Consider the following 72089-nt stretch of genomic DNA (forward strand, 5'->3'; position numbering starts at 1 on the left):
AGCTTTTTTTCCTTTTTTTTTTGTTGTGTGTATATTTTTTTAAGTCTTTCTATGTTCATTTGGATGTTTGAAAAAAGGAAACAGCTTCTTGCTTCTTCTTTTTTGTCCTACAAAAACTGTTTTGTCCTCTCTTCCCTATACACAGACACACACACACTCTATCTCTATATGTATGGATTTATGTGTGTATATATATGTTTTTTGTGTGCGCGCGCGGTGTGTGTGTGTGTGTGTTCAATTTGAGTGCTGAAAGCACATGTTAATTTGTCTGCAGCTACTTAGTGTCAAAAGCTTAGGAGATGTTAAATTTGAGTGACATGGAACTTACAATGGTAGTTGGAATGAACTAATTTTAGAACTACAAAAATAAGAGTAAACTTATATTGAGATGGAATCTCAATCTTGTTGAACTATATGGGAGTTCACTCAATTGACTAAAAGCTTTAAATATTTAATGAGTAAGGTGCAATATTGCAGAGTTGTACTTCTTTTTCAAGGATAAGATTAAAATAAAATGTTAAGAATTTGGTGAATTATGTCGAGGCAGAGAGACAAGAACAATAAAAGGTATTATCTTTGTGTTTCTATTGGTACTCTTTTCTTTCATGTAAAATGCATTGTTGTAGTTTGGTTTAGATGCTGATACTTAATATACCTCAAGAATATATACCCCTTTTGTCTTTGTGATTGATATTATTTACTTAAGTGTGTGCGGGAGAAACGATATGACAATGAAATAAAAGATGTCGAGAAGGAGAAGAAAGCAAAAAAAAGGATTGCAGATTCATTGTTTGAAGGTCGAGAAAAGAGGAAGAAGCTTGATTGGATAAGAGAAGATGTGTGGATAATTTTTTTAGCAATATGGGATAGTGATGCATTTAAGAAGAAGAGTGAACGAGCAAAGGCAGCCCGAGCCTCTCAAAAGGGTGGCTCGTTGCACTCCGGGGGATCTATGAGTTTTGTTGCGCATCGACGGAGATTGGTAATTTTCACCTTTATTTTCTTTGGTTTTGTTTGAACACTATTGAACTTTTTCTAAATTATATATCCTATTAATTTTGCAGGAAAAGTTAAAAGGGGGACCAGTATCTCATGGTGAGACACATAAGAAAATGAAGAAAGATAGTTTAAGAGAAGGATGGGTTGAGTCACGTGTATCAGAACAATATATAAGATCATAACTTTAAAACTATTTTCATTTTACTTTGATATTAATTTATTTATATAATCCTTATTACTTTTATTTCAGGATAGATATCATAGAAGTTTGGATGAATGGTGTCAGACGCAGCCTGCTTCTGATGATGGTACCCCAATCCAACCATCACCCGATGATATGACTTCAATATGGGCATATGTGGCAGGTGGTGTATCCAAAGGAATAATTTACGTGCTTGGAGTACAACGACCTTCCTCTTTTCGTCCATCGCCATTATTTTCGGATGCTCCTACTGCGCAAAATCAGGAAGAAATGGAAGCAATGCGAAAGCAAATTGAGTTGCTATCGAAACGGTGTGAAACAACCGAAACTCACATTGCTAGAGTGGATAAATACATGAAAAGGCACATGCCCCACTCTTATGATGATGAAGAGACTGAATCTGACGTGTAGTAGTGGTTTATGGTTGATTACTATTCTTGAATGTTTAGATTTTATATTTAAATTTTATGGTAGATTTGGATGATGTGGTATATATGTTTAGACTTTATTATGTTAGTGTTGATGTGTATTAGCTACTTAGACTTGATATTGAATATTTAGACTTTAACTAATGTTTTGGTTTGATATTATGGGATTTGAATATTTGTATGTTAAAGTTGGAATTGGTTGCTTGGATTATTAGATTGTTTAGTTGGAACTGGTTGATTGAGTTGGTTGTTTAGTTGGAATTGATTGGTTGAATTGGTTGTTTATGTATTGGTCATTTGACAGGTGGTGTGCTAATAAAATGCGTATTCTGCCAAAAATTAATTTTTCGACTACTGTAGTCGAAAATGTGCCCAGAATAATGAATTTTCGATTACAGTAGTCAGAAAATGTGCCAAGAATAATGCATTTTACGAATACGGTAGTCAGAAAATTACAGAAACTTTTCAGAAAATTCAACATTCCGATTACTATGGTCGAAAAATAAAATAAAAATAACTAATAAATAATTATTATTTATATAATATTCCGGCTACAGTAGTCGAAAATATTTTTAAAATAAATAATAATTTTCTCCCTTTTCGAATTTTTGGCGGAAAAACTTTTCCGACTAGTCTAAATCAGTCTGAAAATAGTCGAAATAGGTACCTTTCCGACTACTTTTCGATTATTTTGATAGTCAAAAAATAGCGAATTTCTAGTAGTGATACTCGATTAGTCTCACAATAGCTAGGAACAATTGGAGAAAGAAAAGATGGAGTTACTGAATCATAAAGGCGTCAATGTGGTACCACCTATAGGGGTGTCATAACATGATCTGACCAACCCACCCTAATTTTGGTGGATTAATGACCAATCTATTTATTAACTCATCTCAGTTTGACCCGCTCAGATTCTCTCCAACCCGTCCATTCTAACCACCATGACGCGAGAAAATATTATTAGCAAGAAATATCAAAGAGCTACCACATCCACGGGTGGAGCCAGGGTGGCGGAAGGGAGTTCATACGAAACCCCTTCACATAAAATTACATTGTGTATATTAGGTTAAAGGTTTATTTATATATTTAAATTAGTTGTTGAATCACTTTGATCTTTTTATATATTTGCTTCTTTTTTTTTTGAATCCGCTTGATGAAAATTCTATTTTCGCCTCTCACCACATCTACGACATCATACTATCTTTGGTCCATATTATCTATCTTTTAAGTTCTTGCATTTGCCCTTGTCTCTCTTATAAACATCTCATTTAATTAATACTCTACTAACTGAAATAATTTGGATGGAAAAAAGGCAATAAATGACATCTTTTTTGCTTAAAAAGAAAATTAAGCTAACTCAGTTTGCCTAAACGACTAAATTGCGGGGCTCATATTAAAGAAAAACAAAGAAGAAAATGGGAGGTGCCTAACTTTGTTGACAACTTTGTTGAAGAAAATGGGAGGTGCCTAACTTTATTGAAGAAAATGGGAGGTGCCTAACTTTGTTGAAAAATTAAAGGACTAAATCAATAACAAGACATCTTTTTTGTAGTAGTTGAATGACATCTCTTACTATAAATAGAGGCCTCCATTCTTCATTTCAATCACACCAAAATAAGAGAGAAGCAATAGAAGTTAGAGAGAGTAATCCACAGATTGTAGTCTATGAGATAAATAGTGAGAGTGAGTAATATTGTAGTGAAGTGTTTTAAATAAAAAGTGTTATTTCTTTCAAGATTGTAGTAGTCTCTTGACACTACTAAGTTGTAATATTATAGTAGTTATATTGCTCCGCTCGGGTATTGTATTTTACCCATTAAAAGAATTGGTGTCGTTGTTACTCTCTTATGTTATTATTATTTATCGTGGATATTATTCCTGGGCGGAATTATTATTTTTCCCAACAACGTGGTATCAGAGCCATGGCAAATAATGGTACGCTATCTTTTCAGTACCCCCGTCTCACAAAAGATAATTATGAGAAATGGTGTCTACGTATGAAAGTCATTCTTAGCTCTCAGGATGTGTGGGAACTCGTAGATAGAGGGTATGCAAAACTCGATAATGAGGAAGCTCTGCCTCAAAATGAAAAAGATGTCTTGGCAAAGACTAGGAAGAATGATCAACAAGCCCTCACACTCATCCATCAATGTCTGGATGATGCTATGTTCGAGAAGGTGACAGATACTACCACCTCAAAGGAAGCTTGAGAGATTTTACAAAATTCCCTTCAAGGAGTTGACAAGGAGAGAAAGGTAAAACTTCAAACTCTAAGGGCTGATTTTGAAGTTTTAAAAATGAAAGAATCCGAATGCATTTCAGATTATTGTTTAAAAGTGAAGGCTGTTGTAAATCAATTAAGAAGATATGTAGAGGACATAAAAGATGTCTGTGAGGTAGAAAAGATCCTTCGCACTTTAACACATAAATTTGATTTTGTGGTGTATGTTATTGAGGAGTCTAAAGATTTAGACTCTATGATGGTAGAGCAATTGGAGGGTTCTTTACAGGACCATGAAGAAAAGATCAAGAGGAGACAAGAAGTGCCATTGGAGCAACTTCTTCAAACTCAGGCATCATTCAAAGATTATGGAGGTGAAAAGAGCTATCGAGAGAATGGACTGGGACGAGGTCATGGCAGTCATGGAAGAGGAAGAAGCAACGCTAACAACTTCAACAATGAAGTTAAAATCTACCAGACATTCAGAGATCGTGGTCGTGGACATAGAGGAGGAAGAAGATGTGGCTACCACCAAGAAAATAATGGACAAAGGTATGACAAATCAAAAATTGAGTGTTATAATTATCATAAATTTGGCCATTACTCTTGGAAATGTCGTAGTAATATTGAGGAAAAAGCTAACCTTGTTGACGACAAGAAAGAAGAAGTTGAGTCAACGTTATTGATAACACTCAAGGAAGAAGACAAGAATGATTGTAGCTCATGGTATTTGGACAATGGAGCAAGAAATCATATGTGTGGATGCAAAGATAAGTTTGTGGAGATCAATAAAACGGTGAGAGGTAATGTGTCCTTTGGAGATACCTCAAAGATTCAAATTGAAGGGATAGGTACGATTCTGATCTCTTGTAAAGATGATAATCACAAGTTAATTCAAGATGTTTATTATGTCCCAAAATTAAAAAGTAATATTTTGAGTTTGGGCCAACTTCTTAAAAAGGAATATGACATCCACATGAAAAATATGCATCTTTGGCTTAGAGATTCAAGTGGAATTCTAATTGCTAAAGTGCATATGGCTAAGAATAGATTATTCTCTCTGAATCTTAAGACAATTGATGCAAAGTATTTGAAGGCTAATGTGCAAGATGAATCATGGTGTTGGCACATGCGATTTGGGCACTTAAATTTTGAAGCGCTCAAATCAATTGGAGAAAAGAACATGGTGCATGGGATACCATCAATAAGCTATCCCAATCAATTGTGTGAAGCTTGTCTTATTGGAAAATATGCAAGGAGGAGTTTTCCAAAGGAGGTCATGTCAAGATCAACCAAGCCGCTTCAGCTTGTTCACACTGATGTGTGTGGACCAATCAATCCACCTTACTTTGATAAAAGTAAATACTTTCTACTTTTCATTGATGACTTTAATAGAAAGACTTGGGTTTATTTCTTGAACAAAAAATCTGAAGCTTTTGCTACTTTTAAAAATTTCAAAGTACTTGTAGAAAAAGAAAGTGGCTATAAAATAAAAGCTTTAAGGTCAGATAGAGGAGGCGAATTCACTTCAAAAGAATTTAATGACTTTTGTAAATCTCATGAAATTCGTCGCCCTCTAACGGTACCTTATTCACGCCAACAAAATGGAGTTGTAAAGAGAAAGAATCAAACGATTCTTAATATGGCTAGATGTATGTTAAAAGCTAAAAATATGCCCAATGAATTTTGGGCAGAAGCTGTATCTTATGCAGTTTATTTGAACAACAGGTCTCCAACAAAGAATGTTAGAGATCAAACCCCTCAAGAAGCACGGAGTGGAAGAAAGCCAAGTGTCAAGCACTTGAGAATCTTTGGGAGCATAGCCTATGCTCATGTGCCATATCAAGGGAGAGTGAAGCTTGACGATCGAAGTGTCAAGCATGTGTTTGTTGGCTATGATACGAGTTCAAAAGGATACAAGCTATACAACCCAAGTAGCGGCAAGATGGTGGTAAGTCGCGATGTTGAATTTGATGAAAAATTGACATGGAACTGGGAAGCTCAGGAAGAAACTTCATATGATTTTCTTCCATACTTTGGTGATGAAGAAGAACCAGAGACCGTGAAACCTGTGCAGGATACAACTCCACCTCCTTCTCCAATAAATGTTGCATCTCCCTCTTCTCAAGAAAGTTCAAATGAACAACCGCAAAGGACAAAGAGTATTCAAGAACTCTATGAGGAGACAGATGAAGTTACTAAGTTTAATTTTTTATATTGTCTCTTTGCTGATAGTGAACCAATGAACTTTGATGAAGATGTTGAAGACAAAAGGTGGAGACAAGCCATGCAGGAGAAGATCGAGTCAATAGAGAAGAACAACACTTAGGAGTTAACAACACTTCCAAAGGGTCATCGAGCAATTGGAGTTAAATAGGTATACAAGGCAAAGAAGAATACTGATGGAGATGTGGAGAGATACAAGGCACGACTTGTGGCGAAAGGCTACAAGCAAAGGCAAGGCATTGATTATGAAGAAGTCTATGCATTTGTTGCCTGCATGGAGACAATTCGTTTGCTTATCTCTTTGGCGGCGCAAATGAAGTGGAAGATCCATCAACTAGATGTCAAGTCAGCTTTTTTGAATGGCTATCTTGAAGAAGAAGTCTATGTTGAACAACCATTGGGCTTTGTGGTAAAAAAAACTATGAAGATAAAGTGTTGCGGTTGAAGAAAGCTTTATATGGATTAAAGCATGCCCCACGAGCATGGAATAGTTGCATCGACAAGTATTTTCAAAACAATGGGTTTACTCATTGTCTCCATGAATATGCTCTTTACCTTAAAGTTCATACTAATGGAGATATCTTACTTGTTTGTCTTTATGTTGATGATCTTATTTTCACGGGTTAATAACCCAAGTTTGTTTAAAGTTTTTAAGAAAGATATGTCTCGTGAGTTCGAGATGACAGATGTAGGGCTCATGTCATACTACTTGGGCCTAGAAGTGAAGCAGATGGAGGATGAAATTTTCATCTCTCAATAAAGCTATACAAAGGAGATCTTGAAGAAGTTTAACATGCTCGATTGTAACCCCGTGAACACGCCGATGGAGAGTGAGACAAAATTGTCTAAGTTTGATGAAGTTTCAAAAGTCTTGTGGGAAGTTTGAGGTACTTGACTTGTACCAGGCCATATATACTCGTTGCAGTTGCAGTAGTAAGCCGCTTCATGAAAGCTCCTACCTCCACCCATTTGAAAGTCACTAGAAGAATTCTTCGTTACCTAAAAGGTACGATCGACTTTGGGTTATTTTATTCTTCTTCTAATGATTTCAACCTTATGAGATTTTGTGATAGTGATTATGCGGGAGATATTGATGATAGAAAAAGCACAACTGGCTTTGTATTTTTCTTGGGTGATTCTGTTATTTCTTGGAGTTCAAAGAAACAGTCTATAGTTACTCTCTCGACTCGTGAAGCCGAATATATAGCAGCAACATCATGTACCTGTCATACTATTTGGCTAAGAAGATTATTGAAGGAGCTCAATTTGCCACAAATTGAAGCTACAAAGATTTGTATTGATAACAAATCTGCACAGGCACTCGCCAAGAATCCGGTGTATCATGATCGAAGCAAGCATATAGATACATAATATCACTTCATCAGAGAGTGCATTGCCAAGAAGGAAGTCAAGCTCAAATATATGAAGTCTCATGATCAGGCTGCAGATATCTTTACAAAACCTCTTAAGTTTGAGGATTTTCAGAGATTGAGATCAAGTCTTGGAATGAAAAAGAAAAATCAAAATTAAGGGAGAGATTTGTGGGGCTCATATTAAAGAAAAACAAAGAAAAAAATGGGAGGTGCTTAATTTTGTTGACAACTTTGTTGAAGAAAATAAGAGGTGCCTAACTTTGTTGAAAAATTATAGGATTAAATCAACAACAAGACATCTTTTTTGTAGTAGTTGAATGACATCTCTTACTATAAATAGAGGCATTCATTCTTCATTTTAATCACACCAAAATAAGAGAGAAGCAATAGAAGTTAGAGAGAGTAATCCACAGATTGTAGTCTATGAGATAAATAGTGAGAGTGAGTAATATTGTAGTGAAGTGTTTTAAATAAAGAGTGTTATTTCTTTCGAGATTGTAGTAGTCTCTTGACACTACTAAGTTGTAATATTATAGTGGTTATATTGCTCCGCTCGGGTATTGTATTTTACCCATTAAAAGAATTGGTGTCGTTGTTACTCTCTTGTGTTATTATTATTTGTCGTGAATATTATTCTTGGACGAGATTATTATTTTTCCCAACATAAATATATAGGACCATCAGGAGTACTTATCAGCATGCTGGGCTCATTTCCAACGACATCAAGTAACAACAAACAATCCTTATGCTCCTATATATGGTTCAGTCTTCAGTGTTCACCAACTGGCTGAAAATTGTGACTTCTGGATTTGCAAAACATGGGCAGATGCAGCTTTGCAGTACTTTCTGTGCGAAATATTAATTTATATGTTAAAATCTACTAATATTGTAATATATAGTAAATATAAATTTATAACTGTAAAAATATAGCAGGTTCAATGTTAAGAATCTTATTTTATTTTTTTGAGAAACTGGATTACTCATATTAGTACTACTAAGAACCAGTCATATTACATGCCATAAAGATGCTACTTAGGACATTTTGATTACCAAATTCAGCTAACTTAGTACATATACTATCCGAAATAAACCTAACAAACTGTTTTTCACCTTTGTCTGCTAGGGAATGCTAAGAACCTTAAAGATTGAATTTATACTGAATCCGCCGTTGTTTGCAAATGCATGTTTTCCTTCAATGCTGCGAAAATTATGGGCAAAATCACCTTTCGATTCTGAATCATTAGATTTCTTAAATGACCATTATCCCACAGGGAAAGGGCTCGTTCCGCTACCTTCAGGTCAAAGGGAAAATGGAAATGCTTAAGAGTTGATATATGCAAATGAAGATTCTACAAATATTCAAAATTGACAATCTGTTTCCAATAGACAATATGTCATTTTTTGAGGTTTCTATACTTCAAAATTGACTTTGATTCACTTTAAATTATGAAGGGGAGCCTTGGAGCAACAGTAAAGTATCTCCGTGTGACCTAAAGGTCACAGGTTCGAGCCGTGAGCCATTGATACTTGCATCAGGGTAGACTCGCTACATCACACACCCTTGGGATGCAGTCCTTCCCCGGACCTGCTTAAACTCGGGATGCTTCCTCTACAAAAAAAAAAGAATGGAATTAGTTACGGACTTCGTCGTTAAATCCAGTAGCGGACCCAAGATTTTGTGCAAGCGGGTTCAATCTTAGAAGTATATAAATTTAATCGTAAAATAGTAGTTGTCAAGTGGGTTCAAATAAAATATTTATGCAAAATTTACATAACTTTAATCCTAATTTATACATATACACAGTATTATTTTTTTGTGAAGCGGGTTCAACTACCACTTGGGTCCGCCACTGGCTAAATCACTCGTAGCTAACAGAATATCTTGATAATCTGTCACTACTCAGTCGTTAAATTGGATTAGCGACGAATTTTTCTATTTAGCTACAAAATTTGTCCTTATATTAGTAGTACCGAGGTGCCCTTATATTAAACAAATCAGAGTGAAAGCCAACAAATTAGTTGGAACACAACCTATATGAACAAGAGAAATGTAATTGAGCAGATGCTAATACTCTTTGTAACAAATTAAATAAAGAGAAATCCGAAATGAAGTTGAATTATTTTCTTTTCTTTTAAATGTTTATTTTCTGATGTGGAATTTACAGAGTGACAACTCGCTGACGTGACGAGTGATGTGTTATAATCACACGGTAGAAACTTCACACTTTTGGTAGGAACCGTACCATAGTCAAGATGATTTATTATTGATCGCGCCTAAAGCAAGCTATGATGTTTATGAATATTTATTTTCCTAAGATTTGAGATTAATGTGAGGCCATGAATTATGGAAATTATTATGGGAGGAATAAAATAAATTAGTTACAGGGAAGTGTATTAGCTTGTAGCCTTATTGATATTTTGGATCAGTTTCTATCTAAACCCATATACACTTAAAAGGGTCAATTCCTATAAGATCAAACAGAATCTTCAACATTCTCAAACCAATTAATCGTGAATTACAACCAAAAGTTTATACAGATGAGCCTATTACGGCAAAACGAAACAAAATAACACATAAACGTGAACACAAAACGTAACATTAAAACATATGAACACAAACACAAAACGTGAACATAAACGAAACAAAATACAGAGATACAGAATGGGAACACAAACACAAGCGAAACAAAATAATATTGAGACAGAAGACCAAACGTGAACACAACGGTACCAAAACATTAGCATGGCCAACATGGTTTCGATTACTTACAGAATGAGAATTTTCAATTGCAGACCCACAATCATATGGGTTCACCATATTACAATGAACAATTATTCATTTATAGTGGCTAAACATATAAACATGAGAAAATTTCCAATTACATGGATACGGATTTCACTTGGGAAAACGTTAATCAAACATGACTGATGAAAGCACACATTATCATTGTAAATTAAACCCGATCTTTTAATGGCTCTTTTAAAGTTTGATTCACAGTAATTAGCAAAATAAAGAGGAATTAATAGAAATGAACCTGTTAAGTGCTTCTCCTTTAATATGTAAAGAAATGTTTTTGCCACAGATTCGACGAGATGAAGTCCCGAAGAAAATACAGCAACAATATGAATCAGGAACCGAGAACCGATCTCGAACGGACACTCCAAATCGAAAACCCACTTCAGCTTGACCCCATTTTTGAACCTAAATTTCTTAAAAGGGACAAGGAAAAGAGATTTGGACCAAATAAAGACCAGGAAAATGAAGGATGGATTTCAGCAACAGTTGAAGTGCAGTGACAACTAATTTCAGCTCGAAACAGCTCTTAGAACGCCCAAAAATTGACGATTAACACTTCATTTCCAAGTGAGATTTAAACACAGATTTCCTTTCCTTTCTTCAATGGAAATTACTCTTGGTCTTTGCTATTTTAATTTTCTCCCCTTTTTTTAGTAGATTTCAGCGGATGATTTTTTTTATTTCAGCCGTTTTTGTGTGTTCTTAAGTGTATCTGCGTGTGAGTAAGGAAGGAAAAGAGAAGGAGAAGGGATGACGGCTAGGTTTTTTTCTCAAAAGGAGGAATTCGTTTCTGTCTGTTCTGAACGGAAGGGGCGGGGTCTGATTCCCTGGTCGAAACAGGGGTTCTTCAGTTGAGAACATGAAGAAGAATGAAATCCGAAAATGGGAGTGGGGAGGCGCTGCTCTCTTCTGAGGGGGGCTGGGGTTGTTAGGGCGTAGGAAATTAGGTTTTATTTTTATTATAAAAGGGTTGTGAGTTAGGGAATGGGTAAATGGGTTGTTAGAAATTGGGCTCAAGTTTGGGCCAAATTTGCCTTTAAAGATGGCCCTTTAACTCTACAAAGCTAAAATATTAATTTTTTTTCCTAAAATATCATACCATAAAAATATAAAATCAATCCTAATTAATTAAAATATCTATATTATGTCATGAAACTATTTTTTGGTATTTTAAGGATTATACTAAAATAAAAATGGGTTAAAGTGATATCTTTCTAAAAATACCTAATACATGTGTTAAATTAAAAAAATAAAACTATTTTTGTATTTTCAAACATATATTTTAAAATTAAAACTAAAAGTTGACTGAAATTCTATTAAAAATAAAAATAAACAAATATTTTTAAAATATTCCTTTTAAAAGTTACGCGGGTCAAAAATTACGTGCTTACCCTTATTTCCAAGTGCATATTGGAGCAGAGCCATGTAGGGGTAAAATGGTCATTATAGCAAACTAATCGGATATGTTTCAATCCTAAATTAAATAAAGATCGGCTATATCAATCCTTGTAATGGAGGGATAAATAGGTAATTTAGTACCATTACAGAATGTATGGAATAGACGAGATCCCTTTAATCTTAAGTTTCAGGTTCGAATCTGAAGAATAGAGAACCTTTGGTAGAGAATGTTTTCTCCTTCAATGGATGATATTAAAAAGCGACTTAGTAAAAGTTGGAAAAGAGAGCCCCAGGTAAAGTTCATACACACAATTTCAAGAATCAGAGAAATTTAATGCAACTATCAAATAGAAATCCAATATCCAATTTGATACGATGCGGAAGTTTAAAATGGAGATTCTGTTTCGCTAATTTGGTGCCGGGGAAATATATAAAAACAAGTGTAACAACAAATTTTCGTCGCAGAGAAAAATAAATAATCAAGACTAGAAATTGTTTCAATAAACAATGAGTGTTACAATCTCTATGATATTCCTCTTATTCATCAAGAATGTAAAGTATCTTAATGAACTTGACTTTAATTTGATTCAAGGGCTTGTAAAGCTTGGCCTTGAATCTCCTTCTTGAACTTGGATTTAGATTTGATCACGAACAAGTAATTTGATCTCGAACGCCTTGGTATTTGATTTGCCTCCGTTCTTAATATTGAACTTGAACTTGTAGCTTGAGTGCTTGAACTTGTAGCTTGTAGAGAAATCTGCGGTGTTTGATCTACGAGCTCTCTACTTGCTTCTTGTTATCACTTCTGGTGTGATCTAACTTTATGAAGACTTCTATTTATAGTTGTAGGGACTGTTGTGGCTCTTGCGATTTGATTGATGCGTTTGAACTGACCAATACCATCTAGACACTTGGCACAACTCTATTGATTATTGATTTGACGTGGTATGCCACCCTTTCTTGGCACATGGCATGATTTAATTGGCTCATTTATTTGGCTTGGATTGCCACGTCACTTTGCACGTGGCATGATTTTATTGGCTCATTCTTTTGACTTGAATTGCCACATCACTTGACACACGGCATAAGGGCTTTAAGATGGACTAATAGCTATTTGGACCTTGGGTTAATGAATTGGGTTTATCATTTAATTTGTAGTCCAATTAAATAGACTAGCACAATACATTTGGACGTCTTAATCCAATTGTATTAACCACAATATTTATTTGGACTATCGTCTAAAGATTAATATAGTTTAAATATTTTATGAATTTAAATATCATAAAATTTAAATTCTTACAAATGCCCCCTACTTCAAGATTTGTCGGGTATAAAATTGTTAATCCTCGTACACGAAGCTTGAATAAGACAAAAAAAAATCGATTGTCTTGTTGTAATTGCATCGTTGATGAAGTCCAGTTTGATGGAGCAGAAAGTTTTATATAAATGATCAGAGGTTTAATGGCCTTGTCAAGATTAAAGCATCAATTAAGATCCATACATATCACATATATATATTGGGTAAAAATAGTATGGACTAGACAGTTTTCGAACTGGTAATTAAAAAATAGTCAATGTTTACAAAGTTATTAAAAAATAGTCATTATTTTGCGGCAACACGGAAAGTTCCAGCATAATATATTAAAGATTGGTGCATCTATGTATGAACTTCCAGCATATTATGCTGGAACTCCAGCACACGAAAAGTTCCAACATAATATACTGGAGATTGGAGCATCTGTGTATGAAATTCCAGCATATTATGCTAGACCGGTATATTATGCTGGAAGTTCACATGTAAAAAATTCGAACTCCAGTATATTATGCTGGAATATTTTTTGAATTTTGAATAGTATTTTCGTTTAGATTTATCTTTAAATGAGAAGTGACTAAATTTCGATTACTTTTGAAATTATGACTATTTTCCAATTACCACTTGTAATTTTAATTTCATCCATGTAATGGCCCACGTGAAAGTACTTCTAATCTTGATATCAATTACTTGATGAGCTTAACTTCTAGAAAGGCTAAGGAACAGAAGCAAGGATGTGCATAATTTGGTAAATAACGAATTATCATATCGAAATCGAAAATTTTGGTATTTGATATTCGGTATGGTATTTGGTTTATATTTTAAAAAAATATGGTATTTAGTATTGTAAAATAAAATATTGAAATACCGATATTGTACCGAAATATATATCATATTACACAAAACATATATTATTAATTATAACATAAATATAAAAAATTTAAAATTTTACTTTTCTTTATTCTCTAAGTTCATCAATTAACTCTAACCAAGTAAGAAGACATTTCTAATGATCAAATTTATTCCTTTATTTGCAGTTTTCTCTCTCTAAGATGATATTTGCTAGTTTTGGATAAAACTTTTGTCAACAAACCTTTTTAGTTTTATCCTTTTGAGTACTTTAATTAAGAATATTATAGTCTATTACTCTATGCATTTATTAGTATTCAAACCGAATAAACCGGTGTTACCGAACCGAATAAACCGAAAGGAGAAAAATCAAACCATACCGAATTTAATTAGGTACGGTATTGGTATAATATTTTAAAAAACCGAATACCTATCGAATCGAAATATCTAAATATCGTACCGTACCGACCGACGAACACCCCTAGAGTTAAACTTATCACATTAACTAACCAAGCTCCACGTAACTGTCGCTAAAGTCTCATTCCACGAAATTTGAATTTGAATGGAGACGAGCAGATATAATTCCAAAGTACTTTTTTTTCTTTTTTCTTTTTGTTTGTTTGTTGTTGAGGTTCCTATTCCATGCAGCTGCTCCCTTTCTTTTCCTATTTTATGTACATAAATGATCTATATATTTTTTTCATTCATGTATGTGATTTGCTATAAAATTCCTAAGGATATAAGTTGAGCATCATTTATCTCCTTTGTTCTGTACAAACAAGAATATTGCTAGTAATTTTTTCACAAAGCCCCTTTAATAATCTGAATCAATTTCTTTGTGTGGAATATTACTTTTGTCCGAGGCAAAATTCATTATACCTTCTAAGCTGAAAACTTTTGCTTTTGTTCGAGAAAAGACCATTACATCGTCTAAGTCAAAAAATTTATTTTATTTAAAGATTTGACTTTGCTTTATCTGAGGCGAAAACCATTACACCGTCTGAGCCAAAGATTTTACTTTGTCTGAGGTAAAGATCATTACACCGTTTGCGCCAAAAATATTACTTTGTCTAAGGTGAAGATCATTAATTACACCGTCTAAGTTAAAGACTTTACTTGTCTGGGGTGAAGATCATTACACCGTCGAAGCTGAAGACTTTATTTTATCTGAAGATTTGACTTTACTTTATTTGAAGCAAAGATTATTACACCGTCTATGACAAAAAATTTACTTTATCTGAGGCAAAAACTATTACACCATCTGAGCCAAAAATTTTACTTTGTCTGAGGTAAAGATCATTAAACCGTATGAGTCAAAGATTTTACTTTGTCTAAGGTGAAGATCATTACACCGTCTAAGCTAAAGACTTTACTTTGTCTGAGGAAAAGATCATTACACTGTCTAAGTTGAAGACTTTATTTTATCTAAAGATTTGACTTTACTTCATCTCAGGCATAGACTATTACATCGTCTAAGCCAAAGATTTTACTTTATTTGAGGCAAAGACCATTACACCATCTGTGCCGAAGATTTTATTTTGTCTTAAGCGAAGATTATTACGCTATCTAAGCTGAAAACTTTATTTTGTTTGAAGATTTGACTTCACTTTATCTTAGGCATAGACTATTACACCGTCTAAGACAAAAATTTTACTTTATCTGAGGCGAAGATAATTATACCATCTAAGTTAAAGACTTTACTTCGTCTGAGGTAAAGATCATTACACCGTCTAAGCCAAAGACTTACTTTAACGCCAAAACAATTGACAGTACTGCTTAAAGGAATGGAAACTCGTCCTCATTTCAAGGTACATAAATTAGAGATTGCATGAAAATCATGATTTGCTTTAAGAAGCTGGCCACCAAGAGCATCTCTTCAATTTCAGTCTTCATAAGTAATTTTACGATCTCCTTTATATAGATATGTTTTTCCCTTCTCTTTTGCAGGTAGAAGAAGAAATCAACTTAAAATACTTCACTTAGCAAAGAAAACCTCACATTTGAAGAATCGTCTTTCTCCAACATAAATCAAGTCATGCAATCAAACATATTAAAGACTTCATTCCTTCAAAGAATTCAAGATATAATTATTTGAAGATGGTGCAGACGATATCAAAGCTTTCTACCATATATTTGGAGATATGTTGAAACTTTCAACTAAAGAATTAAAGGCTATATCGATTTGAAAACTTCAAGACTATATTGGTGGCTTTTGGTTGGCTTTCACTTAATGATTTGGTGGCTTAGAAGAGTTTAACTTGCAGACTTCAACCTTTTAGACTTGGCAGATTTAAAGACTTTTTCTTGAAGATTTGACGCGCTTGAAGACTTCTCTTGAAGATTTGGTGGATTTGAAGACTTTAACTTGATAATTCAACTTTAAGACGGTCACGACCCTAAATTTCCTCCGTAGGATGTTGTGATGGCACCTAGTCTCTAAGACTAGGTAAGCCTATCAATGCAGAATAATAATAAATATCTGAAATAAATAAACAACAATTCAAACAATTTCAACTCCCAAAATCCGGTAGAAAAAAGTCACAAGCTTCTAAGAATTTATTCTCAATGTCCCTATGTGTCAAGGTCTAAATAAAATATAAGGAAGCAACATAAAATGATAGAAGGGGACTCCAGAGTCTGCGAACGCTGGCAGATATACCTCGAAGTCTCCGTGCGCAAGTAACTCACTGACGTCTAGGCTGGTAAAATATAACTGGATCTGCACAAAAAGATGTGCAGAAGCGTAGTATGAGTACACCACAGCGGTACCCAGTAAGTGCCAAGCCTAACCTCGGTAGAGTAGTGACGAGGTCAGGTGAGGCCCTACTGAAATATAATAATGGCATGGTAAAATGTTTATCAATGTAGTAAAATAAAATGACATTGGAAATGAATCAAATAGTATGTCACATTTAATGACATCAAATAATTACAAATAATATCTCGTGGAATCAAAACAGAATTTCCTTCAACTTTATGAAAATCACAACAATTAATCGAAAGCAACTATGGCCATAAATCAATATCAACAAGGGCACTCCCGAGGTACCGCCTCGTAGTCCCAAATCATAAATAAATTCACAATATCTCATTTTCTTATATCACCGCGGGAGCCTTCACAATTTATTTAAAGAAAATATTTTTCCCGAAATAGCATCCCGCGTTTTAGCCACCCTTATCACACCGCATGACTTCTAGTAGTTCCCCTACTAGCCACGCATATCAAGCCACCCTTATCTCACCGCATGCGTTTCAACACCCAGACCTTATACCACCGCATGCGTATCAATATCACAATATATCACAATTTGCACCTCAAGTGCTCAAATACTTTAACTTGCCAAAATAATTCAACAACAATATTTTTCCACAATAAAGAGCTCACGGCTCATGCCAAAATAAATCATCAATAATAGTTTTCTACAATAAAGAGCGCACGGCTCCCTCACAATGAGTATAAAAATATTCAGGAGTAAATAATTTAGGAAAATAATATTTCAAAATCTTTACTACGTTGCTTCAATATCAAGTTTAAAAATTTCAAATACTTCATATTAATAATATTTAATTTAAAGAAAATCAACCTTCAAATAATGCACAGAATAAAAGAAACCAAGTTTCAACTAAACAGGTAAAACAATTAGTAAGAAAAGATCAAATAAATTTGAAGTATATATCTCAGATCAATGATGAAGAATATAACAAGATAAAATAATTTAATAAATGCGCAATAGTGATCTACACAATTTTAAAATATAATCTTTCGCAATTTAGCCCGTGTACACACTCGTCACCTTGTGCACACGACTTTCAACACATTTCAATAATCACATCAATACCAATCCTAGGGAAAATTTCCCCCACACAAGGTTAGACAAGTCACTTACCTCGACTTGCTCCAATTTAATCAAATATTATGTTTTTTTCTCGATTTTCTGACTCCGATCGACTCGTATCTAGTCATAATTAATTCGATACAGTCAACAAAAATTATAGTAATCAATTTCATAAGAAAATATTATATTTTCATTAAAATTCAAAATTAGCTCAAAATTTGCCGTGGGGCCCACATCTCGGAATCCGACGAAACTTATAAAATCCGACAACCCATTCAATTACGAGTCCACCCATACCAATTTTACCAAAATCCGATAACAACTCGACCTCCAAATAATAAATTTTTATTTTTGGAAGATTTTGCAAAAATCTTGATTTTTCTTGCATAAATTCACGAATTCATGATGTAAATGAATATGGAATCATGAAATATAATCAATATAAGATAAGGAACACTTACCCCAATGTTTTTCCGTAAAAATCGCCCAAAAATCGCCCAAGAACCGTGCTCCAAAAATCCAAAACGAAATGAATGAAATGACCATTTTTGGTCCTTAAGTTTCTGCCAATCCGTCACTAAAAGTCCATTTTTCGTCACTAAAAGTCCATCAGAAATAGCTCTACTAGTCTTACTTCAATTGATCATAACTTTATGTACAAATGTCCAAATGATAAATGGATTAACTTTATGGAAACTAGAATCCACTGACTACAACATTCATGTTTTGCAATATTTCTGATTCCTTATGCATTGCAAGATATAAGCTCCCAAAGTCGGCTGCATGCGTCAGAATTTCTGGCGAAATTTCTGGCGAAATTGCTCTACCAGCCTTCATTGAATCCGTCATAACTTTCTGTACAAATGTCCAAATAATGCATAGTTTAACTTTCTGGAACCTATAATCAAACGACTACAACTTTCATGTTTTGCACATTTTCTGATTCCTTATGAATTTCGAGATATAAGCTCCCAAAGTTGGCTCCACGCATGAAATTTCTGCAACAGAAATTTCCAGCACTCTTTGTCCGAAATCCATTCCGTTTACCTTCCGAAATCCACCCGAGACCCTCAGGACCTTAACCAATTATTCCAACATATCCCAAAATACCATACGAACTTAGTCGAGGCTTCAAACTACATCAAACAACATCAAAATGACAAATCGCACCCCAAATCAAAATCAATGAACTTTGAACTTTCAAATTCTATATCTTGTGTCGAAATACATCAAATCAATTCAGAATGACTTCAAATTTTGCACACAAGTCATAAATGACATAACTGAGCTATGAAAATTTTCAGAATAGGATTTCGACCCCGATATCAAAAAGTCAACCCTTCGGTCATACTTCCCAAAAATTCAACTTTCGGCATTTCAAGCCTAATTCTACTACGGACTTCCAAATAAAATTACGATCACGCTCCTAAGTCCAAAATCACCATACGGAGCTGTTGGAATCATCAAAATTCTATTCCGGGATCGTTTGCACACAATTTGAGATCCGGTCACTATTTGAACTTAAACTTTTAATTTTTCATCAAAATTCCATATCTCTGGCTTGGGACCTCGGAATTTTATTCCGGGCATACGCCTAAGTCCCAAATCACGATACAGACCTACCAAAATTGTCAAAACACTGATCCGAGTCTGTTTTCTTAAATTGTTGACCAAAGTCAACTCAATTGAGTTTTAAAGCTCTAATTCACATTTTAATTCATTTTTCACCTGAAAACTTTCCGAAATATTTTTACGGACTGCACGCTCAAGTCGAGTAATGGTAAATAGTGCTTAGATCATATAATTAATCATTAAATTTAAAGATGACATTTTGGGTCATCACATTCTCCACCTCTAAAACAAACGTTCGTCCTCGAACGGAGTTAGAAAAAGTAACTAAGCTGGTGAATAAGTGTGGATAACAGCTGTGCATATCATGTCGGTCTCCCAAGTCGCCTCCTCGACCGGATGACCCCTCCACTGAACCTTCACGGAAGCAATGTTCTTTGACCTCAGCTTTCGAACATGCCTATCCAAAATAGCCATTGGTTCCTCAACATAAGATAGATTCTTGTCCAACTGAACCGAACTGAAGTCTAACACATGAGACGGATCGCCGTGATATTTTCGAAGCATGGAAACATGGAATACCGGATGACCGGCAAAGAGACTAGGTGGTAGTGCAAGTTTGTAAGCCACCTCTCCAACTCTCTCAAGAATCTCAAAAGGCCCAATATACCTAGGGCTCAAATTGTCCTTCTTCCCGAACCTCATCACACCCTTCATAGGCGAAACCCAGAGCAATACCCGCTCACCAACCATGAATGCAACATTACGAACCTTCCGATTCGCATAACTCTTCTGTCTAGATTGGGCTGTACGAAGTCAATCCTGAATCAACTTAACCTTTTCCAAGGCATCCTGAACCAAGTCTGTACCCAATAGCCTAGCCTCGCCCGGTTCGAACCAACCCACTAGGGACCGGCACCACCTACCATATAAGGCCTCATATGGATCCATCTGAATGTTTGACTGACAACTGTTGTTGTAAGCAAGCTACGCAAGTGGTAAGAACTGATCCCAAGCACCCCCAAAATCTATCACACACGCACGAAACATATCCTCCAGTATCTGAATAGTGCGTTTAAACTGCTCGTCCGTCTGAGGGCGAAATGTTGTACTGAACTCTACCCGAGTACCCAACTCACGTTGTACTGCCCTCCAGAAACTTAATGTAATCTGCGTACCCTGGTCAGAGATGATAGATACCGGTATGCCGTGAAATGTGACAATCTCGCGAATATAGATTCGAGCCAATTGCTCGGAAGAGTAGGCAGTCATCATATGATTGCAATGAGCTAACTTGGTCAATCTATCCACAATCACCCAAGCTGCATCGAACTTCCTCTGAGTCCGTGGGAGCTCAACAATGAAATCCATAGTGATCCTCTCCCATTTCCATTCTGGAATCACTAACTTCTAAAGCAATCCACTAGGTCGTTGATGCTCATATTTCACTTGTTGACAATTTAGACACCGAGCTACATACTCCACTATGTCTTTCTTCATCTTCCTCCACCAATAATATTGCCTCAAGTCCTGCTACATCTTCGCAGCACCCGGATGTATGGAGTACCGCGAATTATCAGCCTCCTGGAGAATCAATTCACGAAAACCATCTACATTAGGCACACATAGCCTGCCCTACATCCATAATACATCTTCATCTCCAATAGTGACTTCCTTGATATCACCGTGCTGAACTGTGTCCTTAAGGACCAGCAAATAGGGGTCATCATACTTACGCTCCCTGATACGATCATAAAGAGAAGACTGAGAAACCACACAAGCCAAAACTCGACTCGGCTCGGAAACATCCAATCTGACAAACTGGTTGGCCAAGGCCTGAATAACCAAGGCCAAAGGCCTCTTTGCTACCAGTAAATATGCTAAGCTGCCCAAACTCTTCACCTTACGACTCAAGGCATCAGCCACTACATTGGCCTTCCCAGGATGATAGAGAATGGTGATATCATAATCCTTAAGCAACTCCAACCACCTCTGCTGCCGCAAATTAAGATCATTATATTTAAATAGATGCTATAGACTTCGGTGATCGGTGTAGACCTCACAATGGACACCGTACTAATAATGCCGCCAAATCTTCAAGGCATGAACAATAGCTGCTAACTCAAGGCCATGGGCCGGATAATTCTTCTCATGTACCTTTAACTGTCGGGACGCGTAGGCAATCACCCTACTGTCTTACATCAACATTGTGCTGAGACCAATACGCGACACATCACAATACACAGTATAAGACCCTGAACCTATAGGTAATACCAACATTGGGGTTGTAGTCAAAGCTGTCTTGAGCTTTTGGAAGCTCTCCTCACATTCCTCGGTCCATCTGAATGGAGCACCCTTCTGGGTCAATCTGGTCTTAATAGTTGTTCATAATCAATTACAAAATCGTCAATTAACTTCATGTTAACAAAAATCTCGTTGCAAACCTTCTCAATACTGATAACTAGATGCGAGGCATGAAGACCTCATAATTAGTTATCCGAATTAACGAGTCACATTTAACGTCACCTAGGCGGGAACCTACCTCGTAGGTTAAAACTCAATAATTACAACACAAAATTGGCAACTATGCACAGAGAATTTCATATAAGAATTTTCAAATAAGCCTAACAGGCATGCCTTCCTATTAGTACTAAAGTACAAATTTAATTTTACAAGGGAGAACTTAAACACAAGAATTTTCCTCACAAGGATCTCGTCCTTATATAACTTCCACCGCAGCTCGTATCCCGGTTTAAACATATCAATTTATATAAAAATGTGAGGATCTCGTCCTCAGTTCTGAATCACAAGTAATATGCACATCGTGCCAATTGCAAATTTCTATTTTCTCCTTTTAAATAATTTCGGTTACACCAAATCACAACACATAATGAACCTCACACCGGTAGGTCATATAATTCATAATTTGCAATTAATTATTCGGAATTTACATCAAAATTTACCGAAATGAGTAACAGAAAGCCATATTTAGCCTCGCAGCTCTTATTAGTGACCAACACGAAGTGATAGGCATAGTTATCTCCATAAAATCTCCCAACAGGGGTAAACACATAAGTAGATTATAGAATTATGAAGCTCACTCATAAGTAGAGCACAATAGGAAGACTCGTTTCGATATTGAGAACCGAATCAACTTAAGGAAATTATTCCTTTATAATAAATCGAGGTCGTACCTGTAACGACACCATCTGATGTAGCGACCTTCGCCATACCGTAAAACAAATATAATAACGGCTGGGTCTCCACCTCTAGGACGCTTTTTACCCATCTGTCCTTCACCCCTAACTGGTCGTGTGGGTGGTATAGTAACTGCAATGGGGCACGTAGCCTGAGTGCTTTGATGAAATAAGTCTCTCCCAAGTTTTTGACAATTTTTCTCATGATGTGCCTAGTATCACCGTATTCATAACAACTCCTTTGCGGGTTAGGCTGCTCATATTGAGTCTGTGCCAGATAACTGGAATAACCATTGTAGGAACTCATGTCGGTGGTGCATTAAAAGAACTTACTGGAGCACCCCGAGTAATCCGATGTGCAGACTGGGCTGGACGACTGCCTGAGCCCCCGCCATAATGATTTATACTTGTAGAGTAGAATCCACTGAATCCCCTAGAACCTCGAGACGTCTTGGTCTCCTCAGTTTCCTTTTTCCTTACCCCGAACACGTTCTAATATCTTGGCAATTTGTACAACTAGCAGAAATGAAGTATTAACTTGTAGCTCCCGAGTCATACAAAATTTTACGATCATAATTGAGTTCTTTAATGAGTCTATGGACTCGCCCTCTGGCTGTAGGAAGCGAAGTAAGAGTATGACGGGCTAACTTGTTGAACTTGATGGCATATTCTGACACCGTCAATGATGACCTGATGCAACCGTTCATACCCTATGCGTCACGCATTACGGAGAGTCCAGGAAACAAACTCTTTCAACATCATTTCTGAGAACTGAGCCAAGTGGGCGGTGTTGCATTGGCTGGTCTGCCCTCTTCATAGGCTTTCCACGAACACCGGTGGAGAATTATATATCCCAAGGCAAATTTCTTCTTTTGTTATGCTGACTCAACACTGTTGAGCGGGCCAATTTCCTTACATACTCTTAGATTCTTCTTTGGGGTAACCCTTACCCCTATTTATACACAACGATCACAAAAGTAGAGCTCTATACAGACAAATCTTGTCACGAACCACATAGTCCAGACTCTCGTCAACAAGTGTACTTCCTCCGAAGCACCCCAAAATCCGCAACCGTGACGTCCACGCTGAGTAGACCTTCTGGAAATTTAGAGTTATTTCTATAACTCCTTTGGTACTGAAGTACATGATTATTAAGGAGGCGGACATACCGCAAGTTCCAACCTTATCCTCTACAAAATCTCAGGTTTTAAACATGTGTAAATTTTAGGGAACCTTTCAGTACCACATATATACATTTCAGGCCAAAACTGATATAATACATGACCCCGCAATCCACCCATTGGTAGTGGACGGCGTGAAGTCATAGGTCACAATGTCCGATGATCCACAATAATAACCTTCACAGCTCGTATAAATCAACCAGACGCCAATGTCCATTGCACCCCGCACATGATTCACTAGGTGATCTCTCCATACGCCCACATCTTCAGTCGAAACCACACGTTAAGGCAATGTTTGAGCATCTCTGGCTCCCTCATAGTCCATCTGCGGCATCACGAACCGTCGACGCACAACTGATATTGAGTGCGCAATGTCATACACGAGTAGATACAAAGGAATATGAGATATATGTTTCAAGATAAATCAATGCCGCACGATAAGGAATCAAAGAAGTGAATATTTTCCTAACAGTTCCATAGCCTCCCGAAGATAAGTACAGACGTCTCCGTACCGATCCACAAGACTCTACTAAACCTGCTTGTGACTCATAACACCAATGAACCTAGTGCTCTGATACCAACTTGTCACAACCCTAAATTCCCTCCGTAGGATGTCGTGATGGCACCTAGTCTCTAAGACTAGGTAAGCCTATCAATGCAGAATAATAATAAATATCTGAAATAAATAAACTACAATTCAAATAATTTCAACTCCCAAAACCCGGTAGAAATAAGTCACAAGCTTCTAAGAATTTATTCTCAATGTCTCTATATGTCAAGGTCTAAATAAAATATAAGGAAGTAACATAAAATGATAGAAGGGGACTCCGGAGTCTGCGGACGCTGGCAGATATACCTCGAAGTCTCCGTGCGCAAGTAACTCACTAACGTCTAGGCTGGTAAAATATAACTGGATCTGCACAAAAAGATGTGCAGAAGCGTAGTATGAGTACACCACAGCAGTACCCAATAAGTGCCAAGCCTAACCTCGGTAGAGTAGTGACGAGGTCAGGTGAGGCCCTACTGGAATATAATAATGGCATGGTAAAATGTTTAACAATGTAGTAAAATAAAATGACATTTAAAATGAATCAAATAATATGTCACATTTAATGACATCAAATAATTATAAATAATATCTCGTGGAATCAAAACAGAATTTCCTTCAACTTTATGAAAATCACAACAATTAATCGAAAGCAACTATGGCCATAAATCAATATCAACAAGGGCACTCCCGAGGTACCGCCTCGTAGTCCCAAATCATAAATAAATTCACAATATCTCATTTTCTTATATCACCGCGGGAGCCTTCACAATTTATTTAAAGAAAATATTTTTTCCCGAAATAGCATCCCGCGTTTTAGCCACCCTTATCACACCGCATGACTTCTAGTAGTTCCCCTACTAGCCACGCGTATCAAGCCACCCTTATCTCACCGCATGCGTTTCAACACCCAGACCTTATACCACCGCATGCGTATCAATATCACAATATATCACAATTTGCACCTCAAGTGGTCAAATACTTTAACTTGCCAAAATAATTCAACAATAATATTTTTCCACAATAAAGAGCTCACGGCTCATGCCAAAATAAATCATCAATAATAGTTTTCCACAATAAAGAGCGCACGGCTCCCTCACAATGAGTATAAAAATATTCAGGAGTAAATAATTTAGGAAAATAATATTTCAAAATCTTTACGACGTTGCTTCAATATCAAGTTTAAAAATGTCAAATACTTCATATTAATAATATTTAATTTAAAGAAAATCAATCTTCAAATAATGCACAGAATAAAAGAAACCAAGTTTCAACTAAACAGGTAAAACAATTAGTAAGAAAAGATCAAACGAATTTGAAGTATATATCTCAGATCAATGATGAAGAATATAACAAGATAAAATAATTTAATAAATGCGCAATAGTGATCTACACAATTTTAAAATATAATCTTTCGCAATTTAGCCTGTGTACATACTCGTCACCTCGTGCACACGACTTTCAACACATTTCAATAATCACATCAATACCAATCCTAGGGAAAATTTCCCCCACACAAGGTTAGACAAGTCACTTACCTCGACTTGCTCCAATTTAATCAAGTATTATATTTTTTTCTCGATTTTCTGACTCCGATCGACTCGTATCTAGTCATAATTAATTCGATACAGTCAACAAAAATTATAGTAATCAATTTCATAAGAAAATATTATATTTTCATTAAAATCCGAAATTAGATCAAAATTTGCCCGTGGGGCCCACATCTCGGAATCCGGCGAAACTTATAAAATCCGACAACCCATTCAATTACGAGTCCACCCATACCAATTTTACCAAAATCCGATAACAACTCGACCTCCAAATCTTAAATTTTCATTTTTGAAAGATTTTGCAAAAATCTTGATTTTTCTTCCATAAATTCACGGATTCATGATGTAAATGAGTATGGAATCATGAAATATAATCAATATAGAATAAGGAACACTTACCCCAATGTTTTCCCGTAAAAATCGCCCAAAAATCGTCCAAGAACCGTGCTCCAAAAATCCAAAACGAAATGAATGAAATGACCATTTTTGGTCCTTAAGTTTCTTCCAATCCGTCACTAAAAGTCCATTTTTCGTCACTAAAAGTCCATCAGAAATAGCTCTACCAGTCTTACTTCAATTGATCATAACTTTATGTACAAATGTCCAAATGATATATGGTTTAACTTTATGGAAACTAGAATCCACCGACTATAACATTCATGTTTTGCAATTTTTCTGATTCCTTATGCATTGCAAGATATAAGCTCCCAAAGTCAGCTGCATGCATCAGAATTTCTGGCGAAATTTCTGGCGAAACTGCTCTACCAGCCTTCATTCAATCCATCATAACTTTCTGTACAAATGTCCAAATAATGCATAGTTTAACTTTCTGGAACCTATAATCAAACGACTACAACTTTCATGTTTTGCACATTTTCTGATTCCTTATGAATTTCGAGATATAAGCTCCCAAAGTTGGCTCCACGCACGAAATTTCTGCAACAGAAATTTCCAGCACTCTTTGTCCGAAATCCATTCCGTTTACCTTCCGAAATCCACCCGAGACCCTCGGGACCTTAACCAATTATTCCAACATGTCCCAAAATACCATACGAACTTAGTCGAGGTTTCAAACTACATCAAACAACATCAAAATGACAAATCGCACCTCAAATCAAAATCAATGAACTTTGAACTTTCAAATTCTATATCTTGTGTCGAAACACATCAAATCAATTCGGAATGACTTCAAATTTTGCACACAAGTCATAAATGACATAACTGAGCTATGAAAATTTTCAGAATCGGATTTCGACCCCGATATCAAAAAGTCAACCCCTCGGTCAAACTTCTCAAAAATTTAACTTTCGGCATTTCAAGCCTAATTCTACTACGGACTTCCAAATAAAATTCCGATCACGCTCCTAAGTCCAAAATTACCATACGGAGCTGTTGGAATCATCAAAATTCTATTCCGGGGTCGTTTGCACACAATTTGGCATCCGGTCACTATTTGAACTTAAACTTTTAATTTTTCATCAAAATTCCATATCTCTGGCTAGGGACCTCGGAATTTTATTTCGGGCATACGCCTAAGTCCCAAATCACGATACAGACCTACCAAAATTGTCAAAACACTGATCCGAGTCTGTTTTCTTAAACTGTTGACCAAAGTCAACTCAATTGAGTTTTAAAGCTCTAATTCACATTTTAATTCATTTTTCACCTGAAAACTTTCCGAAATATTTTTACGGACTACACGCTCAAGTCGAGTAATGGTAAATAGTGCTTAGATCACATAATTAATCATAAATTTAAAGATGACATTTTGGGTCATCACAAAGACTTTGCAGAATTGACGACTTCAACTTGAAGTTTTGGCGAATTTGAAAGTCTCAACTTTACTTGGCATATTTGAAAACTTGGTAGACTTGAAGATTCTAGCTCGAAGATTTGATGGATTTGAAGAATTCAACTTGAAGGTTAAATTCAAAGAGTTCAACTTGAAGATATGGCAGACTTGGAGGCTTCAACTTGATGACTTGGCAGACTTGGAGGCTTCAACTTGATGACTTGGCAGATTTGAAGATTTCAACTTAAAGACTTGGAAACTTGAAAGCATCACTTGCACTTGGTGGATTTAAATACCTCAACTTGAAGAATTGGCAATTTTGAAGATGCAATAAACTTTGAAGACTTTAACTGGAGGAGGAGGCGGATTTGAAAACCTCAACTTGCACTTGCTGCATTTGAAGGCTTCGGCCTAAAAACTTGGTGGATTTAAAGACTTCAACTTTAAGACCTAGCGGGCTTGAATACTTCAAATTGATGATGTAACATACTTGACAAAAACAACTTGACTTGGAATTGGAGACTTCAACTTGAAGATTTAGCCTCTTATTAAAAGACTGTATCATACCATCAGAGACCTCAATTTGACATGGAGGGCTTGCCCCCATTGAGCTATCAATGTCTGATAAGACAGAGAGTTCAACGAAGTAACATATACACCTAATTTTCAAGTGTCAATCAAGTGAATTATATTCGAGCATACTTCATTTGAATAATGCCTTGGGTAATATGTATTTTTTGAACTCAATGACTGAACTTAGAATGAAACTCTAAGCTGCCTACGTACCTCGGTGAATAGGATCAAGTCATATCATAGTTCGGAATGGGTGAGTTTTTTTTAATGTCCTAACTTTTGTCTAGGCCGCCTCTTTCGAGGTTTTCAACCTAGCAAACTTTTTTTTTGGGGCCGTGCATAATTTATACTCTTGTGGACCAGGAGTAACATGCAGTTTACACTCGTGCGTTAAAGAACATATTTATTTTCTTCAAGGATAGTATCTCTTCATGAATTTTCCATTGATGAGGCCAATCCGCAAACCTTCTAAGTCAACTATCTTTTAAGTGCCACTAGAGTATACCTCTTGTAAAACATATGACCCATCCCACTTAGCAGAGAATTTACCTCCAGATCGACGAGATGTGATAATAGGCCTTTTTACCACAAGAACTTGGTCACCCACTTGGAAAGATCTAAGGCGCAGCCTTTTGTTAAAAGATCGAGACAATCGAGCTTGATAACATTCAAGACTTTGTCGAGCTTCTAGCCTCTTTTCATCAAAAGCTTCCAATTTTTCAAGGCGTAGGCGAGCATTTTCTTCATCAGTGAGTTATTCTTGAGTGGCAAGCCGCAACGATGGAATTTGACGCTCAAGTGGAAGGACTGTTTCACCCATAAATAAGCGAATAAGGAGTCGCTTGCGTTGGTGTGTGATATGTGGTCCTATATGCCCAAAGATCTTATGCCATTCTCTCATGCCAATCTCTCTTAGACTTAGAGACAACCTTTTTCAACAAGTTGCATAGCGTCTTGTTAAATGCCTCAGCAAGTCCATTGGCAGCAGCATAATACATGGAGGAATTGTGTTGCTTGAAGCCAAAAAGATCACATATTTTATTCATCAACTTGTTATCAAATGGCTTACCATTGTCTGTCAATATATATCAAGGAATGCCAAAGCGATAGATAATATTAACTCGAATGAAGTTAGCCACATTTTCCTTCTTTACTTCCTTAAGAGAAACAGCTTCAGCCTACTTCGAGAAGTAATCAGTTGCAGCCAAAATGTATAAATGTCCACCAGAAGACTTTAGCAATGGTCCAACAACATCCAAACCCCAAGAATCAAATGGCCAAGAGGCAACAGTTAGGTGAAATATTTCAGATGGTTGATGTATGAAGTTCGCATGGAATTGGCAAGTTTTACACCTTCGAGCATAATCCAAACAATCTTTCACCATGGTTGGCCAATAATAACCCATTATTTTTATGTGGAACTAAAGTTTTGTCCCAGATTGATGCGCTCCACATACTCCAGAATATTCTTCTTGCAGGGCTTGAAGGGATTCATCAGCCCCCAAATAGCGTAAGAGCACTCCATCAAATGATCGTTTGTAGAGTGTATTTTTGTAATAAAGAAAGTGAAGGGCTCTCCTTCGAATTTTTATCTTCCTTCGGGGATTTTCTAGAAATATTCCATAACAAAGATAATTGATAAATGGTTGTCGCCAATCCTCAATTTCAACCTCAAGAACGGCAGCAAGATGCTCAACTTTGCTTTCTTCTTCTTCGTAGTCATTTGGTGGAGGAACTACCCATCTTTGGCAAACAGAAACTTGCGTTTGGTCAGGCAAAGATAATGTAGAAGCTAAGGCTGCTAATGCATCATCTCTCTTATTTTCCTTTCTCGGCACGTGTTGGATAGTTACCTCTCCAAGCCAACTTACCAAACTCTGAGCATATTTGTGATATGGGACCAACTCTGGCTTCTTGACCTCATAGCTACCCAAAAGTTGGTTGATAACTAACTTGGAGTCTCCAAAAACTTTTAGTTGCAATTGTTTCATATCCACAACCATTTCAAATCCAAGTATGAGTGCTTGATATTCAGCAACATTATTGGAGCAACGTTGTGTCAGAGTGAAAGAATATGGCAGAACCTTCCCTTGAGAAGTGATAAATACTATTCCAGCGTCAACTCCTTCACGATGTACATCGCCATCAAAATACATCTTCCAAGGAGGTTGAATTTCGATAACCATTGCATCCTCACCAGGTAATTCATCAGACAACTCCCAATCATCTGGAATCATATGGTCAACTAGGAAGTCTACTAATGTTTGTCCTTTCACCGCCTTTTGAGGGACATACACAATTTCAAATTGTTGAAATTGGAGTATCACCTCACTAATCGATCACTTAGGACAGGTTTAGACATGACAAACTTGATAGGATTCGCTCTTGAGATGAGTCGCACAACGTGAGCTTGGAAGTAATGCTTCGGCTTCTGAATAGAGAAAATAAGTGCCAAACATAACTTCTCGATAGGTGAATACTTGAGCTCATTTAGCATCATCATCCTACTCAAATAATAAAGTGCATTTTCTTTGCCTTCATTGTTTCTAGATCTAATAATCTCATCATACAAGATGATGATGATGATGATGATGTCTTGATCACTGGATCTTCTCCAATCACTTCACGTGAGTTTTTCCACCCAACGTATGGTGTAAGAGAAAATCCATGCTTTGCCCTACCATCCACAACGGTTATCCAAGCAATAGTAACTAACACTTCAACTGTTAAAGAACAACTTGTAAATTTAACAAAGGCAATTGAGGGGTTAACGGAGCATATGTAAGATCAAGATAATTAAATTGTCAAACTGACAGATAGAGTTGAAAGCATGATGGAGGGAGATTCAAGTCATGCACTTGGAAATCTCCCTATGATGCAAGCTAAATGAGACTCATCTGCAAGGCAGCCAACAACTCCTAAAGAATTTCAGATTTCATATGGTGGAGTTATTCCCATCGATAAATTAAAAGACTTCATAATGGGAACCATCAAAGATAATGTACGATGTTGCCGCAAAGTCTTCTCTCGTATATGTGAAGCCATACACTGCAAGAATTGACAGTTTGAAGATGCCTCCAGGTTATCAACCCCCCAAATTTCAACAATTCGATGGTAAAGGAAATCCAAAGCAACACATTGCACACTTCATCAAAACTTGTAATAATGCTGGAACGTATTGAGATTATCTTGTCAAGTAGTTTGTACGCTCCTTAAAAGGAATTGCTTTTGATTGCTACACTGATCTCGAGGCTGGTTCCATTGATAACTGGGAGCAACTTGAACATAAGTTCCTCAACTGTTTCTATAGCACAAGGCGAACTGTAAGTATGGCTGAACTCATCAACACGCGTCAATGGAAGGATGAATCGGTCGTGGATTTCATCAATCGATGGATAAACGCAAGCCTCAACTGCAAAGACAGACTTAGTGAAGCTTCAGGAATAGAAATGTGTATCCAAGGAATGCATTGGAGACTTCGCTACAACCTACATGGTATCAAGTCTAAGTATTTTGAATCATTAGCTGCACGTGCTCATGACATGGAGTTAAGCATGTCTTCAAGTGGAAATGAAGGTCCACCTATCTATGAACTTCGCAAAGTGAAGGATAAACAAAAAATAAAGAAAGGAGGTAAGTTTGTGCCGAAATCTGAGAGCAAGGAATCAATGAATGTTATACCTCGCCATTAAAGGTCACTACAAAAGTGAGTAAGAAGCAAAGTGTGAAGTCAACGTCCTTACAGGATAAAGCTGGCCGAAATTTTACTTTGAAGGAAATGCAAGCAAAAGAATATCCATTCTTGGACTCTGATGTTCCAGCAATTTTTGTAGAACTCCTCGAGTTGAAACTCATTTAGTTACCTGAAATGAAGCGACCAGATGAAGTTGAAAGGACTAATGATCCAAATTATTGCAAGTACCATCGGTTGATTGGCCACCCTATTGAAAAGTGCTTTATCTTCAAGGAGAAAGTAATGGACTTGGCTGCTGAAGGAAAAATCTTGCTCGAGGATGAGAAGAAAAGTTCGAATCAAGTTTCTGTTACTTTTGGTTCACTTGATTCCATTGTCCTTTGTAATTTTGTCGAAGTACATGAATGTGATGGCATCCAAACTAGATCATCACCAAACATGATTAAATTTGGTGACTTTGAGTTGTGAGCAACCCATTGCTTCTCCCTATAGTGAATAAAGTAGTAGTGGAGGAAAGATCTCAAGAGGAAAGTGAATCACGTGACGGTCAAACTGATGATGAAGGTTGGATTCTTGTGACTCGGTGGTGACGCTGCGAGACAAATTCACAAAAGGAGTCAAGTAAGCAATTGACTAGGGGAAAAATGGTGAAAAGACCCAAGAAGAAAATGATAAAGAAGAATTGGAAGGAAACAAAAATGGGGGAGAATCACTATCAAAGGCTATGTCGTCCAGTGACATTGGATGAATTCCTGCCAAGCTGGTTACACCCGCAGGCTTCCTGTGAATATATCAAGACCTCATGTTATAAGGTAGATGAAGAAGAGACAGAAGGAAGATACATCATTGTTGCCACCTCCCTTGTCTGAAAAACTCACTGAGCATCTCTCTGAAGAAGTGGACATTTGTGATACAAAAATTATATTTACTAATGATGATCTTTTGCTTGGTGAAGCACAACATAATCGTCCCCTATTTATGGTTGGCTTTGTGCGGGAATAGAGAATAAGTAGAATTTTGATCGATGATGGATCCGACGTCAATATTCTCCTAATTCGTACTGTCAAAGAGCTTGGCATACCAATAGATGAACTATGTGAAAGTCGTTTGATGATTCAATGGTTCAATCATGGGGGAAAAGAGCTATAGTGGCCATCAAATTAGAAATCAATATGGGAGATATGCATTCGAGCGCATGGATGCACGTGATCGATGCAAAGACCTCATATAATATCTTGTTAGGAAGGTCATAGATACACGAGAACAAATTCATTCACCTACCATCAATGTTTGAAGTACTGTGAAGATAGGGTTGAAAAAAGATAGTTGCTGATGATAAGCCCTTTACCGAGGCTGAATCATACTTTGTTGATGCAAAATTCTATTTAAAGAATTATGTCTGAAAGGAGGTTAAGGTTGATGACGTGACTCCGACCAAAAATGTTGCAAAGAAGGTTGATGTCACAACTGGCAAGGCAAAGGTTAAGGTTGAAAAGGATCAAGTGCTTTATGATATAAACAAGATGAATGAGGCATCTTCAAGTAAGAAAGTGACTTCTATTCTTCGCTATGTCCCAAAGAAAATGAAGGTTAAAGAACCATCTTCTGAACTACAAAGTAATGTGTTAGGAGGCTTGACCCTTCATGTCAAGCGAATTGATACAATTAAGTCATCCACAAAGTTGCTTAAAGAGTTTGTCAAATTATCAAACCAGAATTTGCTTCTAAATCTAGCACTTCATGTAAAGCGCACAGATGAGGGCTTTGACCCAAATGCCTACAAGTTGTTAGCAAAATCTGGATTTGATCCCAATGAACCATCCAAGTTGGGAAAGCTCTCACCTGAAGCTTCAAACTCTACTCAAAAGAGGATGATGGAGAAAGGGTACCCCCTAAAACAATCACGTGAAGGTTTGGATTACAAACAACCCCCGCTAATCCGTATCTCCATTAAAATGGCAAGTTGTAACTACATTACTCTTAAAGAAGTGTCTACGACGCTTAATGAGAAGCCTTCTGTGTTTGATCGACTTACAAAATCAAGGACCTCAGTATTTGATAGGTTGGGACCATTGAAGAAGGAACACACGTGTCATGGAAGTAATAGAAGGATCCAATCACATGTTTTCGCTAAATTTTGACATCAGATTGCCCGAGTCTAGTTCCTTCTAGAATAAGGCAAGAGACAAAACTTGTAGTTTCATGCGGAAAGGTCCTCAAAGCAAAGGCTTATACTATAGTCCATACTAAATAATATGAGGAAGATGAAGAAAGTGTGGGGTCATCATATCATATCATAATTAATGATGAACAATATCCTTCATCTCGTATGGAAGTCAAGGAAAAGTGGCTTGATATTCATTTATGCCATCACATATCTTTTAGTGATGGCGATCCTCAAGAGGATGAAGACGCTAAAGATACACCACCTGAGCTTGAAGAAGGGGTAAAGACAACAGTTGATGCACTAAAAGAAGTCAATCTCGGAGTTGTTGAAGATCCAAGGCCTATATATGTAAGTTCCTCTCTAACTGATGATTAAGAGAGCAAATATATTGAGCTACTTAAGGAGTTCAAAGACGTATTTGCTTGGAGTTACAAAGAGATGCCAGGTTTAGACCCTAAGGTGGTTGTTCATCATCTTGCTGTCAAACGAGGTGCTCATACCGTGAAGCAAACACAATGTCGCTTCAGACCCGAACTGGTTCCCTTGATTGAAACCGAAGTTAACAAGCTTATTGAGGCTAGTTCCATTCGTGAAGTTAAGTATCCTACATGGATTTCAAGTATCGTCCCTGTAAGAAAGAAGAATGGTCAAATTCAAGTTTGTGTTGACTTTAGGGACCTAAATAATGCTTGCCCAAAGGATGAATTTCCTCTTCCCATCCTGGAGCTCATGATCGATGTCACGACTGGATATGAGGCGATGTATTTCACGGATGGTTCATCTAGATATAATCAAATTCGCATGGTACCGAAGGATGTAGAACTTACTACTACAAGGTAATGCATTTTTGCTTGAAAAATGCCGGTGCTACATATCAACGTACCATGCAAAATATTTTTGATGACATGATTCATAAAAATATGAAGTGTTATGTTGACGACTTAGTAGTAAAGTCAAGGAAGAGAGATGGTCACTTATAGGATTTAAGGATGGTATTCGAACGACTTCGGAGATACCAACTCAAAATGAATCCGTTGAAGTGCGCCTTTGGAGTTACTTCTGGGAAATTCCTTGGTTTTATTGTTCGACATCGAGGTATTGAAATTGATCAAGCTAAGGTGGATGCTATCTTGAAAATGCCCGAGCCTAAGGATATTCATGAATTAAAAAGATTACAAGGTAAGTTGGCATATCTTAGAAGATTTATTTCGAATCTGGCTGAAAGATGCCAACCGTTTAGTCGCCTCATGAAGAAATGGTCCTTTTGAATGGGACCAAGCTTGCAGAAATGCTTTTGAAAGTATTAAGTCCTATCTGATGAATCCTCCAGTGCTGGCAGCCCTCATACCGGGAGCACTTTTGGTAATTGAAGAGATGATATGTAGAGATAGTCCCACCGGGCGTGCTAGAAATTTGTAACAACAAATGTTCACGTCGAGAAAAATAAATAATCAAGACTAGAAATTGTGTAACAAATGTAGTATTTGATTTTAATAAACAATGAGTGTTACAATCTCTATGGTATTCTTTTGATTCTTCAAGAATGTAAAGTATCTTAATGATCTTGACTTTGATTTGATTCAAAGGCTTGTAAAGCTTGGCCTTGAATCTCCTTCTTGAACTTGGATTTGAATTTGATCATGAACAAGTAATTTGCTCTCGAACGCCTTGGTATTTGATTTGCCTCCGTTCTTGATATTGAACTTGAACTTGTAGCTTGAGTGCTTGAACTTGTAGCTTGTAGAAAAATCTGCGGTGTTTGATCTACGAGCTCTCTACTTACTTTTTGTTATCACTTCTGGTGTAATTTAACTTTATGAAGACTTCTATTTATAGTTGTAGGGACTGTTGTGGCTCTTGCGATTTGATTGATGCGTTTGAACTGACCAATACCATCTAGACACTTGGCACAACTCTATTGGTTGTTGATTTAACTTAGTATGCCACCCTTTCTTGGCACATGGCATGATTTAATTGGCTCATTTATTTGGCTTGGATTGCCACATCACTTTGCACGTGGCTTGATTTTATTAGCTCATTCTTTTGACTTGGATTGCCACATCACTTGACACATGGCATGAGCCTGGGCTTTAAGATGGGCTAATAGTCATTTGGACCTTGGGCTAATGAAGTAGGCTTATCATTTAATTTGTAGTCCAATTAAATAGACTAGCACAATACATTTTGGACGTCTTAATCCAATTGTATTAATCACAATATTTATTTGGACTATCATTTTAAATTTAATATAGTTTAATTATTTTATGAATTTAAATATCATAAAATTTAAATGCTTACAACAAGAAAACCCTTGGACAATGTATTGGAAAATATTGGGAAGGAATTAGGATTCAGACGGAGAAAGAAAACCATAAATATTGGATTGTAGAAAGTGAAGAGGGGACAGAAAGGAGGGTGGGGGATGGAATTACAGTTATTTATAATATAGACAATAGCATTATTATGATTACCTTAAAAAGCACATGCTTTGCCGTTTAACATGAGGGGAGCTACAATTCAAAAAAAAACACAGTAGCTTCTACTTAAATTTTGTATTTATATTAAAAATTTCATTAAATATGTATAGATATTTAATTGTGAATTCACCAACTAAAATAAATTAAAAATTTAATGACATTCAGTGTCCATGCACTTTAAATCCTAGCTCCGTCTCTACCGTTTAAATGTTGGTATTTGATGTAATAGAGAGTTTGAGATGTTAACTTGACTTATAATGATAGCAAAAAAGTACTAAAACAATAATTAAAAGTTTGCCTGATAGAGAAAACGCCGTATCAAAATAATAAAATCTGAATAACTGAAAGTTTGAAAATTATGGCAGAGCGAATGAAATACCTTATTACTCGCCATGTTAGTTAAACAATGACACTAATTCAGATTTGTCCCTTCGGGACATTCGATAAAATTAAAACGATATAGAGAAGATTTGAATGACACACCCAAATCGAGAAATGGCCCAGTTCACATTTGAATCTAATTGCTTTTCTTTTTCCTTTTCGAGGTGATTTTGGAAGCATCTTCTAACATCTCATAATTGTGCTTTGGCCTAGGTTTAGCTTTGGTGAAATTTTTTCGCTTCAGCTAAATAGAGCTGTGTTGGTTTAGTTTTTCTTAACCAAATGACCAAATACAATATTTAGTTTACGTTGATTAATTCATATTAACACCCCAAATCTGACTTACCACGTTCATTTAACACCCCATACACATTACACATGCTCATATAACCCATATACTTCAAGTTGCAAGCTCAACACAAATAGTAGCCTTGTATCTTCTAATAAAAATATAGCACGTTTATCTGGTTATTCACATTGTGGAGGAGGCACTAAGTTCAACGTGCGTACAAGCTGATAGCAGATTAACAGGATAAAATACGTGGATCTCGTATGGCAATTTTGATATTAACTTGACCCGTATTAGTACAAGTTTTCCTTTATTATATATGCTCAACAGGGCTAACACAGTAATGAGATCATTATATAAACGGTATAACTCAATAGCATCTAAATCAAACAACAAAGGTCTTAACTCAATAGCATTCATTAACCACATACTTCAGAAATTGGAGGGTGGAGGGAACTTCTATTGTTTTCAAGCCCGAAACTAAGCTTTTGAAAAATCCTACGGTAAGACAATCCAACGAGAGACCACAAGGAACATCAATAAAAGAAAGAAGAATGAGCTAAAAAAACTGTAGCGCAGTCAGGCCATCAAATGTCTCAAGTCTCTTCCAACTTTTCATTTACCTGGGGAAGAATGTGAAATGAAGAGAGCAGGGCACCCAAACAGAAACACAGGTTTCCATGGAAATAGCGTTCAAGGTTCATAGATGACAGACCATAGTTGTTAGTCAAAAGCTGTTCAATAAGATCATATTTGCAATCCACCAAACTAAAACAAGAGATAACATTCGGAGATGGCAAGCCATCACCATTTAAAAACTAAGATCTGCATTTCATATTGTACAGCTTACAAGTAAGAGAAGCTATCTTCAAAAAACTTAAGGCACCATAATTTTGCATGCAAATCGATCTAAAACTAGAAAGTTATAAGAGCTTAGGGGGGAGGAGGAGGGGGACAATTCACCTTCAAGCCTTCAAATGAAGTATTTTGTTAACAACACTATTCAGATGTTGGCCAAGAGATCCTGCTAGGCACACTACCTCAAACAGTTAACTGGGCAGATGCATGTAAACTTGAAATACATGCCCAGATAGCCAAACCAAGTCAACTATAATTAGTTGAAGATAAATTCTAGGCAGAGCACCACAGAACTCTAGGAAGCCAAAAAGCTCAGGATTTATAAGATAACTTGAATAGATACCAGATTAATTCTAGGCAGCAAGCACTAGATCTCTAGGTTGCCAAAAATAGATGCCTAAGTGAATTACCAAGCCAAGTTAGCTGTAAGTGGTTGACGGAAGAATAGTTCTAGGCTACAAGCACCATATAGATCTATAGGAAGTCAAAAAGCTTCTACCTTGTCAAGACCAGAAAGATGAACTCACTAAATAAAGATACGAGCCTGAGTAACAAACATCTAAAGAAACCAAACTTACAAAAGATACATAAAAGAACACCAAAAGAGAAGGTTCTAGCTAATTCATAGTTCATAAAGGAGAAAATGTCTAAACTAAGACAAATCATGAGATTTTAACTATGGGTCTCAGGTCCCACAATAGTAAGCAGGAACAAACTAGGGTTCTCCCAATCTTCTAGACGTTGTCTGCTTGCTAGCGCTCCCATATCTACTCAACTCTGAGCCAAAGATGCATTACCAAGAGCCTGAATGCAACCCCTAGGAAATGCTTAAGATAATCTACCTGGCATAGGGATGGTAACGGCCGCTGCCACTATAGCCTGCCCTACTTCCGTATAAACCTCCTGGTCCACCATAACCAGCGCCAGGGCCAGAATCATAACCAGCACCCGAGCCAGCCCCACCATAACCCCCATAACTAGCTCCACGGCCATATGCCATTAGTCCACTGCCACCATATCCACCAGCACCTCCACCAAACCCACCAGCATAAGAGCCATAGCGACTAGAATAGCCGAGTGAGGGATCTCCACGGTAACCACCAAATTCACCACCGCCAAAGTCTCCATATCTACCACCATATTCACCACCACCATATCCATAGTCACCAAACCTACCACCCATACCTCCAGAAGACCTATAAGAAGCAGGGCCAAAACCGCCACTGCCAAAACTGCTGTATGAATTGCCAAAGCCTCCGTAACTATCACTGTATCCACGTCCCCTAGACTCACTACCATAGCCATGACCAGATGATGCTGGGTTTGAGGGTTTCTTAGGTTCTGCCTTCTTGATCTCAACCTACAATAAAGAAGCAAGTTAACCTAGAAAATCACCTATGCAGTAGCCTGACACAGCTAAGCCCTGAAATATACACACTAAATGAATCCTACAAACTTTAAACTAACACACATGAGAGACATGGTGTGAAAATCTGAAGAAATAATACTGAAATTTGCAGCATAAAACCAAAGAGAAATCTTGGCCATTCACTATTTGAAAGATAGTTACATCCCAGTACATCTGACATCTTGGACAACCATTGGACAAAACTCACCTGGGTACCCAGCATATCAATCATATTTCCCTCGGACAGCACATTATCAACTACTAGCTCATTGTCGAACACAATAAATCCAAACCCTCGAGACCGCTTAGACACATGGTCCCTTATGATCTCACAATCAACCACCTTCCCATACTTGGAGAAGAAGCCCTTGAATTCGTCTAACCACGAAGAGAAAAAAGAACAATTAAATACTTGAGAAAACTGAAAAATTCAGCACAACTGTATGATAAAGCACATGGAGTTTAAAACAATTAATAAAAAGAAAGCGAAGCCATTTGTCACCTTCATTCATAGAAGTAGGAATGCCACCAACAAAAATCTTCTTGGTCTTGAAGTCCTTCGATTCAGCAGATCCTTTCGGAATGGTTCTTTTAATCTCAACCTTACCAAGAGTAATATCGTAAGTCTCAAAGCCAAAATGCTTTCCACCATGCATCACGTTTATACTAAAAACAATGCTTCGAGAATATGGTTTCTACTAGAAATTCTTACAATACCATGAATACTATGACCTTTAGTTACAAATATATAACGCCCACCAAGCAAAAAACTATGTGTGGAGAACATGGTTTCTACTAGAAGTCTCACAACATCAGGAATACTATGAACTTCGGTTACAAATATACAATACCAACCAAGCTCATAATCTCAAAAAGAATTCATGACTTGCTATTATGCTATAAACAGATGGTTTGTTAGGAACGAACACAAAAAGGAGAACTTCTCATGACATTCACAAATAAAAATTGTAGTTGTCCTTTCTTTCCAACCCTATTTGACAATAATCAAACACACAGCATTATATATAACATCCAAAGAAAAAAAGGGCCGCTTAGGAAACATGGTCTCTAGTAAAATTTTATGACTTGTTATGCTATAAATCAAAGGTTTGTTATAAACGAACATAAAACAGACATTCGCATGATAATCATATACTAAAAATTCTAGTTGTCCTTTCTCTCCAATCACATTTGATTGTAATGAAACACCAAGCAACAATAACGACTGTGCTCAATCCCAAACAAGCTAGGGTCGGTTATATGAATCCTTATTGCCCATGTTTATCCATTTAAGGTTAAAGACATGTCATCATCACACCAAATAAAAATAGAAGTGAAGAATAAGGCATATTAAAAGTTATATAAATCTATGATAAGGTAAAAAGACTCCTAGAAAAGCAATAGGGAAGGATTATACATACACATGCCACTTATTGAGAAGGATTTATAGATGAAATCGAAAAAGGGAAGCTAAACCACTCACTTGTTTGTCATTGATTATATGGGTTTCAGCAATAACAGTGTCAACGACAGTGGGATCAGAGTAAGTGATGAACCCAAAACCTCTAGGTCTACCAGTATGTCTGTCCTTCATAATCACCGAGTCTATTATCTCCCCATACTTCTCAAAGTACTTCACAAATTGTTCTACAAAACCCCAAATTAAATCATCCCAAAATTAGAGATAAACCGTTAGAAACTTAGAAAATTATCCCTACCATCAAGAAACAGTAAAATTAAGGTAAACGTTTAAGAATTTAGGTTATATACACCATCAATGTAAACAAATTTTACACCATCAAATCACCTTTACCTGTTGTAGCAAGTAACAAGTCTTATTTTCATATTACTACTAATCCCAGGAGGCTCACTTGTAATATTCTTGACAGTTACAGTGTATATTAACTAAAATACACAAACCTCAGCTCATCCCTAATAACGAATTAAAATAAAATTACAAATATGTAGCAGATGAAAAACTAACCTAATGTCGTCTCTTTCGCTAGACCTCCAATAAAGATTTTTCTGTTTACATAACAACAAAAAACCCTAATTAATACAATTCATATGGAAAATTAACTTTTTCAAGAGCAGCAAAACCCTAAATAAATAGATATGGAGAGAATACCCGGGGCTAGCTCCATCGCCGAAGTCGTTCTTTCGTGAACCCATTGTTGTTAAAAGATTTTGGTTTTGTTAAGCAATTAGATCTCAGAGAAAGTTGGAGACAGAGCTAGGGTTTGTGAATGAGTTGGTCGAAACACAAACCACAAGGAGAGAGAGAATGGATTTTGTGGTGGTTTTATATATAGACAGAAGTGCGGATAGTCTACGCTTTCCTCTTTGGGCAAAGTACAAAAGGTTTCCAAGTCGGTTTTGAAAATGTGTGGGCCTGATTGCTTGGTCCTAAAGTTTTATGTGGGCTTTAGATTAAAAGTCGGGTGAAGTGCAGCAATAGCCACTTTTAAGCCCGTTATTTAAAATAAATACACAATTTACAATATATTTAAAGATTAGCCAATTCACCCAAATTTTAGGACTATGTATCCTGAATTTGGAAATTGAGGATAATTTTTGATATGCTAATTTGAAATTCAAGACACTTTCATGACTAAGTGTCTTGAATTTCTGAACTACCAATTTAAAATTTAGGACATAAAATTCGAACTTCAGGACACAATTTTTGAACTTTAGGATACGATATCCTGAAATTTAAATTTTGAGGTTTAAACTCTAGGACGCCGTATCCTGAAGTTTGAGCAAAATTGGCTAATCTTTAAATACATTGTAAATTATGAATATATTTTAAACAACATGCTTAAAAGTGGCTACCTGGTGTCATTTAAAAGTCGGTGTAAAAATTTAGGCAAATATCACTTTTAGCCCACATCAAAAATTATTTCTATTTAGTAGCCAAAAAATATATAAATTATATATATATATATATATATATATATATATATATATATATATATATATTATTTTGAGAGCCGCTATACAATATCATTTTTCCTAAAAAATTCACGGGGCGCCCTACTTGGTTGCCTCATTTAAGTTGTATCCACTTCTAATAAAAAGTTAAACTAGTACCCAAAATATAGACAACTTTAGATTTTTTCCTCCTTTTTTTCTTCTTCTTAGTTGTTGTAAAAACAAAGGTGACGATGGATTTATATGGTATTTGTAAACAAGTTTTAAGGTGATATATGGATTTATAGTAGTGAGCTGTTGTGACACTCATCTCTTTGCTACTGCTTAGGGTTTCTTGTTCTTTCTCTTAGTTACAAAATGAGTTTGTTAGGATTTGTTTTTATGATATATAAAAGTTATGTTTCAATTTGAGCTCATTTGCACAATTTGTACATCAGACTGAAAAGTCTTGAGTGGATGAAAAAATTAGTTGTACTTCAGATCAATTAAATCTTAAGTGCAAATTTGCATTAGAAAAAAAAATTAAGGGTACGCAAAAGTTAGTCACACTTCAAACAAAAATAGTCTTACGTACATTTTAAGTTTACAGTTGCAGATACAAATATTTTTAACTTCATACCCGCTAAATCTGAGCTACTCATGATTTGGTACGTGAACTTTGAATGGAGCAAATTTTATAGTTACTAGTTTTAAGGTACGCGCTTTGCGCGTGTACCTATATCAATAAATATATAAATTTTAAAAATTACGTAAATACTAGTAAATAATATATTTGAGTTATTGAACAAATATCAAAGAAAAAAATGTGAGTTCCTAAAAATTAATAAATATTAATCTCACTAAGTTAGCTCATTAATTAAATAAATCCTACTTTACAGAAGTCTTTATATATCTTATTATGATTTATGACATGTGGAATACATATCTTATGAAAATTATTGTTATTTTTTTTTACCAAATACTTACCATAATTATTCAAAGATAATAAAACAAATTGAAGAATTTGAACCTTTTGGTATTTTAGAAATTTGTGAGTGAAGAGATAAAACTATAGCTCCTAGAAAAATATTGATAAATAAAAATATAAACTCTTATATAACTAATATTAAATTACAAAAACTAATACGATATTAAAAAATACAGGGAGTTATCATTTATTGGAATGAATATAAAAAGAAAGAAAAATGATAATGACAACTTCTTTTGAATATATTTTGTCTTATGTTACATCCTTATTATTTCAACTTAGCATTTTTAGCAATTTAACTCTTAATACTATATGATAATAAATTTTGCTCTATTTTCTTATTCCGTTCACGGCAAATGCTCTTCTTGTGTAAAAATTTTAATGTACCTTAAGAGTTTTATCAACTTGGCAAATAATTTTACTTATATAATGATTTTGAAACAAAATTGAATTGATATTTTTTGCTGATTTATTAATTCAAAGACTTAATTATTTATTGAGATTTTATGCTTTTATGATAGTGTAGAATATACATATTATTTTCAAACTTTTCTCCTGTTCAAATAATATATTATTCTCTTTATCGGTTTGTGTAATATTTAAAAGTTATATTTAATTAGGTACAAAACTTCTTACTTTTAGTAGTAACAATATATAGAAACACCTTGTTAGAATTATAGGTTCCCTAATAAGAAGAACGAATGTGAGCATATTCATGTGGAAACTGCCGTGAGGATATATAAGGAAAAGACACGTAATACTCTTACTTCTCCTAAATAATATCTATTTCAAATTCCTTAATATTAGTATTTCTTACTTAATTCAAATAAGAAAAAATTTAATAATAAAAAATTTAGTTGATTTTAAAGTTCTAAATATTAGAAAAATAACTAAATTATGATTTTGTCTAATGAAAGTTTATTTGTTAAAGAGTAAAAAAGGCGAACGACATTTCGCTAAGGGCCCTAGTACTTTTAATATAGAATAAATATATATATAGGTATAGATATAGATATATAGATTATATAAATATTATTAAATACATAATATATTTGAGTTATGAAATAAAAATTAAATTAAAAATATAAATTCATGAAAGTGTCAAATAATGAAGAATTTATTGCACAAAATTTAATTGATTTAAAATCCTAAATACATATTAGGGGAAACTCTGCCATTCTTCTCGAGAATGCACAAATAATATAAATAATCAATTTGCAACTAAACCGTGCGAATAACAAATAAAATAGTCTTTGTTTATTTAAATAAAAATATAAAAAAGAATACAAGGAAGACTCAAAGTCCTAAAATCTTACAAAAAAACAAATAACAAAAATAATTGTGAGTGATGCAAGTAGCCAACCGTGAAGGTTAAAAAAAGAAAAAAGAAACAATCGTGAAGTGGATAATCAATTTGCAAAATAATTTCATAAACTAAATTGTAAAAGTTGTTTTAAAGTCCTAATATTATGAAAAATTAATATAGAAGGAATTATAGTTATTCTTGTATAGTCAAATAAGGAAACAATTTATGTATAAAGTCCTAAATATCACATTTTTCTATGTAACTCAAATAAGGAAATAATTAATTTGTTATTTTTAAATATTAGAAAAATAATTAAATGACTATTCCTAAATGTTCGAAAAATAATTAAAATATAATTTTGTCTAATGTGAAATCTATTTCTAAAGGATAAAAAAGGCGAACAGTATTTCGCTAAGGGTTTTTGTGCTTTTAATATAATATATAGGTAGAATAGTTTTACAGACACCTATACTCATACCGTTTTGACATCTCGATCCCTCTACTTTACGAAATTTCATCTAAGTACTTGTATTTGTTCAAACATAGTGTAGACAATAAACTGTGTCGAAAAAATAAAATCAAGACCGAAAATATTGCATAAATGGTAGTATTTGATTTCAAATAGTATAAGTGTACAATCTCTATGGATCCTCTCATTCTACTTTTTCAATATAAATTCAAGAGCTTTTGAGATTGAACTTGAGTTTGAATTTATTGCCACGAACTATGATCTTGAATTCAGCTAGCACGAACTTTAATTTGAACTCGTACTCCTTGAATCTTGATTTGTTCTTTGTTCTTGAGCTTGGACTTGATTTCTTGGACTTGAACTTGATTGCTTGAGGCTTGAAACTTGTGGAGAAATTTGCAGTGTTTGATCCACGAGCTCTTTCTTGCTTCTTGCTATAACTTATGATCCTCTTTCTAAGTTATGAAGACCCATATTTATAGTTGTAGAAGGGAAGAGTTGTGATGAGAACAAACTCTTTTCGACCAATCAGATTGAAGCGTGACAAGGTCACATTTGATTGGCCAGAACATTTCACTTGCACAGGTTGTAACGACCCAACCAGTCATTTTGACTGTTAGAACCCCGTTCTCCTACATAAGACTCCCCATGTGTGCTTTTATTTATTTATGACTTGCGGGGATGGTTGGTTCGGGACTTGAAAGTGTTCAGGTTGAAATCGGAACACTTGGTTCCTTAAGTTGGCCTTAAAGTACTAAGTTTGACTTCGGTCAATATTTTAAAAAAATTACCCTGGAATCGGGATTTGACGGTTCCAATAGCTCCATATGGTAATTTTGGATTTAGGAGCGTGTTCAGAATTTTATTTGGAAGTCCGTAGTTAAATTAGGCTTGAAATGGCTAAAACAAGAATTTAAGTTTGAAAGTTTGACCGGGGAGTTGACTTTTTGATATCGAGATCGGAATCCAGTTTCGAAAATTTTTATAGCTCCGTTATGTCATTTATGACTTGTGTGCAAAATTTGAGGTCAACTGGACTTGATTTGATAGGTTTCGGTACCGAATGTAGAATTTGGAAATCTTAAGTTTCATTAAGCTTGAATTGGAGGATGATTCGTGGTTTTAGCGTTGTTTGGTGTGATTTGAGGGTTTGACTAAGTTCATATGATGTTTTGGGACTTGTTGGTATATTTGGTTGAGGTCCTGAGGGGCTCGGGTGAGTTTTGGACGGCTAACGGATCATTTTTTTTTTTTGGAGATTGCTAATAGCTGCTAGAATTTTCCTCTGATTTCCTTATACGTGATTGCGTAAGTCCGTCTGCGATCGCGTAGGGTAATTTGGGCAGCTGGAAATTTATTCTATGTGATCGCATGGGCAAGTCCGCGATTGCGTAGGTTGGGCCAGTCTGTGCATCGCGATCGCGTGGCATTGTTTGCGATCGCGTAGGGAAAACTGGAGAGGAAGTTGGGCCACGCGTTTGCTCTATGCGATCGCGCGAAGAGAGATGCGATCGCATAGAGTTGGAACCTTGGAACTTCGCGATCGCGTGGCATTGTTTGCGATCCCGTAGGGTTATTTTCTGGGCAGTAAAATTTGTGCTACGCGATCGCGTGAGGAAGTTCACGATCGCGTAGAAGAAATCACTAGGCAGAGAGTTTAAGTTCTGAAAATGGGACTTCCATTTTTATCGATTTGGAGCTCGGATTTGGACGATTTTTGGGAGATTTTCAGAGAAAACAATGGGGTAAGTGTTCTTAACTCAATATTGGTTAAATTACCCGAATCCATCACTTTTTTTGTCATTTAATTGTTGAATTAAGTTGGAAAAGTTTGAAAACCCTCGTGGATAGAGTTGAGGATTTGAGTGCCGAATTGTTATCGGAATTTAGTAATTTTGGTATGGATAGACTCGTGGTTGAGTGGGCGTTCATATTTTGTAACTTTTATCGGATTCCAAGATGTGGGCCCCACAGACAATTTTTGAATTAATTTCGGATTTTTATTGAAAATGTAGTATTTTCTTATAGAATTGATTCCTATAATTTTTAGTGATTGTATCGAATTATTTTGGCTAGATTCGAGCCAGACAGAGTTGGATAATCGTGGAAAAGGCCTTCTAATGGATTAAATTGGAGCAAATTGAGGTAAGTCTCTTGTCCAATCTTGTGAGGAAAAATTATCCCCATAGGTAATTAAATTAATAATTGTTGCTAATTGTGGGGGCTACGTACGCACGAGGTGACGAGAGTCCGTGCGTAGCTACTATTAATGCTAAAGTCCGGGTAGTTTAGGATACAAAGCATGAATTACTTGTGTAAATTGTATTCTTTATTTAATTAATAATTGTATTATTTACTTAATTGTATATATATATTGTGAATTGTTAGGGAAGATATTAAAAGATGAAAATCTCATATGCTTAATTTTCTGTTTAAATTAATTAATTGTTAAAAAATATTGTTCATCCTCTCGAATTGATCTTATAATAAATATACTCTCCTTCCGGAGGTACATAAGAAAATGTCCTCCTTTCTTGTGGAGCGGGCCGAACGCCTCGGGAGGATAGATACATCTATGGATCGTGTCGCCCGTCCCTCGGCAGTGTACACGATACTCTTGATCGGGCCGTATGACCTCGACAGAAATCGTGCCTAATAATAATAATTATACGATACTTTGATAGTTTACTGCAACTTGTGAAGCTAATTGAAATTTGGAAATTATTGAAATTTAAAGAATTTATTTATCTCTGCTTGTTAAGGAAATTATTGTTATTCCTGTAAATGAGGCTAATTGATAAATTTGAAATTTATTGGAATTGAAGGAATTTAATTAATATATTGAGAATTGTTGCATATGAAGGAATTTAATTATTTCTCCTGGTTCAATAAAAATTATTGTTAACTCTGTGAATCATGTTGATAAAAATGTTTATGCTTTTATGTTACTTATTATTATTGACCCTTAGTGAGTGTCAAGGTCGACCATCTCGTCTCTACCTCTTCGAGATTAGGCTTGATACTTACCGGGTACACTTTGTTTACGTACTCATGCTGCACTTGCTGCACATTTTATTGTGCAGGTACATATATGTCTATCGGCTTTGTGGGCGTATGTCACGACCCAAACTAACCTCTGTCGTGATGGCGCCTATTGTGGAACTAGGCAAGCCGACTCATTTCCAAAACAAACCGATATTTTTATTTCAAAGAAAATTTCAAGGTTATTTAACATAAAACCTCCATTTAAAGAGTTCAAATCAAAGAAAAACAGAAGTGCGGAAAAGAAAAGCCTGACATCGGGGTGTCACTAGTCATGAGCATCTACTACAATCTGTCTAACAATATCAAGGCTAACTCAGCCTGGAAAATAGCTAAATACAACTAGAGGAAGATAAGAGGGAGAAGAACAGGGGCTGTGATCGCCAAACAGCTACCTTGCTATCTCCAAGAAAAATCTGTAACCAGAACACTCAATAACTGCTACCGTGTCCAGCTACACCTGAATCTGCACACAAGGTACAGGGAGTAACGTAAGTACGCCAACTCAGTAAGTAACAATAATAAATAAAGACTGAGCAGTAGTGACGAGCAGTAAAGCATATAACGTTCATATCATGAAATCTCAGTAAAGTACAACATGCTTTAAAAATAAGTGTTTGAATCGAGTCATCTCGTTTAAACCCGGTTCCAGTAAAAATCATTTAAAGATATTTTTCCAACAGTTTTTCAAACAAAGGCTCAATGCAAAGGTGAGCAAAAATGATGAAATCATAAACAGCCCCTCGGGCAAAACATCACTCATAAACAGCCCCTCGGGCAAACCTCACAGTCACTCGTGCCACTCGGGCATACCGCACAATCACTCTTGCCACTCGGGCATATCTTACAATCACTCATGCCTCCTAGTCACTCAGCACTCGGCACTCGCACTCAGTAGGTACCTGCGCTCACTAGGGGTGTGTACAGACTCCGGAGGGGCTCCTTCAGCCCAAGCGCTATAATCTGCACGGACAACTCACGTGCTGCACGGACAACTCACGAGCCAAAATAATAAAGTATGCTGCAGGCGGGTAGCCCCGATCCACACTCATCCTCACAAATCAGGCCTTCGGCCTCACTCAGTCATAAACCTCTCAAGTCACTCGGGCATCTCAGTAAAATAGGGCATTCGGCCCAAAACATTTATATTCATCAAAATAGAGTCATAAAACTGAGTTATGCAGTAAACAAGTATAAACATGACTGAGTATAGATTTTCAATCGAAAACAATGAGAGGATGGTAAGAAACAGCCCCTAAGGGTCCAAACAGCATTGGCACAAGGCCCAAACATGGCATTCAACCCAATTTACAGAAATTCTTTCTAAAACATATAACTATCAAATAGTTTCAACAAAGTATGCAACTTTACAGTTACTACGGGACGGACCAAGTCACAAATCCCCAATAGTGCACGCCCACATGCCCGTCCCCTAGCATGTGCGTCACTTCAAAATAGTAGAATGATACTAAATCCGGGGTTTTATACCCTTAGGACTAGATTTATAATCGTTACTTACCTCAAACCGCGAAATTCTTATTCTGCAATGTCCTTTCCTCGTGAATTGGTCTCCAAACGTCTCGAATCTGGTCATAAATAATTCGTTCCAGTCAATAAAATTCATTGAAATTAATTCCACAAGACAATAATGATTTTCCATAAATATCCGAAAATTAGCTCAAAAATCGCCCGTGGGGCCCACGTCTCGGAACTCGACAAAAGTTATATTACAAAAATCCGACCCCAACTCGACCCTCAAATCTTCAATTTAAACCAAGAGGGTTTTCAAATTTTCCCAACTCAATTCACCAATTAAATGATAAAAACAACCATGGATTCGGGTAATTTAACCAATATTGAGTTAAGAATACTTACCCCGTTGTTTTCTCTGAAAATCACCCAAAATCGCCTCAATTCCGAGCTCCAAATCGCCAAAAACTGTTTTCAGAACTTAAACTCACTGCCCAAATTTTTCTTCTTCTTTGAGAACGCGGTCAGTGCCTCGCGTTCGTGAAGCACAAAATAACTCCCGTCCAAATTCCTCCTTCGCGAACGCGACATCACCCTCGCGTTTGCGAAGCACAAAATGCCTCTGCCTCAATGCCTTCTATGTGAATGCGTTCAACCCATCGCGAACGCGATGCTTCGTTTCCCCCTCACTACGCGAACGCGACACCCCCCCTACGCGAACGCGTAGACCAATTGCCTGGGGTCTTCGGCTGCTTCCTCTCTTCTTCGCGAATGCGTAACACCTCTCGCGTTCGCGATGCACACCCAGTCCACCCTTTGCGAATGCATGCTTCTCTTCGCGAACGCGAAGAGAAAATATTGCCATCCTCCCAGTTCCTCTTCACGAACGCGAGGCTCCACTCGCGAACGCGATGAAGGAAACCAGATGGTGCATCAGAAAAATTCCAGCAGAGTTCTAAGTCCAAAATCTAACCCGTTAACCATCCGAAACTCACCCGAGCCCCTTGGGACCTCAACCAAATATACCAACAAGTCCTAAAACATCATACGGACTTAGTCGAACCCTCAAATCACCTCAAACAACGCTAAAACCATGAATTACACCCCAATTCAAGCTTAATGAACTTTAAAATTTCTAATTTCTACAAACGACTCCGGAACCTATCAAATCACGTCCGATTGACCTCAAATTTTGCACACAAGTCATAAATGACATAACAGAGGTATTCCAATTTTCAGAATCGGATTCTGACCCCGATATCAAAAAGTTAACTCCCCGGTCAAACTTCTCAAAAATTAAACTTTCGGCATTTCAAGCCTAATTCCTCTACGGACTTCCAAATAATATTTCGGACACGCTCCTAAATCCAAAATCACCATACGGAGCTATTGGAATCATCAAATTTCAAATCCGAGATCGTTTACACATAGGTCAACATCCGGTTGACTTTTCCAACTTAAGTTCTACTTAAGAGACTAAGTGTCTCAATTCACTCTGAAACCACTCCGGTCCCGAACCAACTAACCTGATATAACATAATACAGCTGAATAACACAAAAGAAGTAGAAATGCGGAAAACGGGGCTATAACTCCTGAAACGATCGGCCGGGTCATTACATCCTCCCCCTCTTAAATATCCGTTCGTCCTCGAACGGGTCTAGAAACATACCTGGAGTCTCGAATATGCATGGATATCTGCTCTGTATCTCCCGCTCGGTCTCCAGGTGGCCTCCTCCATAGGCTGACCTCTCCATTGCACCTTCACTGAAGCTATATCCTTTGACCTCAACCTTCGAACCTGCCGATCCAAAATAGCCACCGGCTCCACATCATAAGTCATATCACCCTCCAATTGAACCGTGCTGAAATCCAAAACATGGGACGGATCTCCAATATACTTACGGAGCATGGAAACATGAAACACTGGATGCACACTCGACAAGCTGGGTGGCAAGGCAAGCTTGTAAGCCACCTCCCCTATTCTCTGAAGCACCTCAAAAGGCCCAATGAATCGGGGGCTCAACTTGCCCCTCTTCCCAAACCTCATAACACCCTTCATGGGTGATACCTTCAGCAAAACCTTCTCCCCAACCATAAAAGACACATCACAGACCTTCCTATCCGCGTAGCTCTTCTGCCTAGATTGCGCCGTGCGAAGCTACTCCTGAATCAATTTCACCTTATCTAATGCGTCCTGGACCAAATCTGTACCTAAGAGCCTAATCTCACCCGGCTCAAACCATCCAACCGGAGATCTACACCTCCTCCCATATAAAGCCTCGTACGGAGCCATCTGAATACTCGATTGATAACTGTTGTTATATGCAAACTCTGCGAGTGGCAGAAACTGGTCCCATGAACCCCCAAAGTCAATGACACAAGCACGCAACATGTCCTCAAATATCTGAATAGTGTGCTCGGACTGCCCGTCCGTCTGAGGGTGAAAAGTTATGCTCAACTCAACTTGATTACCCAACTCTCGTTGCATGACCCTCCAAAACTGCGATGTGAACTGAGTACCCCTATCTGAAATGATGGAAACTGGGACACCATGCAGGCGAATGATCTCTCGGATGTAAATCTCAGCCAAACGCTTTGAAGAGTAAGTAGTACCAACTGGAATGAAGTGCGTGGACTTGGTCAGCCGATCCACAATAACCCAAATAGCGTCGAACTTCTTCGAAGTCCATTGGAGCCCAACTACAAAGTCCATAATGATCCGCTCCCACTTCCACTCTGGGATCTCTAATCTCAGAAGGAAGCCACCCGGTCTCTGATGCTTATACTTAACCTGCTGACAGTTTAGACACCGAGCCACAAACCCAACTATATCCTTCTTCATCCGCCTCCACCAATAGTGTTGCCTCAAATCCTGGTACATCTTCGCGGCACCCAGATGGATGGAATACCGCGAGCTGTGGGCCTTCTCAAGAATCAACTCTCGAAGCCCATCTACATTAGGCACACATATCCGGCCCCTGCATTCTCAGCACGCCATCATTACCAATAGTCACATCCCTAGCATCACCTCTCTGAACCCTATCCTGAAGAACGAGCAAGTGGGGGTCATCATACTGAAGCTCCCTTATACGGTCATAAAGAGAAGACTTGGAGACCACACAAGCCAATACCCGACTAGGCTCCGAAATATCCAATCTGACAAGCTGGCCCGCTAAGGCCTGAACATCCAATGCCAATGGTCTCTCTGCTACTGGAAGATATGCTAAACTCCCCAAACTCTCTGCCCGACAATGGCTGCTAACTCAAGATCATGGACATGATAGTTCTTCTCATGGGTCTTCAACTGGCACGAGACATAGGCAATCACCTTACCCTCCAGCATCAAAACACAACCAATGCCTAACCTCAAGGCATCACAATACACGGTGTAAGAACCTGAAGCTGATGGCAGAACAACACTAGAGCTGTGGTCAAAGCAGTCTTGAGCTTCTGAAAGCTCTCCTCACACTCATCCGACCACCTGAATGGAGCACCCTTTTGGGTCAATTTGGTCAAGGGCGATGCAATAGATGAAAATCCCTCTACAAAGCGACGGTAGTAACCCACCAAACCAAGAAACCTCCTAATATCCGTGGATGAGGATGGTCTGGGCCAACTCTGTACCGCCTCTATCTTCTTCGGATCCACCTGAATGTCTTCACTGGACACCACGTGCCCCAAGAATGCTACTGAACTGAGCCAAAACTCACATTTGGAGAACTTTGCATAAAGCTTCTCCTCCCTCAATCTCTACAATACAACCCTCAAATGTTGAGCGTGCTCCTCCTGGCTACGAGAGTACACCAGGATGTCGTCAATGAATACAACGACGAATGAGTCCAAATAGGGCTGGAATACACTGTTCATCAAATGCATGAACGCTGCTGGGGCATTGGTCAGCCCAAAAGACATCACCAAGAACTCATAATGGCCATATCGGGTCCTGAAAGCTCTTTTAAGAATATCTGAATCCCGAATCTTCAGCTGGTGATAACCGGACCTCAAATCAATCTTGGAGAATACCCTCGCTCCTTGAAGTTGGTCAAATAAATCATCAATGCGAGGCAAAGGATACTTATTCTTGACTGTGACCTTGTTCAACTGCCTGTAATCAATACACATTCTCATGGAACCATCCTTTTTCTTCACAAATAGAACCGGTGCACCCCAAGGTGACACACTAGGCCAAATAAACCCCTTATCAAGGAGTTCCTGAAGCTGTTCTTTCAATTTCTTCAACTCCGCCGGTGCCATACGATACGGTGGAATAGAAATGGGCTGAGTGCCCGGTACCAAATCAATACCAAAGTCAATATCCCTGTCAGGCGGCATGCCCGATAGGTCTGCAGGAAACACATCCGAAAAATCATGTACTACCGGAATAGAATCAATGACAAGAGCCTCTGCACTAATATCCGTCACAAAAGCCAAATAAGATAGGCAACCCTTCTCAATCATGCGCTGAGCCTTCAAATATGAAATCACCCTACTTGGTACATAATCTACAGAACCACTCCACTCAACCCTCGGAATTCCCGGCATAGCCAACGTCACCGTCTTAGCGTGATAATCTAGAATAGCATGACATGAAGATAACCAATCCATACCCAATATCACATCAAAGTCAACCATACTGAGCAATAATAGATCCACTCAGGTCTCCAGACCCCCAATAGTCACCACACATGACCGATATACGCGGTCCATAATAATAGTATCGCCCACAGGAGTAGATACATGTACAGATGAAACTAAGGACTCACGGGGCATATCCAGAAAATGGGCGAAATATGAGGAAATATATGAATACATGGAACCAGGGTCAAATAATACCGAGGCATCTCTATGACAAACTGAGACAATACCTATAATCATAGCATCTGAAGCAATAAAATCTGGTCTGGCAGGGAGAGCATAGAAACGGGCCTGACCAGCCCCTGATCTACCTCCCCCTCTAGGGCGACCCATAGTTGACTGACCTCCACCTCGAGCTGACTGAGCGGGTGGTGAGGTAGCTGGTGCTGTAGTCGGAGGCTGACTCCTCTACTGAGATAGACCTTCATGACGACGAGGACACTGCCTTCACATATGCCTAAGCTCCCCACACTCAAAACAACTCCCTGGTGCTGGCGGCGGAAACTGAAGGGAACCCCTAGCACCGGGATGACTGGTAGAAGAACCTGGCATGGAAGAGCCCTGAACAGGTGGAGCACGGGACGAACTCTGAACTGGAAGGGCACTAAGTGATGAGTGGCCCTGATGAGAACTGTGAGAACCATGGCCAGATGATGCACCCCGATGAAATGGCTGAGCTGACTGAGCCTGTCTGAAATGACGACTTCTACTGTGCTGGAACTGACCCCCAAAAGGAGCACCGCTGAATCCACCCTGACCACGAGGCCTTTTAGCCTCCCGCTCAACCCTCTCCTGACAGCGAACCATCTCAATCTGCCGAGCAATGTCGACAACCTCATCAAAGGTAGCACCCAAAACCCGCTCCCTGGTCATGAACAACTGTAGCTGATAAGTGAGGCCATCAATAAACCTCATGATCCTCTCTCTATCCGTGGGAACCAACTAGATAGCATGATGGGCCAACTCAGAGAATTATATCTCATACTGTGTCACAGACATATCGCCCTGGCGAAGCCGCTCAAACTGTCTGCGCAACTCCTCTCTGTGGGATCGAGGCACGAACTTCTCCAAAAAGACCACGGAGAACTGCTGCCAAGTAAAGGGTGCTGCGCCAACAGGCCTACGCCTCTTGTAAGTCTCCCACCATCTGAGTGCAGTCCTAGAAAACTGAAAGGTAGTGAATGAGACCCCACAAGTCTCCAAAATACCAGTGGTACGGAGTATCCTCTGACACCTGTCCAAAAAGTCCTGAGCATCCTCTCTCTCTGTGCCACTGAAAGGTGGTGGCTGAAGTCTCCCAAACCTCTCCAACCTACGATCATCCTCAGGCATAGCAGGAACCACATAATTCTGAGCAACAGCAACCAACTGGGCTGGTAGTGCCTTTGGTGTTTGAAGTCCCTGAATAACCTCCTCGGGTGCGCGAGCGACGGGAGTCTGAGTGCCTCCCCTAGCCTGAGAAGTGGCTGCGGCCGTCGAAATAGAGACCGCCTGAGCAAGGCTAGTACACACTATCAGAATCTGAGCTAGGGCCTCCTGAAGGCCTGGAATCACAATAGGTACAGGTGGTGCCTAAGCTGGTGCATCAACAACTGGAACTTGGTCCTGATCTGGGACAATCGGTGGATCTGCAGGTAATGCCCCAGCTGCAGTACGGGCTGTACCTCTGCCCCTACCACGGCCCCTACCGCGGCCTCGGCCTCTCGCGGCCCTGGCTGGTGGTACTGGTAGCTGGCCCTCCTAACCAGTAGCACGAGTCCTCACCATCTGTGAGAGAATGAAACAACATATGTTTAGTTACTAGAATCAATAGATTCGCACGACAAGAATTCAAGAATGTGGAGTTTCCTAAAGGTTCTTCAGTCTCTCGAAGATAAGTACAGACGTCTCCGTACCGATTCGCAAGACTCTACTAAACCCGCTCATGACTCGTGAGATCTATGTAACCTAGGCTCTGATACCAATCTGTCACGACCCAAACTAACATCTGTCGTGATGGCGCCTATCGTGGAACTAGGCAAGCCGACTCATTTCCAAAACAAACCGATATTTTTATTTCAAAGAAAATTTCAAGGTTATTTAACATAAAACCTCCATTTAAAGAGTTCAAATCAAAGAAAAACAGAAGTGCGGAAAAGAAATGCCTGACATCGGGGTGTCACTAGTCATGAGCATCTACTACAATCTGTCTAACAATATCAAGGCTAACTCAGCCTGGAAAATAGCTAAATACAACTAGAGGAAGATAAGAGAGAGAAGAGCAGGGGCTGTGATCGCCAAACAGCTACCTTGCTATCTCCAAGAAAAATCTGCAACCAGAACACTCAATAACTGCTACCATGTCCAGCTACACCTGAATCTGCACACAAGGTGCAGGGAGTAACATGAGTACGCCAACTCAGTAAGTAACAACAATAAATAAAGACCGAGCATTAGTGACAAGCAATAAAGCATATAAGGTTCATATCATGAAATCTCAGTAAAGTACAACATGCTTTAAAAATCAGTGTTTGAATCGAGTCATCTCGTTTAAACCCGGTTCTAGTAAACATCATTTAAAGATATTTTTCCAACAGTTTTTCAAATAAAGGCTCAATGCAAAGGTGAGCAAAAATGATGAAATCATAAATATCCCCTCAGGAAAAACATCACTCATAAACAGCCCCTCGGGCAAACCTCACAGTCACTCGTGCCACTCGGGCATACCTCACAATTACTCTTGCCACTCGGGCATATCTTACAATCAATCATGCCTCCTAGTCACTCAGCACTCGGCACTCGCACTCAGTAGGTACCTGCGCTCACTGGGGGTGTGTACAGACTCCGGAGGGGCTCCTTTAGCCCAAGCGCTATAATCTGCACGGACAACTCACGTGCTTCACAGACAACTCACGTGCCAAAATAATAAAGTATGCTGTAGGCGGGCAGCCCCGATCCACACTCATCCTCACAAATCAGGCCCTCGGCCTCACTCAGTCATAGACCTCTCAAGCCACTCGGGCATCTCAGTAAAATAGGGCATTTGGCCCAAAACATTTATATTCATCAAAATAGAGTCATAAAACTGAGTTATGCGATAAACAAGTATAAAAATGACTGAGTATAGATTTTCAATCGAAAACAATGAGAGGATGGTAAGAAACAGCCCCTAAGGGTCTAAACAACATTGGCGCAAGGCCCAAACATGGCATTCAACATAATTTAAAGAAATTCTTTCTAAAACATATAACTATCAAATAGTTTCAACAAAGTATGCAACTTTACAGTTGCTACGGGACAGACCAAGTCACAAATCCCCAACAGTGCACGCCCACATGTCCGTCACCTAGCATGTGCGTCACTTCAAAATAGTAGAATGATACGAAATCCGGGGTTTCAAATCATCAGGACTAGATTTACAATCGTTACTTACCTCAAACCGCGAAATTCTTATTGTGCAATGTCCTTTCCTCGTGAATTGGTCTCCAAACGCCTCGAATCTGGTCATAAATAATTCGTTCCAGTCAATAAAATTCATTGGAATTAATTCCACAAGATAATAATGATTTTCCATAAATATTCGAAAATTAGCTCAAAAATTGCCCGTGGGGCTCACGTCTCAGAACTCAACAAAAATTACAAAATCCGAAAACCCATTCAACCACGAGTCTAACCATACCAATTTTACAAAAATCCGACCCCAACTCGACCCTCAAATATTCAATTTAAACCAAGAGGGTTTTCAAATTTTCCCAACTCAATTCACCAATTAAATGATAAAAACAACTATGGATTCGGGTAATTTAACCAATATTGAGTTAAGAACACTTACCCCGTTGTTTTCTCTGAAAATCACCCAAAATCGCCTCAATTTCGATCTCCAAATCGCCAAAAACTAAGTCCCATTTTTTGAATTTAAACTCACTGCCCAGATTTATTTTCTTCTTCGCGAACGCGGTCAGTGCCTCGCGTTCGCGAAACACAAAATAACTCCCGTCCAAATTCCTTCTTCGCGAATGCGACATCACCCTCGCGTTCGCAAAGCACAAAATGCCTCTGCCTCAATGCCTTCTATGAGAACGCGTTCAACCCATCGTGAACGCGATGCTTCATTTCCCCTTCACTACGCGAACGCGACACCCCCTACGCGAACGCGTAGACCAATTGCCTGGGGTCTTCAGCTGCTTTCTCTCTTCTTCGCAAACGCGTAACACCTCTCGCGTTCGCGATGCACACCCAGTCCACCCTTCGCGAATGCGTGCTTCTCTTCGCGAATGCGAAGAGCAAATATTGCCAGCCTCCCAGTTCCTCTTCGCGAATGCGAGGCTCCACTCGCGAACACGATGAAGGAAACCAGATGGTGCATCAGAAAAATTCCAGCAGAGTTCCAAGTCCAAAATCCAACCCGTTAACCATCCGAAACTCACCCGAGCCCCTCGGGACCTCAACCAAATATGCCAACAAGTCCTAAAATATCATACGGACTTAGTCGAACCCTCAAATCACCTCAAGCAACGCTAAAACCATGAATTACACCCCAATTCAAGCCTAATGAAATTTGAAATTTCTAATTTCTACAAACGACTCCGGAACCAATCAAATCACGTTCGATTGACCTCAAATTTTACACACAAGTCATAAATGACATAACATAGGTATTTCAATTTTCAGAATCGGATTTCGACTCCAATATCAAAAAGTCACCCCCCGGTCAAACTTCTCAAAAATTAAACTTTCGGCATTTCAAGCCTAATTCCTCTACGGACTTCTAAATAATATTTCGGACATGCTCCTAAACCCAAAATCACCATACAGAGCTATTGGAATCATCAAATTTCAAATCCGAGATCGTATACAGATTGGTCAACATCCGATTAACTTTTCCAACTTAAGTTCTACTTAAGAGACTAAGTGTCTCAATTAAATCTGAAACCACTCCGATCCCGAACCAACTAACCCGATATAACATAATACAGCTGAATAACACAAAAGAAGTAGAAATGGAGAAAATGGGGCTATAACTCCCAAAACGACCGGCCGGGTCGTTACAGCGTAGAGGTGTGGTTAATAATTATGGGGACATAGGTGAGCTGCATTCTGTATTGCGATCCGCAGCCAACAGAGTCTCCTTCAGAGTTATTATATTTTTCCTGTCTAATTTGTATTCCGGACAAATGCTGTATTTTATTTTAACTCCATAGTAAATACTCATGCACTTGTGATACCGGGATTTTGGGATGATCATGGGTTTCACCGTATTGGAAATTTTGAAAGATATCATTACAGATTTTATAAAATTTATCTTCTGTTATTTAATTGAGGGGGAAAAACTATGACTTCAAAAATATTAAAATGAGAATTTATTTAATATTTATTATTGGCTTGCCTGACAGCGGTGTCTGGCACCATCATGACCTTTATGGATTTTGGGTCGTGACACATTTGGCACGGTTTCATTGGTCTTTTAATTTGACTTGGCGTACCTTGTCATTTTGACACGTGGCACGATCCTATTTGCTCATCCGTTTGACTTGGCATGCCACGTCATTTGACACGTGGCACCGAACTGGACCTCTAGGAAGATGGCATCTTGGGCTTAATGAAGTGGGTTCATCACCTGTAACCCGACTAAATAGGCTAGCCCAATAGATTAAGACTCATTTATTTAATAATATTGGACTTATATAATTTATCCAATTATATTAGCCCATTATATTTATTTGGACTAGTATATTTAAAATATAATCCAAATTATTTATTGAATTTAAATTCAATAATTTTTTTACATGCCTACACATAGTATTTCAAATACCTTTGACTATTGACTAAGGTTACATGGAATTTATATGGCTGAGGTGGACAAAACGTGTGAATTACACGCACATATGGTACGTGAATTGGTGAAAATAAAACCAAAAAATAAAATAAAAAGGAAAACAAAAAACAGGACAGAACACCCATCCCCTTCCTCTCATTCGGTTCTCTCCCTCCTTTCTCTTTGTTTATTAGATCTCTCCCCTTCCTTCCCCTTTCTATTCACCTTTCTTTATCCTTTTTTTCGTAAGATTTTCTGCTTGCGCACTCTTTTTTCAATCAGATCGTCTCCAGCCATATTCTTCCCTTTTTCCTTTCTATTGCTCCACCATTTTTTCCATTGGTCAAAGCTTTCAAATATTTTTAACATCCCTAAACCTATCATTGTCAACCTCTAAACCTTTACTTATGCCAATATTCTCCAAAAATAAAAATGCATTAAAATAATAAAATAAAATTTTTGTTTGTGATCCAATACTTCTTAAACACTAAGCTTTTTGGGTATCGTTTTTGGTGACTGAAGAATTTAAACGATTGAGACTTAATAGTATCTTCTTCGGCTATTATTTTCTTGTCATTGGCAGAAGGAGTGGTATCGCAATGGTCCCTAATGGGTTTAAAAATGGGTAAGACAGGTGAAAGTTGCAGGTAAGGTGAGCGGAGAACGGTGTTGGTGACTCTCTATGGCATGAGTGAATATCTGCGTGTATGATGAATATGCTTTGTGAGTACTGTTGTCTATTATCCTCTGTTCTCAAAATGAAATGAAAAGCTGGTAGAGTTGAGGAGTTGAGGAAGGTTCACTTCTTTTTTTTGTTGAAAGGGTGACGTAAGGATGGGAAGAATTTTGTCTATTTGAATTTTGGAGGGTTGACTGCACTATGGTTTAAAGGAACCAAAGAGGGAACATAATCTTATTTTATTTTTCTGAAGGGGGTTTTTAATTGACAAACATAAAAATGATATGGCAAGTGATGTGGATCTGCCATGTTAAGCAAGTGAGAAAGACGCACCATAGTCATCAGATGGAGGTATTTAAAATATTATGTTTGAACCAGTACAAGTGCTTAGATGAAATTTCATGAACTAAAGGGACCGAGATGTCAAAACGATACAAGTAGGTTATAATATAGATAGATATAGATGTAGATATGTAGGTTAAGCATTGCAAGTTCATGTCAGAAGTTAGGCTTAACAATTTTCAACTTTAGACTTTTAAGCGGAAGTTTCAACCTTCACCCATGTATGAAGTTATGAATTGGCCAAGCCTACGGGTGTCAAGGAGCTGGGCCGGTCTGGGCCGAGCTAGAGGAAAAGGAGACTGGTCGGTCTCTGTACCGGTCCGGGTACCGATTTTACCAGTTTCGAGCCTCACCGGTAAAAATTTGAACCAGAACGGTCCGGGCCTAAGGGGCCATGTCGTATTTTTTTATTTTTATTTTTAGTATTTTGTATAACTGTCGTAATTTATATTAAGATAAAGTAAAAAAGCAAAACATAAAAACAATCTTATAAAAAGAGTGTTTGAATAAATTTCAAAGGTTTAAAAGCCTTATATTTGGAATTTTGAATAAAAGCTTCAAAGGCTTTAAAAGCTTTATATTTGAATATTTCATTAACAATTTAAGATAATACAATGAAGATGAAAAAAATATTTACTTATAATTTGCAAGTTCTTTTTTTAATTCAAACTTGCAAATTAAAGTTGATATTTTACAACAACTAATTAAAGAAAAAAAAGTAAATTCAATTTTGAATTATTAAATATAAATTAAGAACTTCAAAGGTTTTACATTGCCTTAGTAAGTTCTTCATAACCAATATGAACTTCTTGGCCATCTTCTGGAGTGTTAAATTCAGATGGGTTACCATGTGTTACTATATCTCCAAGTTCCTTGTCTTCTGGTTTATCAACATCTTCATGTCCTTATTTCTTCGTTCCGATCTAATCCAATCTCTGAAACATACTAAAACTTCCAAAGCATTGCTTCCCAATGAGTGACATATGTCTCCTAGTTGTTGTCTTGCTTGACTAAATGCACTCTCTGATGCAACAGTTGAAATTGGCATATTTAGCACGTCCTAAGCCATTGCGGAAAGAACAGGAAATTACTTTTCATTATCATGCCACCATGCCAACGGTGAAAATTCCTTTGTGCGAGGCTCTATTTGCTTTTGCAAGTATAATTGAAGTTCATCAATGTTCCCGCTACTGATTTGAGTGGAAGGAAATGTAGACCAAATATTAAAACCATCAAGGTCTTCATCTTCATCCATAGTAGCAGATGTAGTAGAAGCAGTACAATGAATAGTGTGATTAACATTGCCTTCATTATTAGCATCATCATCAATTATATTTGCATAATAATTATATAATTATTGTAAATAATTATTTAGCTTGTTCATACAATAATATATATGGGTTTCAGTTGGTCCAATCTCCATATAAGTATATAAAGCATTAATTAATTTGTGACAATTAGACATCTTAATAGAAGGATTTAAAACAGCACCAATTAAGTAAATAGGAGGAATTGGAAAGAAATCGTTTTTTAATTTTGCTTGCATTTTTTCAACAACATCCTTATATTTTTCTTTCTTCTTAAAATCAGAGAGTAAAAAAGAAATTTCAGTTATATGTACTAAAGTCATAGTAACAGTATGGTAATATGCTCCAGAAAACTTTACAGTAGATTGTCACGACCTAATTTTCCCTCCGTTTGGTATCGCGATGGCACCTAGTCTTAGGGACTAGGTAAGCCTAATATTAATTGAAACAACACTATTTAAATAACATCTAACAAGTTAAATAGAAATCTCTTACAATTTTCAAAATCGGTAGTACAAGTCATAAGCTCTACAGAGTGTTTGCTAGAAAACTTCTAAATACAACTGTCCAGAAATAAGAATAAACAGTGCAAAACGAAAACTTGAAGGTGACTCCGAAACCTGCGAACGCAGCAACAGGTTTACCTTGAGTCTCCGCAGCAACAGTCCACATAGCTAGCTAACGAACAAATACCTAGATCTGCACAAAATAATGTGCAGAAGAGTAGTATGAGCACACCACATCGGTGCCCAGTAAGTATCAAGACTAACCTCGGTGGAGTAGTGACGGGGAACAGTTAAGACACCCATTGGTCTAATAAACTAAACAGGTACAATATATGAACAACAGGAGTATGATGTCTACATAAGGACTATGCAATATGGCTCACAATACAGTAATGGAATTAAAGAAAGAATCAACAAGTATCACCGGAATATCATGAAAATGACACAAACAAAGTGAATAGAACACAACCTAAATCCGGAATCAAAATACGACAAGGACAATTAATAACTCAGCAACTACAACCACTTTTACATCAGGTTTTAGCCAACAACTCCACGAGGTACCGAACCTCGGACGATTCACAACTCACTGGTCTCAATACCTGAACCCTAACACTTGGCATCCTGTGCCCTCATAACACCTCATAACCGCACTGATGACTCACGTGCTAATAAAGCCATTCTCACATAGAAGGCAAGTAAACAAGGGTGAGCATCTATGCTCAACAATATCAAGAACACCTCTTATCCGATAAGAGTGCTTAACTACGTGTATGCTTGTGCAAGTGTCCTAACATAGTCCATACCAGCAAATAAGCATAAGGAAGAAGAAGAACGGACAACACATAGAATATTTTCTCACAGCTTTCACAAGATAAAGCTCACACAGGTACGTATACCACTACACAAATATCAACAACAAGAATGCCCCCAGGCCATAAATCATCACAAATCAATCCCTGACACAGCCCACCTTGTCTCGCCACGTGTGCAATAGTAACATAAATGCCTGCCTTGTCTCGCCACACGTGCATAATAATGTTCCCACCTTGTCTCGCCACATGCGCCCCCCATATATATATCCCGCCTTATCACGCCGCATGTGCAAATATCAATAGTAACAATATCCCGCCTTGTCACGCCGCATGTGCAAATATCAATGGTAACAACCGCACGACAGAAACCTCGTGCAACCCCATAATAACAACCCCACGGAAGAAATCTCGTACATCACAATAATAACAACCGTATGGTAGAAACCTCATGCATCACCACAACAAGTACAACAGCAACAATGACAATAATACAAAGTACGACAAGTAAATCAACTCAAGAACTTAAATTCACAAAGAAACGATAGAACCAATTCACAAGGAATAATCACAATAAAGAATGCTAGGCGTAAAGAGAACAACTCAACAAAGAGAAACTAATGTGTATCAACGATCCCACAATATACATTTCAATAACAGGGAAACTAAAACGAGTCAAATACTTCCAAATAAAACAAGTCGACCAAGATATAGGATATCTAAAACTTCTTTTAAGGTTGAGGAATTACTAAGGATTTTCAATAATTTAATTAAGGATAAGCAGCGGAAAGATAATCATAACCTCAATTAAGACTGAACAAATTATAAGATGATATAATAATAATTTCAAATAAAGATAAGCAGTTATGAAAATATAGCATGACAATAGAGGAGGTAAAATCTTTAGTTAAGTCAAATAAGAGTCAAATAGGCAATAAGAGTGAATACTGAAAGCAATTAATTCTAATTAAAGCATGTAGAAGTGAAACTAGTAAATAGCAACTTAATCATATCAAGAACAAATTCATACTCAGTGAATATAAGGACCTAAGAATCCTAAAAGGCCAACTTTTCACAAATAAGTCCTAGAATGCACTCGTCACCTCGCGTGCATGGACTACAATCAACATAGAAGACTCAAATCCTAAGGGGAAAATCCCCCACACAAGGTTAAGCAAGATACTTACCTCGAACCAAGTTCAAACAATCGGTCACAATGCCTTTTCCATGAATATACGGCTCCGAATGGCCTAAATCTAGCCAAACACAATTGCATAACATGAATAAAACAATAATAGGCTCATCTAATCAATGAAATCAATATTTTAACAAAAATTCCGAAATTCGCCATAAAAGGTCGACCCGGGCCCACGTCTCGGAATAGGATAAAAGTCACAAAATACGAACACTCATTCACTCACGAGTCTAACCATATAAGAATTACTCAAATCCGACCACAAATCCCCTTTCAAAACTCGAAATCTTTATATAAGAAGTTCTTCCAATTTTTTTCCTAATTTCAACCCTAGAAATCCAAATTAAATGGAGAAACAACTATAGATTAATGCAATAAAACCAAATTCGAGTAAGAAATCCTTACCCACAAGATTCCTCTGAAAATCCCTCAAAGAATCGCCTTCTCCCGAGCTCAAAAATAAAAAATGGAGTGAAAATAAAATAACCCTCGATTCCAACCCCTTTCTGCCCAGCGATCCTCGCACCTGCTACCATTTCTCGCACCTACGGTCTAACCAGTCGCACCTGCGGAAGTCACTAACTCCCACAGTCTCCGCACCTGCGAGCCTTCTGCGCATCTGCGGGCATCGCAGATGCGGAACTTCCTCGCACCTGCGACCCTAAGCCAACTCTCAATTCTCGCATCTACGCTTCCATCTCCGCACGTGCGTGTCCGCTGATGCGCACAAATTCTTCGCACCTGCGGAGGCTGCTAAGTCCAGCTCTTCCCGCACATGCGCCTCATTCTTCGCACCTGCGACCATCACACCTACGCCCATGGTCCGCAGGTGTGATTACACCAGAACTCAGACCTCCCAAAAACTATGGAAATCATCCACAACTCGTCCGAAAAACACCCGAGCCCTTGGGACCCCGTCCAAACACACCAACAACTTCTATACCCTAACACGGACCCACTCGAGGTCTCAAATTACATCAAACAACATCGAACTACGAATCGCACCATGAATCGAACTTATAAATTTTTAAATCCTTCAACTTCTAAAACCCGTGCCGAAACCAATCAAATCCCGGAATGATGTCAAATTTTGCAGGCAAGTCCCAAATAACATAACGAAGTTGTTCCAATTCTCGGAATCGTATTCCGACCCCAATATCAAAAAGTCCACTTCCGGTCTAAATCTCCAAAAATTCGACTTTCACCATTTCAAGCCTAAATCAGCTACAGACCTCAGATTTATAGTACGGACACGCTCCTAAGTCCAAAATCACCCAACAGAGCTAATGGAACCGACGAAACTCTATTCCGGAGTCGTCTTCACATAGTTTCAACTACGGTCAAAATCCTAAGACTTAAGCTTCCGTTTTAGGGACTAAGTATCCCAAATCACTCCGAAACATCCGGTAACTGAAATCAACCACGCACGCAAGTCAATACACCTAATATGAAGTTGCTCAGGGCCTTATGCCGCCGGACGGGACTTAAAAATTCTCAAAACGACCGGCCAGGTCGTTACATCCTTCCCCTCTTAAACAAACATTCGTCCTCGAACATGCTAAGCATCACCTCGAAGTCTTGGAATCACTGAAAGTACTTACCCAACATACACCCGTGGGTGACCCCACGTCACCCCAATCCACATTAGCCCGACGACACCATCTCAACTGTAATTTATCCTTTCTGCCAACACCGATAAGTCTTAGAGTCAAAAATTCTCATCTTCCATTTATCTTCAAAAGACCCGGTTCTAATTCCATAACCGATATCAGTCTCAACCAGCTGTAACAACTCATGCCTACACCCACAAGGTACGACCACACAATAAGACATACCACATATAGGCCCATAATGACATTTTTGATCACAATAGCTGCCCGAAATCAAAACCAGCACCGGCAATTAGACCCATATCCGTTAGCAACCCATTTCAAACCTCCACAACGCTGATAATGATGCAAGAAAAATGAAAACCTCATAACTATACACCCAAATCAACAAGTCACAACTAACACCATCGGGCACACACCCCGCAAGCGAAAACTTAAGAAGCAGATAACGGAAATTACTGAATATGTAAAGAGAAACACATAAGAGAAATATCAAACAAGTTCGACGGGCACAATTCCCTAACAGTACCGTACTACGAATCAATCTAAAAGGAAAAACTCAAAGTACATGAACAAATCATAAGGATCTCCTCCTGGTATAACCTCCACCGCGGCACGCAGCCCGGCTTAAACATATTAAATAACATGGAATCGCTAGGGTCTCACCCTCAACTCCGAATCACAAGTCGAATACACATCATACCAATGGAAATCTTGCACTAACTCAATTATGCCAATAAAATCACAACACTTACTAAACTCTTACCCCGGTAGAGTATCAAATCACAAATCGTAACCAATTTACTCAGGAATCACCTCAAACCTGCCATAATGGATAACATGAATTCACTTCTAGTCTCGTAGCATTCAAAAATGAATTAAAACAATGATAGACACGACTATCACTCATAGAATCTCCCAACAGGGAAAACACATATACAGAATACTGAGTCATGAACTCACCCATAGGTGGAACAACAAATAGGGGAACTCGCCCCGATAAGCAGAACCGAATTAAAATACGAATAGTGCCCCTTTGCAACAAATCAAAAGCATACATGTATGACATAATCTGGCGCAATGGCCTCAAGCCTACTATATGAAACACATCAACGGGACGGGCCTTCCCCTCTTGGGCGCCCTCTACTAGCCTGAATACTCTGCTGTGACATATCTGTACGGAGTCTAGGATAATATCTCACCCTGTGGCTGGTATCTCCACACTCGAAGCAACCTCTCTGCTGACGTGGCTGTGGAAACTGTGCGGTACGCGTACTCTGAGACCCATGAGCACCTGAAACACTGTGCGAAGCGTGAAGTGCAAATTGAACTGGCTGACCCACAAAACCTCTACTATGTTGTACCCTGCATCCAAAATAAGGACCAACAGATCTCTCCGGTCTACGAGGCCTCCTAACCTTCATGTCCTCTCTCTCCTAATCTCGCATGTACTCTCTCTTATGGCCCTGCATGTCCTCTCTCTCCTGATCCTACATGCCCTCTACACGGCGAGCGATCCTTACCACCTGCTGAAACGAAATATCTGACTCTAACTCCTGAGCCATGCTGAACCGAATATCATGCTTGAATCCCGCAATGAATATACGAACACACTCTCTAACTGTGGTGACCAAAGCAAGTGCATGCCTGGCCAAATCACTGAATCTCACGGCATACTCTGACACTGACATAGTGCCCTGGCGCAACTGCTCAAACTCTGCGCGCCATGCATCTCGAAGGGACTGAGGTACAAACTCTGTCAGGAACATCTCTAAAAACTAAACACATGTAAGTGAAGCTAACTCGGCTGGGCTACCCAACTCATATGCCCGCCACCACTGATAAGCCGCTCCCCTGAGCTGGAACGTAGTAAAAACAACCCCGCTCGTCTCCACAATACCCATAGTACGTAGAATGCGGTGACACTCCTCCAGAAAATCCTGTGCACTCTCTGAAGCCAAACCACTGAATGCAGGAGGGTCATATTTCTTGAATCTTGCAAGTCTAAGCTGCTCTTCCTCAGATGTTGCTGCCCTGACCACGGGCTGAACTGGAACCACAGACTGTGTCGCCATGACACCTGGAAATGACACAGACAAAGTGAATGGAACACAACCTAAATCCGAAATCACAAATACGGCAAGGACAAGTAATAACTCAGCAACTACAACCACTTTTACATCAGGTTTTAGCCAACAACTCCACGAGGTACCGAACCTCGGATAATTAACAACTCACGGGTCTCAATACCTAAACCCTAACATATGGCATCATGTGCCCTCATAACACCTCATAACCGCATTGACGACTCACGTGCCAATTGAGCCATTCTTACATAGAAGGCAAGTAAACAAGGGTGAGCATCTATGCTCAACAATATCAAGAACACCTCTTATCCGATAAGAGTACTTAACTACGTGTATGCTTGTGCAAGTGTCCTAACATAGTCCATACCAGCAAATAAGCATAAGGAAGAAGAAGAACGAACAACATGTAGTATATTTTCTCACAGCTTTCACAAGATGAAGCTCATACAGGTTCGTATACCACTACACAAATATCAAAAACAAGAATGCCCCAGTCCATAAATCATGACAAATTAATCTCTGACACAGCCCATCTTGTCTCACCACGTGTGCAATAATAACATAAATGCCCGCCTTATCTCGCCACACGTGCATAATAATGTTTTCACCTTGTCTCGCCACATGCGCAACCCATACACACACACACACACACATATATATATATATATATATACCGCCTTGTCACGCCGCATGTGCAAATATCAATGGTAACAACAACACGGCAGAAACTTCGTGCAACCCCATAATAACAACCGCACGGTAGAAACCTCGTGCATCAAAATAATAACAACCTCACGGTAGAAACCTCGTGCATCACCACAACGAGTACAACAACAACAATGACAATAATACAAAGTACGACAAGTAAATCTACTCAAGAACTTAAATTCACAAAGAAACGATAGAACCAATTCACAAGGAATAACAACAATAAAGAATGCTAGGCGTAAAGAGAACAGCTTAACAAAGGAAAACTAGTGTGTATTAACGATCCCACAATATATATTTCAACAACAGGAAAACTAACACGAGTCAAATAATTTCAAATAAAACAAGTCAACTAAGATATATGATATCTAAAACTTCTTTTAAGGTTGAGGAATTACTAAGAATTTTCAACAATTTAATTAAGGATAAGCAGCAGAAAGATAATCATAACCTCAATTAAGAATGAACAAATTATAAGATAATATAATAATAATTTCAAATAAAGATAAGCAGTTATGAAAAGATAGCATGAAAATAGAGGAGGTAAAATCTTTAGTTAAGTCAAATAAGAGTCAAATAGGCAATAAGAGTGAATCCTGAAAGCAATTAATTCTAATTAAAGCATGTAGAGGTGAAACTAGTAAATGGGAACTTAATTATATCAAGAACAAATTCATACTCAGTAAATATAAGGACCTAAGAATCCTAAAAGGCCAACTTTTCACAAATAAGTCCGAGCACGCACTCGTCACCTCGCGTGCATGGACTACAATCAACATAGAAGACTCAAATCCTAAGGGAAAAATCCCCCACACAAGGTTAGGCAAGATACTTACCTCGAACCAAGCTCAAACAATCGGTCACAATGCCTTTTCCATGAATATCCGGCTCCGAATGGCCCAAATCTAGCCAAACACAATTGCATAACATGAATACAACAATAATAGGCTCATCTAATCAATAAAATCAATATTTTAACAAAAATTCCGAATTTCGCCCTAACAATTCGACTCGGGCCCACGTCTCAGAATCGGATAAAAGTTAAAAAATACGAACACTCATTCACTCACGAGTCTAACCATATAAGAATTACTCAAATCCGACCACAAATCCCCTTTCAAAAGTCGAAATCTTTATAGAAGAAGTTCTTCCAATAGTTTTCCCAATTTCAACCCCAGAAATCCGAAATTAAATGGAGAAACAACTATAGATTAATGCAATAAAACCAAATTCGAGTAAGAAATCGTTATCCACAAGATTCCTCTAAAAATCCCTCAAAGAATCGCCTTCTCCCGAGCTCAAAAATAAAAACTGGAGTGAAAATGAAATAACCCTCAATTCCAACCCCTTTTTGCCCAGCGATCCTCGCACCTGTGGTCTAACCAGTCGCACCTGCGGAAGTCACTAACTCCCACAGTCTCCGCACCTGCGGGCCTTCTGCGCATCTGCGGGCATTGCAGATGCGGAACTTCCTTGCACCTGCGACCCCAAGCCAACTCTCAATTCTCGCATTTGCGCTTCCATCTCCGCACGTGCGTGTCCGCTGATGCGCACCAATTCTTCGCACCTGCGGAGACTGCCAAGTTCCAGCTCTTCCCGCACCTGCGCCTTATTCTTCGCACCTGCGCCCAAGGTCCGCAGGTGCGATTACACCAGAACTCAGACCTCCCCAATACCATGGAAATCATCCGCAACTCGTCCGAAAAACACCCGGGCCCTCGGGACCCCGTCCAAACACACCAACAAGTTCTATACCCTAACACGGACCCGCTCGAGGTCTCAAATCACATCAAACAATGTTGAATACGAATCGCACCATGAATCGAACTTATAAATTTTCAAATCCTTCAACTTCTAAAACCTGTGCCGAAACCTATCAAATCAACCCGGAATGATGTCAAATTTTGCAGGCAAGTCCCAAATAACATAACAGAGCTGTTCCAACTCTCATAATCGCATTCCAACCCCGATATCAAAAAGTCCACTTCTGGTCCAAATCTCCAAAAATTTGATTTTCGCCATTTCAAGCCTAAATCAGCTACAGACCTCAGATTTACAGTCCGGACACGCTCCTAAGTCCAAAATTACCCCACAGAGCTAATAGAACCAACGGAACTCCATTCCGGAGTTGTCTTCACATAGTTCCGACTACGGTCAAAATCCTAAGACTTAAGCTTCCGTTTTAGGGACTAAGTGTCCCAAATTACTTTGAAACATCTGATAACTGAAATCAACCACGCACGCAAGTCAATACACATAATACGAAGTTGGTCAGGGCCTTATGCCGCCGGACGTGACTTAAATTCTCAAAACGATCGGCCGGGTCGTTACATAGATGTATAAAATATATGTAAAAATTTAACAACATCATTAATGGCATCCGAAGTATTAATAGTCAACATACAGTTTGGATCAGTACAATGCGCATTAGCAACTTCAGTTATAGGGCACACACCCCGCAAGCCAAAATTTAAGAAACAGATAACGAAAATTACTGAATTTGTAAAGAGAAACACATAAGAGAATATCAAACAAGTTTGACGGGCACAATTCCCTAACAGTACCATACTACGAATCAATCTAAAAGGAAAAACTCAAAGTACATGAACAAATCATAAGGATCTCCTCCTGGTATAACCTCCACCGCGGCACGCAGCCCAGCTCAAACATATCAAATAACATGGAATCGCGAGGGACTCACCCTCAACTCCGAATCACAAGTCGAATACACATCATACCAATGGAAATCTTGCACTAACTCAATTATGACAATAAAATCACAACAATTACTAAACTCTCACCCCAGAAGAGTATCAAATCACAAATCGTAACCAAATTACTTAGGAATCACCTTAAACCTGCCATAATGGATAACATGAATTCACTTCTAGTTTCGTACCTTTC

At 37.9% G+C, this 72089-nt stretch overlaps 4 protein-coding genes and 1 long non-coding RNA gene across 5 annotated transcripts in view; 1 reads left to right on the top strand and 4 right to left on the bottom strand.

The window, feature by feature from the left end:
• The window catches only part of LOC107786537 (uncharacterized), a 3930-nt gene extending 2071 nt beyond the window's left edge, over positions 1 to 1859 (top strand). The window contains exons 4-6 of the mRNA XM_075241925.1: positions 707 to 982; positions 1065 to 1142; positions 1250 to 1859. Coding sequence (XP_075098026.1) covers positions 707 to 982; positions 1065 to 1142; positions 1250 to 1612 — 717 coding nt within the window. The 3' untranslated portion in view covers positions 1613 to 1859. The remainder of the gene's footprint in view (positions 1 to 706; positions 983 to 1064; positions 1143 to 1249) is intronic.
• A 6898-nt stretch (positions 1860 to 8757) lies between these two features.
• LOC107786538 (uncharacterized) lies at positions 8758 to 11181 on the bottom strand. The gene is made up of 2 exons (XR_001648170.2): positions 10485 to 11181; positions 8758 to 9058 (listed from the first exon to the last, which is right to left on the bottom strand). It is a non-coding gene; the product is annotated as an uncharacterized LOC107786538 (long non-coding RNA).
• A 17753-nt stretch (positions 11182 to 28934) lies between these two features.
• Positions 28935 to 29435, bottom strand: LOC142175344 (uncharacterized). The gene is made up of 2 exons (XM_075241926.1): positions 29276 to 29435; positions 28935 to 29125 (listed from the first exon to the last, which is right to left on the bottom strand). The coding sequence occupies exons 1-2, from the start codon at positions 29433 to 29435 to the stop codon at positions 28935 to 28937; spliced, it is 351 nt and encodes a 116-aa protein (XP_075098027.1).
• A 36-nt stretch (positions 29436 to 29471) lies between these two features.
• On the bottom strand, positions 29472 to 30287 carry LOC142175345 (uncharacterized). Its single transcript, XM_075241927.1, has one exon. It carries the CDS (start codon positions 30285 to 30287, stop codon positions 29472 to 29474), a length of 816 nt encoding a protein of 271 aa, XP_075098028.1.
• Positions 30288 to 38716: 8429 nt separating this feature from the next.
• On the bottom strand, positions 38717 to 41565 carry LOC107794577 (heterogeneous nuclear ribonucleoprotein 1-like). Its single transcript, NM_001325587.1, is given in 6 exon segments — positions 38717 to 39276; positions 39533 to 39702; positions 39827 to 39926; positions 40808 to 40971; positions 41309 to 41349; positions 41453 to 41565. Coding segments are annotated over 6 exon segments (1041 nt in total). The 5' UTR covers positions 41497 to 41565; the 3' UTR covers positions 38717 to 38754.
• Positions 41566 to 72089: the final 30524 nt, after the last annotated feature.

This window comes from Nicotiana tabacum, chromosome 21 (genome assembly GCF_000715075.1).
Source record: "Nicotiana tabacum cultivar K326 chromosome 21, ASM71507v2, whole genome shotgun sequence".
In the NCBI taxonomy this organism is placed as follows: domain Eukaryota; kingdom Viridiplantae; phylum Streptophyta; class Magnoliopsida; order Solanales; family Solanaceae; genus Nicotiana; species Nicotiana tabacum.

Bases quoted from the DNA above. Each gene is read 5' to 3' on its own strand.
- LOC142175344 (XM_075241926.1), bottom strand. From the start codon at position 29,435: ATGGTGAAAGATTGTTTGGATTATGCTCGAAGGTGTAAAACTTGCCAA. The intron at 29,126-29,275 runs GTGGACATTTAT...ATATATTGACAG, and splicing joins ACCATTGCTAAAGTCTTCTG to ACAATGGTAAGCCATTTGAT.
- LOC142175345 (XM_075241927.1), bottom strand. From the start codon at position 30,287: ATGATTCCAGATGATTGGGAGTTGTCTGATGAATTACCTGGTGAGGAT.